At 46.9% G+C, this 72089-nt stretch overlaps 2 protein-coding genes across 2 annotated transcripts; both read right to left on the bottom strand.

Annotated features, from left to right (window-relative positions):
* Positions 1 to 3972: 3972 nt before the first annotated feature.
* LOC148507624 (odorant receptor 131-2-like) lies at positions 3973 to 4893 on the bottom strand. The gene has a single exon (XM_088445801.1). The coding sequence runs from the start codon at positions 4891 to 4893 to the stop codon at positions 3973 to 3975; it is 921 nt and encodes a 306-aa protein (XP_088301927.1).
* A 21212-nt stretch (positions 4894 to 26105) lies between these two features.
* On the bottom strand, positions 26106 to 52311 carry LOC148507623 (odorant receptor 131-2-like). The gene is made up of 2 exons (XM_088445800.1): positions 52267 to 52311; positions 26106 to 27091 (listed from the first exon to the last, which is right to left on the bottom strand). The coding sequence occupies exon 2, from the start codon at positions 27039 to 27041 to the stop codon at positions 26106 to 26108; it is 936 nt and encodes a 311-aa protein (XP_088301926.1). The 5' UTR covers positions 27042 to 27091; positions 52267 to 52311.
* Between the last annotated feature and the right edge of the window lie 19778 nt (positions 52312 to 72089).

Raw genomic sequence — 72089 nt, 5'->3', positions numbered from 1 at the left:
GATCTCAGGTACTGGCTCGCACACGCACATGTGCACAATGCAAACCATCAGCAGCTACGAGCGAACGCTTCTCAGCGTCCGGGTCTGAATCAGGCCCACTGTCTTTATTCATAGCTCTCTTGTCTAGCCTCACATCCTTTATCTGCTTACAGTCTATGTTATTATTCACATTCTGCACACATTATATCTCCACTTTTATTCCGCTCAATAACAAACTTGTGTTAATGTGCATACATATTTACCAACACTGTTCATTTCTGCAAATCTCTTGCACTTTCTCTTGCATTCATATTTCATTTATATTTCCAGTTTTCGTCCCTCTAGTTTACTTATCAACACCATGGCAAGATTTTCTTCAACTCCCTGTTTTCACTCAGTCTTTACCTAATCCTCTGTTCTGCCCCCTGCTTCCACCTTAATCCTTTCCCCCTTGTCTCTTCCACCTCCTACTCTCCTTCTCCCCCCTCCTCAGTCTGCCACTTTCCACTTTCCCCTACTCTCCCATTACTCCACTTTCATCCTGTTCTACCCCCCCTTTATCCTACTACCCCACTGCTAATCCCTCCTCCTACACTCCTCTCCCTGTCACTTCACCCCACTGCCATCTTCATCTCCCTCCCTGCCCACCTCGTACAGGTTCCCTTTCTAGCTCAGGTGCCCGCACCATCGCTTCATATCGGCTCCCCAAATGAATATCATCTCCCTGCTAGAGCAATCCTGATAATCTTATTTACATCTCCCCCACAAACACTATCCCTCTATCCTGTGCACTCTGAAATGCCAGGTCTGTCTGTAATAAACTCGTTCCCACCCATGACCTTTTCATCCCCTACATCTCCTAGCCATTACTGAAACCTGGATCTCACCCTCTGACATCACTTCTCCTGCTATTCTCTCCTCTGGGGGCCTCACCTTCTCCCACACTCCTGGCCTGGGGGTCGCCATGGTGGTGGTGTTGGGGTCCTTCTATCTGCCAGTTATTCCTACAAGCTAATATCCTCTGAACCATCCCTTACATTCCCCACATTTGAGGTTCATGCTATACGCCTCTTCCAACCAGTACACCTGCGAGTAGCTGTCATTTACCGTCCCCCTGGCTCTCCCTCCAAATTCCTTGACCACTTTTCTTCCTGGCTCCCTCACTTTCTCTCCTCTGACCTTCCCTCTATTATCCTAGGTGACTTCAATATTCCTTTGACATTCCCACAGAATCCTCTAAACTCTTCACCCTCACCTCTACATTTGGTCTCTCCCAATGGACCTCCTCACCCTCCCATGTGAGTGAGAACTCACTTAACCTGGTCTTTACTAACCCTTGTGATATTTCTGATTACTCCAATTCCACATTCCCCCTCTCTGACCATCACCTTTTCTCTTTTAACTTATCCCTCTCTCCTTCCCCCTCCTCTACCTCCTAAGGCCACAATCACTAAGAGTAACATTGAGGCTATTGACACTGTTGCTTTTTCTTCCCTGCTGGACTTGCTTCTTTCCCCAATACTCTCTCTCTCCTGTCCTGATAAAGCCACTTCCCTGTACAATTCCTCCCTTACTTCTGCTCTTGCTCCGGCAATGACTATTTACTCTCGCAGATCCACACCACAACCCTGGCATTCCAAATACACCAGATACCTGCAAAAGTGTCCACGAATTGCCGAGTGTCAGTGGAGGCAATCATGCTCTAGGGCAGACTTACAACATTTAAATTTTTTTCCTCATCCTACAGTGCTGCCCTGTCACTTTCCAAACAATCATATTCAAGAACTTCATCTCCTCCCAGTCCTCAAACCTCAGTGTCACCCACTTTCAACTCCCTCCTCTGCCCTTCCCCACCTCCCCTCCATGCTCTCTGCCCTTGACACCTACATTACATCTAAAATTTACTCCATACGTGAGGACATCATATCCCATCAGACCCTCAACACTCCTACCCCTCCTTTCCCTGACCACCCCACCCCATCTGTCTCACCAACTCTAACATCCTTCTACCCTGTTTCTGGAAAGGAAGTTATGGCCCACATCCGGTCCTCCCCTCCTTCCACCTCCCCCTTGACCCTATTTCTTCCTGTGTCCTCTGTTACCTGTCTCCTTCTACCTGTTCCCATCTTGCCCACCTCCTCAATCAATCCCTATCATCTGGTACTGTCCCTTTTGCATTCAAGCATGCCCTTGCCTCCCCCATTCCTAACATACTCTCCAACTACTGACCCATCTCTCTCCTCCCTTTTGCTTCTAAACTCCTTGAGCATATTGTTTACAACCCCTTTACCACCTTTCTTTCCTCCCTCTCCCTCCTTGACACATTTCAATCTGGCTTACATTCTCTCCACTCCACTGAAACTGCCCTCACAAAAGTATGCAATGACCTTCTTGCTGCCAAATCCAAGGGCCACTACTCTCTGCTCATTCTCCTTGACCTCTCTGCATTTGACACTGTAGACCACCCTATCCTCCTGCAAATCCTTCACTCCCTTGGTCTACATAACACTGCCCTCTCCTGGCTGTCCTCATACCTCTCTGATTGTTCCTTATCTGTCTCCTCTCATGACTCCTCTTCCACCCCACTTCCATTAACAGTAGGAGTTCCCCAAGGTTCTATACTTGGACCTCTCCTATGCTCCCTATATACGTCCTCTTTACATGAACTCAGCAACTCTTTTGACCTCCAATATCATCTCTATGCTGATGATACTCAAATCTACCTTTCCTCTCCCCCTCTCACCCGTATCTCCAACTGTCTCTCTGCTGTCTCTTCCTGGATGTCCCAGTGCTTTCTTAAATTTAACATGTCTAAGACTGAGCTGATCATCTTCCCACCCTCTTCCATTACTTCACTTCCCACAAATTCATTAACTATTGATGGTACAACTATCTCCTCTAGCCCCAAAGTGAGCTGTCTTGGAGTTATCCTAGACTTCTCACTCTCCTTTAAACCACACATTCAGCACCTCTCGCAGTCCTGAAGTTTCCATCTTAGACCTTTCCTCACCCTTGATGCTACTAAAACCCTCATCAACTCACTGGTCATCTCCAGATTGGACTACTGTAACCTCCTACCTTTCTCCACTACATTCGGTCCTTAATGCTTCTGCTTGGCTCATCTTCCTCTCCAGACATTCATCATCTGCTTCCCCTCTCCTTCAAGCCCTACACTGGCTCAACTCCAGATGCCAATTCAAGGTTCTTGAATTCTCACCTACAAAACCCTCACCTAATCCTCTCCCACTTACATCTCTGACCTCACCTCCCTTCACACTCCCGTCCATCCACTTCACTCAACAAATACATGCCGCCTCTCCTGCCAACTGATTACTTCCTCCCACTCCCACCTCCAAGATTTTGCCTGTGCTGCTCCCTATCTTTGGAACTTTCTCACTCTCCCTATCAGACTCTCCACCTCTCTGCAAATCTTCAAAAGGGCTTTCAAAACCCACTACTTCATCATAGCCTTCCAGCTCTCATCCTAACCCACCTCATGCTCTTTCCTCCCTGTCTTCCCCTTCTGTGTCACGCCTGTCTGGCTGCCCCTTCCCGTTAAAATGTAAGCTCTCATGAGCAGGGACCTCTTCCCTCATGTGCTTCACCTTACACTTTCTTCTACTCCTTACTTCCTACAAGGGCACCTTACACTTGTATGCAATGTATATAAACCATGTCCTTGTCCTACACTGTAATGTACTGTAAGTTATTCCGTTTCTTGTTCACTTATTAGTTTATGTAAGGCGCTGTGGAACACTTGTGGTGCCATAGAAATAAAAGATGATAATAATAATAATAATAATAATAATAATGTACCGACCAATCAGCTTCTAACTGACATTTCTCTAAAACAGCCTGTAATGTGACAGGATCTGATTGGTTGTTACTTTGTCTCTCTCCATATCTTCACTTTCCAAGGTTTAGTACATCTCCCCATTACTCTATTAGTCTGTAATCCCTCAACACTAGTGTTGCAAATATGGGAAACAGTTTCTAATTATTCAATTTTGGTATAAACTTATTAAAATGTTTTCTCAACATGTCATCCCGGATTCCGTAGATTACAGGACTGAGGAATCTTGGCACATAGCTGAAAGTAAAATAGTTTGTCAGTTGTAACGATTCCGCTGTTTGGCTGGAAAATGTTTGTGACAGTACAGTCAATAATGATGCCATACATAAGAGATACTGGAAGGCGTGGAGCATAACTGTTTTCCCCGCTTTGGAGGCAGACGATGACTGAGGACTTATTTTTAGGGCAACCAACATGATCTTCACATACGTAAATATGATGACAAGTCCCACCAAGCCAAAACACAGGATGAGATTAACGGACCTAATAAGAGTTTGAATTTTGTTAACTAGCAACATATTCTGCCTGCATATAATATACCGATGGAAAATATTAGTAAATGATGAGAACATGACGCATAGCTCAGCCGCATATGGGATCAACATCGCCGAACATATCAGGGTGAATGTTGCATTAGCTCTTTGGGTGGTGCACAGCTGGGCATGTCGCAGTGGGTAGCAGATGGCGATATATTGTTCTAGAGCCATGGCTGTCAGGTTGTATGGAGTTATTCTAAATGCCATTGAAGAAACAACGTACAAAAGGTAGCAAAAAGGCACAGGAACATATAATTTGTATACTGATCCAAGCATCAATAAAAATGCCAGGACTAGATAGACTGTATCATTAATGAGCATGTAAACAAACAGAACATACCGAGCATTCTGCTGGAGGTCTGGTGTTAGGAAGAAGGCGCTCAGCATCACTGTGATAAAGAAGAAGAAGAAACAGAACCCCGTTATTATCAGGAATATAATGGTCCAGTGTACGTAAAGAGTCACTTTATTGTCAGTGATGGACACTTGGCTCAGGTTGTTCTGGAGTACTGATGAGTTGATCATTATTGGAAGAGCAACGTTCTTCTTTTCCAGGGATCTTACAAACCAAAAGACAAATATAAAGGAATATTAATTAAGATCCACACAAATACATAATATCCTAGGATGGAAGAGGAGCAAATAAAAAAGGAGTACACAAGCAGCAATTTGCTCCTGGAATTAACCATGCTGCAATGCATGGGGGTATACTATAAATGCACATATTTATTAATTTTTTTGGCATATAGGTAAATTACTGACTGTGGGCTTGATTCAGACTCGCTCGCAAGCGGGTCGATGGTGGCCCAGTGCGCACGTGCGGCGTGTGCAACACGCGTGCGCGAGCCCCGTAGCGAGTGAGACCTTCACTCGCTCCGGAGTTCACAGCAAAACGGGGCAGCTGTCGATGTTGATCGACAGCTCGCCCTGTTTTGTAGACGGATAGGCTGAACAAACGGAGGAGTTCCCGAAGAAACGCCTGCCATTTGTGGGCGGTCCTACTGGCATCACTCGTGATGTCAGTAGTGGACTTTCGGCTCTATTAGAGCTGGAAGTCCACTCGGCATTGCGAGTGCTGATACCCTACCTTAGTCCTAAAATTTCTACTTGAAGGTAATCGACTTAATAACACAGCTATGGAAAAGTGTATACATAACCACAAAACACTCCCGGCGTTATGATAATTAAAGTTATAATTGTATGACTAGTGAGAGGTGCAGTTTTCCTGAAAAACAAACACATCCGAATTTAGGAGTTCCGAATTGAATCGAGTCCCGGTTTGGAATCACTTTTGTGGTTCCGAGTAAAACCAATTCCCGGCTCGGATCTGCTGTAGGTTCAGAGCTCAGATTTAAAAACTAATCTCAGGTTTAGGATTGCATGGAAACAGGTCCAAAATATATGATCTTAGCTGTTTTGATCAATTTTGAAGAAATTCAAAACCAAATCCAAACCATAACACTTGAGGGTGATTTTACCAAAACCAAAACACATCTCTAGTAATGAGCCAAAACACCTTATTGCTAAGAACCCCAAATAGTATGGCAAATACAAAAATACAGTACGAGTGTCACACTGTGCTTGGTATAGGCTATAAATAAATTAATCAGTCTGCCTATAGACATGAATGAATAGAAAGCTCATAAAGCAATATTATGATATTTAATTAAATTAACATATATTAAACAAACATGAATAATATTACACATATCAAACACAACATAAGGAAAAACAAATATACATATATATAAAATGGTAAAATAAAAACAGAATATTGTAGTAGCAGAACATAACTGTAGTTAATAGGCAATAGTAGCCACTGAAACAAGCTCCCAATGGTGGTAGAATAGTAATAATGTGATGCCTTGTAATACCCCTTTTCCACCTAAATTCCGGGTCTGACTCGGAGTTGGAACAAAGTTCCTATCCGGATCAGACCCGGAATTTTGCCGGCGCTGACTCGGGATATTCCCGAGTCAGCGCCACTCACACCGCAGTCGGGTCTGCATAGACCCGGCTTTTGCGGAGTGAAAGTGGACGCTTGGAGATGACGTCATCTCCAAGCGCCACTGAAGCCGGACCAATCGGCCGGCTAGCAGCGCACTCCAGGTCTTCGTGACCCGGAGTGCGCTGTTCCCGTAGCAGGGTTTCACGGGCTACGCCCGTGTTAAACCCTGCTAGTTACCTGGGTTGGATTGCCGGGTCACTCGACCCGGCGATCCAACCCTCTGCCCTTTTACACCAGGGAGCTGCCCGGGTTAACCCTTCAAAAACCCGGGTTTTAGCTCCGGTGTAAAAGGGGTATAAGTTATATGGATGAGGCCCAGTGTATAATAGCGGATTAGTATAATATAAGGCCTATGAAGGGCTCACAAATGCAGGCAATTCCTACATATTAGTAACCTTGTGATGGTTGGGAATATCTCATGCAATGTCCAATGGGTCCCAATAGGAAACTTGCTGCAGGTGTCTCCAGTACGCCAATGGTCTGATAGCCGGAGTGGGAGGCAGGACTTGTGGAACAGCTAGGAAGCCGCTCAGAGTGCAATCTATTTCCACAGTGGGAGCTGGAGAAGGTTGTGACGTGCCAACGCTTTGATAATGCAGACTCCCGGACCATCACATTACTATCCAGTGGCAAACGCAGGATTTCTAGAAGGGGGTTTCCAAATGCTTGATTTTAGAGCGAGTGTGGCCAGTCCATGAAGAGGGTAGAATTAGTACTTAACCAGCTTTAATATGCCTGAGCTGAATGTTTTTATTTTAAATGTGGGCACCATTACAGACTAGGAGCATATCCAGGAGTCTGGAGGAGCAGAAGAACCTAGCACTGCCCTGGACATATATGTACATATTGGGCTCTATAGCAGTGCATCCCTAACAGTGCATGTTTTTCAGATCTCCTAGTTGGTGCACAGGTTATTTATTACTGGCTGATACATGTTAAACGATCCACAGGTGCATAGGCGAAACTAGACATCTGGTAATGGGTGGTCCCAGTTCCAACCCCTCGCTAGAACTTGGGTACCGGACCTAGAAAGTGGGACCCCTGTGTGCGCCAAAGGCCACAGGAAAAGGGGGCGTGTCTTTAAGGCACATTCCCTTTTCATCACTCTTGGGGGCGTGCCTGGCACTTATGGACCTGCCAGGCTGCCCCCAAGCACTGCTGTTCATCCGGCATCCATACAGTGGTGGTGAACGCAGCACCGCTATTTTCCCCACCCGCGGGACACTGCAGAACGCTGGTGGGGACAGCACCCGCAGGCTGTTTTAGTGGGGCACTGCTAAGAGGGGCAGAGCACATTCTGCCCACTAGAATTGAGCAAGGCGAGGCGCCCCACTAAAACAGCCTACCAGGAAAGCTATTGGAAGTATGGCACTTTGTTTCGTGACCATTAGTTAGGCAGCAAAGAGATGTGTCTGTTTAGTTGTGGAGGGGGGTACAGTGAGTCTGTGTAGGGGCAGGGGACAGAGAGATGTGTCTGTGTAGTGGTGGAGGGGGTACAGTGAGTCTGTGTAGGGGCAGGGGGCAGAGAGATGTGTCTGTGTAGTGGTGGAGGGGGTACAGTGAGTCTGTGTAGGGGCAGGGGGCAGAGAGATGTGTCTGTGTAGTGGTGGAGGGGGTACAGTGTGCCTGTGCCAGGGGCGGAGGGGGGAGAGATGTGTGTTTGTGTAGTGGTGGAGGGGGTACAGTATGCCTCTGCAGGGGCGGAGGGGGGAGAGATGTCTGTGTAGTGGTGGAGGGGGTACAGTGTGCCTGTGCAGGGGCAGAGGGGGAAGAGATGTGTGTTTGTGTAGTGGTGGAGGGGGTACAGTGTGCCTGTGCCAGGGGCGGAGGGGGGAGAGATGTCTGTGTAGTGGTGGAGGGGGTACAGTGTGCCTGTGCAGGGGCAGAGGGGGAAGAGATGTGTGTTTGTGTAGTGGTGGAGGGGGTACAGTGTGCCTGTGCAGGGGCGGAGGGGGGAGAGATGTGTGTTTGTGTAGTGGTGGGGGGGGTACAGTGTGCCTGTGCAGGGGTGGAGGGGGGAGAGATGTGTGTTTGTGTAGTGGTGGAGGGGGTACAGTGTGCCTGTGCAGGGGCGGAGGGGGGAGAGATGTGTGTTTGTGTAGTGGTGGAGGGGGTACAGTGTGCCTGTGCAGGGGCGGAGGGGGGAGAGATGTGTTTGTGTAGTGGTGGAGGGGGTACAGTATGCCTGTGCAGGGGCGGAGGGGGGAGAGATGTGTGTTTGTGTAGCGGTGGAGGGGGTACAGTATGCCTGTGCAGGGGCGGAGGGGGGAGAGATGTGTCTGTGTAGTGGTGGAGGGGGTACAGTGTGCCTGTGCCAGGGGCGGAGGGGGGAGAGATGTGTGTTTGTGTAGTGGTGGGGGGGGTACAGTGTGCCTGTGCAGGGGCGGAGGGGGGAGAGATGTGTGTTTGTGTAGTGGTGGAGGGGGTACAGTGTGCCTGTGCCAGGGGTGGAGGGGGGAGAGATGTGTGTTTGTGTAGTGGTGGGGGGGGTACAGTGTGCCTGTGCAGGGGCGGAGGGGGGAGAGATGTGTGTTTGTGTAGTGGTGGAGGGGTACAGTGTGCCTGTGCAGGAGCGGAGGGGGGAGAGATGTGTGTTTGTGTAGTGGTGGAGGGGGTACAGTGTGCCATTGCAGGGGCAGAGGGGGGAGAGATGTTTGTGTAGTGGTGGAGGGGGTACAGTGTGCCTGTGCAAGGGCGGAGGGGGGAGAGATGTCTGTGAAGTGGTGGAGGGGGTACAGTGTGCCATTGCAGGGGCGGAGGGGAAAGAGATGTGTGTTTGTGTAGTGGTGGAGAGGGTACAGTGTGCCTGTGCAGGGGCGGAGGGGGAAGAGTGTGTGGTGGTAGGGGGATATGTGATTGTAGTGGTGGAAGGGGTACAGTGTGCCTGGGTGTGTGCGTGGGGGGAGGGGCGGGAAGGGATTTGTATGTGTACTAGTGTTGAGGGGGACTGGGGACAGGAGGGTATAATGTCTGTATGGGGATGTATAATCTATTAGTGGAAGGGAGGTGTATAATTTGTGTATGGGGGTGTATAATCTTTGAGGAGAAAGGAGGTGTATAATGTGTGTATAATGTGTGTATGGTTGGTGGGAGGAGGTGTATAAGGTGTGTATGGGTGGGAGGAGATACATTTAATGTGTGTATGGGTGGGTGTGTATAATGTGTGTATGGGTGGGGGAGGGGGGTATAATGTGTGTATGGGCGGAGGAAGGGGGGGTACTGGGGGTGTTTGGATTAGTGTACTTTGTCACCAGGGTCTTGCTGTTGCTCCCACCCGATTACCGACTAGTGCAGTCAGACTCTCTTACACCAGGCCCCGCCTCCCCAATTCTCCTCACCACTCACATATCACCAGTCTCTGTTTTTGCAGTGTAGAGGTGAAAGGGAGCTGGCTGCTGCTGCCCCCGGTAAGTCCCCTTCACTACAAGCTGCAGCGTTGGAAAGACAGCGGGGATCAGGTCCTCCTCCTCCAGATTTTGGACACCAAGGTAGATCCTCGCTAGAGCGCTGAGCGCATGACCCGACGTCATGACGTCACCGCGCGCTGCCGCAAGAATAATTCATCTATTGGTTTGGACACAGGGGAGGCGGAGCTGCAGAAAATATCCTCCCGGTCAGGTGAGCGCTGTGTGTAGAGCAGACTGAGCAGCGTTAACGCCTTCCTGACCGGGAGAGGACTAATTACATTTAAAAAAATAGCGATTTGGCGGCAGAGGCTAATGGGTGGTCCGGTGCACCCCCGGACCACCCCTAGTTTCGCCTATGCACAGGTGGTGCTAATTATTTCATTTGTGATACTGAGAAGCATATGCAGCACTAGTAACAATCTATTATATTACTATTTCGATTGTGGTCATGGTGTTTTCTGGGGAGGGGGGTTTCCAAGCAGACGGAAACCCCCCTTGCGTTTGCCTATGCAAACTTCGTTGGGAGTTAGTTTCAGTGGCTATTTTTGCCTATTAACTACAGCTATGCCTTGCTGCTACAATAATTCATTTTTATTTTATATATGTATATTTGTTTTTTTCGTTATTTTGTGTTTGATATGTGTATCATTATTTATGTGTAAAACCAAAATTACTGCACTATTGTATCCTTAATAATACTATATAGACCAGTAATACAATGTACACATTTATTATATAAAACTCACACAATAAAATGTCCACATGTGCTATAAATAAGTGATATGGTTCAGTAAATTGTATAATTTCCTCTAAATGACAATATAGTAACAAATTACTTTCTTTTTAGCAGTAGATTGAAAATGTTTCTGTTCTGTTTGGCAATGGTAATAAACCCAAAGGAGAGCAGGAAGTTCACATCATCAATAGTCAAAGTAGGAAGCAGCAGCCAAAAGTCACAGAAATCCCCCCAATCTGCAGCCGTCATCATAGGATATGGGGCCTGATTCAGATTTGGGTATAGAGGGGCTGATGCAGCAGAGGACATCTGACACCTCTTGGCGGCATCTGCGATCCAGGCACTGCGACCGAGGTGGCAGCCTGGGATCAGCATTGCAACCATCATGGTTGTTGGTGCTTTGAGCAGGCTGTAGAGGCAGAAGCCTGCCTCATTTGCCTAAGTCCTGTCTGCCACTCCTGGAAGACAGAAGCGACGTGCACCCCGTTTCCAGGAACGCAGGCCATCCCCGCTCTCACACCGCCCAACAAACGCCTCTGCCTGTCAATGAGGCAGAGGCATAGCGAGACCTGCGTGAGTTCTCACGGGACCATTTCTGCCCAAGCACAGAACGGATCCTGCCCTTGTCCAGATTCCCCATAATTCGGGAATCTGCGTTAGTTTGTGTACCTGCTACCTATGCTTAATCAGCCCCAGAGTAATATAGAGCAAGTAACTGGGTATCTGGACAAACCATGTTGCACTGTAAAGGGGGCAAATACATCCATTGTTTTGGCATGTGGGGCAATACTGGCTGCTTTTGCATGTTGCCTACAAATGCTGCACAGCTTTATTTTTACACTGCAAATTATATTTCAGTCTGGACACGTTCCTCTCACATCTACCTATCTGCACAATTTACATCTGCCCCACCTATAGCGCAGCATGGTTTTACCAAGATGCACCATTACTTGCTCTTTCTAACGCTATTCCCAAATCTGAATCAGGCCCTTAGAGGTCTATTTACTAAGCCTTGGATGGAGAAGTGAACGGATATAAAGTACCAGCCAATCAGCTCCTAACTGCCATGTCACATGTTGTGTTTGAAAAATGACAGTTAGGAGCTGATTGGCTTGTGCCTTATCTCCGTTTACTCCATTCAAGGCTTAGTAAATAGACCACTTAATGTCAAAAGTTCAGAGCAATAACACAATATCGTATGAATAGCACCCCAGTGTTGAGACCGTATAATTAGATACTGTCCCTAATTCGGACAGCCCCCACAGCGTTACCCTTCAGTAGCTACAGCCAGACCAGCTGTCACCAGAGCTTCTCCACAACTGAGCAGTGGTGTAGGCTGTAAAGCCGCAAGCACCTGCAAACTTAAAAACACCTGGGGCATACTTGGGGACCCCCCTGGAGTCTATTTCACTAGTTTTTAAGATTGTCCCCCAACTCTGAACTTTTTCACCCCCAAAACGAAAGTATTTTTTTGAGGTGATCTAAAGACTTTTTTAAACTTTTTTTTAACTCAGTTTACCTTTGGGGGACTGTGCCAAGGGTGCAGGGGGGTTCCTGCAGCTTTGCACCCGAAAACCCCAATTCTGCACTTCTTTTCGATACCTATTCATAGGCGAAAATTTATCGCAGGTCCCATTGCATTGAGGCTCTGATGCAGAACAGGACGCTCTGACAGAGCGCTCGCTCTGAATCAGGACCATCCTTCTTGTTTTTCAGAGCGGCCTCCCGGCCACTCGCATAGCTGTGGGTGACCACCCACAGCTATAGCGAGTGACCAGGAAGATGCTTGCAATCGTCAAGACCATCGCGACCATCGGGCTTACGACGAGACCCTTGTGGTAGGGTCTCGTGGCCGCAAGCCCCAGAGTGCTTTTGGCTCTAACAGAGCTGAAAGCACTCCCACTGACATCACTGGTGATGTCAGTGGGGCTGGCCCCAGACGGTTGGCGTTCCCATGGGAACGCCTCCGCCTGGGCAGCCACGCCCCCGGCCCACCCAGCAAAGGGGACGTGCTGGGCCACCATCGACCCGCTTGCTAGCGCATAGTGCTCGCGAGCGGGTCTGAATCAGGCCCAGAGTTTCCTCACTGGTGAAAAATCTTTGGAGTTGAATACGGAGGAAACTTTTCACATGGCGAAGTGATGTCACCGGCGATACTTTTCTGCAGAAACGGATTTATCTCGGCTAATTGAATACAGCCCTAAGTGATTAAGAACTTCCAATACTTTCCTTATGGCCACTAACAGCCTTCTATATGGTCCTGCTGTCTCTGTTGCAACCTTTCTGGGGTCTAGGATTATTCCCCACTCTTTCATGCACTTATCCCAAGTCGCTTTTTGCAGAAAAGTTACACAACCTTGAAGCGAGTCCTGCAAATTAGCATCACTCAGCGACTCTCGCATTTCTCAGGTGCGCACGTTACTGCAATGTAGGCAGGTTTTATGATGCGAGTTCATTTTTTGTAAACTCGCTTTTAATTGATTTTACCCCCATGAGATTATTAGAATGACAGGGGGTTATGCAGTGCTTAATGCGTTGTTAATTTACAGCAGTTTCCCTGTTGTAGCTGTTACGTTACACCCCTGACAACTACTGGGCAGGAAAATCAGCTGCACTGTACTGTGTATGTATACTACAGAGCATAGATACAGCCTGACAGTGGTAGGTAGAAGTCAGTGTTATTAATAAATAGCAAAATAGTATTATCTCTCTCATCTAGCACTTTCTAAGTTGCACATCTGAGAACCTTTCTTCGGGATGTAGTTATGACACCAGCGACCACGATGCCGCCGGTCTAAATCCCGACAAGGGACTTAAGATAGGCGTCAAAATACCGACGCCTATCTTAATCCCAATGCCGGAATCCACAAGGACGCCAGCCAGAACGAGGTAAGTCTGGGGCGCCCTTAGCTGTTAGCCGCAGGGGGGAGGGTTAGGGTTAAGTAGCATAGCGAGGGGTAGCATTAAGTTTTGGGGGGAGGTTAGGGTTAGGCACCCCTAAGGGGGAGGGTTAGGCTGGCCATACACCTGCGCGACCAGCATCAGATCCGATCCACCATCCGACTCTCCGGAGCTCCCGGCGGCATATTTGTTGTATTTCAAAGCACACGATCTGTCGTATGATCGATCCTGTGCCTCACGCGGTCATCAGGGAAAAAGTCATTGAAATTACTTGAATTGCCGCACGATGCATCGCATGAACAAAATAAATGGTATGATCTGCATACAATAGGATGGAACATATGGGCTGCACATCTGATCATACGATCCAGTTATTGGAGCTGAGGGAGTGGACATCGGATCCAAAAATACACAATTTCCAGAGGATCCATCGCAAGACTTGTCAAAAATCAGGCAATCGGCCCGAAATCGTGCAGGTGTTTGGCCAGCATTAGGCACCACTGTGGGGGGTTACAGTTAGGCACTAAGGGGGGAGGGTTAGGGTGCGGGGTGGGGAGTGTTAGGGTTAGGCTACAAGAAGGGAGGGTTAGGGGTAGAAGGGGGGAGGGTAAGAATAGAGCCGTAGCTAGACTTTTTGGTGCCCTGTGCCAGAAAGAGCATTGGCGCTCCCCTCATTTTTCAAAGGGACATAATGCACCCAAAAAAGGGGCATGGCCTCATGGGTAAGGGCCAGGGAAGAGATAGGAGAAGCCAGGAGATGCTGGGGATGAAATAAGAGGAAGTTGTAAGTGAGAATGATAATAAACAGAAATATGACAGGCCCAAACAGCGCCCCCTGACCTGAGGTGCCCTGTGCGATGGCACCTGCCGCACTACCCTAGCTATGGCCCTTTGTAAGTATACTTACCCAACCCCTGTCTGGATACCAACCACCGGGATGCCGCTGTCTGTATTTTGACAGGAGGCATACTGATTAGCTTTTTTCCTGAAGTAATGCAAATGGAAATGACAAAAAATAAAAGAAACAATGCTTATGAATGAAGCACCATCAGCTACAGAGGACAAGACAAACAGTTAATCAGAAGCAGCTAAGAATTGCTACAGATATCTGCAAATGCAGCCAAGAGCAATTAATAATTATGTTGCATCTTCATTACAGTTAGTATACATTAGCACATTCTTACTGAGCTCAGTGTACAATACCTCAGCTTGCCTTCTCTGTTCCTCTGTCCCTGTTTAGACATAAGGGACTGTAATTTCAGAGCTGGGTACACAATTGTCGATATATCGTTTGTTATATCGATGAACGATATATCGTGAGTGCATTGTCAGGTGTGTACACCCGATATGTCTGTGGATGACCCGCCGACTACCTGTACACTGGCTGTAGGGACCGCCGAGACTGACATCACAACTTGGCTGGCAAATTTGAATACCTGCCCAATTGTGATGTCAGGCCAGACACATCAAGTGGCCGATTGGTAAGTGTGTATAGCTGACCGATGCATCATCAAAGTGTGTACCCAGCATATAATGTGCACAAATCTGTAAACAGACACAGTTTGGACACTAGGTATGCACAATATACTGAGGGCCTGATTCAGACCCGGTCGAAAGTGCTGTGCGCTCGCAACCGGGTTGATGGTGGCCCAGAACGCATGCGCACGACGGAGCCGGCTCTGTCGCGCGCATGCACGAGACCCGGATAGCGACGGGCAATCCGTCGCTCCGGGTCTTGCACCAAAGGGGGCGTGCTGTTGATGTTGAGTGACAGCTCACTCCCTTTGGTAGTGGTTGCCCAAACAGAGGCGTTCCCATGAGAACGCCTACCATTTGGGGCCGGCCCCACTGACTTCACAAGTGATGTCAGTGGAGAGATTCCGGCTCTGTTAGAGCCAAAATCTCTCTAGGGCTTGCGGCCACGAGACCCTACCACAAGGGTCTCATCGCAAGCCCGATGGTCGCGATGGTCTGGACCATTGCGACCATCATCATGGCCGCTCGCTACAGCTGTGGGTCGTCACCCACAGCTACGCGAGCGGCCAGGAGGCTGTTCTAAAAAAAAAAAAAGACCAGGCCCTGATTCAGAGCGAGCGCTCTGTCAGAGCGACCGGGTCTGAATCAGGGCCACAGTGTATATTTACGCCCTACAAATGGAAGTCATGGCATCACACATCAGCCTAATCAGAAATGTGCCTTTTGTCTGCCTCCTCATGTCTGCTCAGACAGTTATTGTCTGTCCACCTAATCTATTGTCTCATGCTGGCATTCAACATGCAAAACAGTCATACAGGTCACAAATTGTGCTCATCAGTAAGTCCTCAGACCTCTTGGGCCAGTAGATGTTCCCATAGTTCCTTCTACTGATATACAATTAAAAATAGATCAGTCAGTTAATTTGTGGCCAACACCTATTGTCACAGCTGCTTCTATAAACTATCAAAAATATGACAACTCCAGGTGCCAGAATAACAGAATAAAAGGGTAATATAATCCACGGAATTGACGGCCCTCCAGGAGATTGCATTAGTACATACGGCACTAGTTTATTTGTTTGCAGAAGCTATGTTTTGGATCTAGTGTGATCCTTTCTTAAGTTTCTCAAGGTCCGCAATTTCGCTTCTGCAAACATACAAATATATATACGTATATATGTACATGTAAAAAATACTTTTGAAATGTTAAAATAAAATTCAGGCAAAATAGTAATGTGTCAGGCTATACAAAGTTGAGTAATTTTATTTCTGTCATTATTGGCTATTAATTGTATGGAGTAATATATATATATATATATATATATATATATATAAATACTGTATATACTCACAGTGGTAATGTAATGTAACGGTAGCATGTGTAGAAAGTCCAGGACCTGTCAGTCTTGTTCCTTATTGCAGGTGTTGAGGTGAGAGCAGGTTATTTATCTGTTCCATACTCCCTGCAGTCTTCTACACCACTGACCCATCTCTCAGATAAACATCAGAATTCTGTAATTAGCTTTTAGTTTGATCAGTTTTCCTGTGAGGTTTGTTGTCTTTCTCAGTTTAGGGCAATTGTTTTACACAGAGAATTCTGGCAAGTCACCGTACTTTCTCAGATACAGATACACGCACATACAAACTAGGGATGTGCACCGGCCCCCGTGTTTTGGTTTTGGGTTTGGTTTTGGATCTGTATGTCCTTCGATGTTTTGGATCGGGATTTGGTTCTGCAAAACCGCCCTTGTGTGTTTTGGTTTTGGATATGTATTTTCCTTCAAAAATTGATAAAAACTGCTGAAATCACATAAAGTGGGCTTTTTATTGTTCCTACAGTATTATTAATCTCAATAATATTAATTTCCACTCATTTCCAGTAAATTTTGAACACCTCACAGCTCATAATATTCTTTTCATCCAGTTTCGGCTCAAAAGTTGCACCAAACTAGCTGGCTAACTAAGCTAAGTGGCAGCACTGAGCAGCACAAACACGTGGCAGTACAACCCCAAGCATGGCACATAAGGAAACATATGTTTTCATTAATCAAGATGCCTGAGGGAGATGGAGTATGTATGTAGTTAAAGGCAGGGAAAGGAAGGGTTGATTCATAGTAAACTTAATTTCATTTTTTTTTTCCAAAGCAAATTTATGAGGGAGGAGAGCATGGGTGAACAACATGTCCCATGTTTTGCCCACAAAATCAACTTGGTGGTTCAGAATAATTTTTAAACTTAAAGGGGCATGCAGGAAATGCTGTCTGTGGCCATAAACATTTTGGCATTCAGCAACCGCATGTCAAAAATAGCAGCTGTGGCAGTTCAACTTCCAACATGGAACATCAAGAAACAAATGTTTTTATTATTTAAGAGGCCTGAGCACACAAAATGGAAGCTCTGAACAGGAAGAGGGCAGAGGGATTTTAAAATCTGGTGTCTGGTACTTAACATCCCTTATCATTGTGCTTCTGGTATTATGTATTGGAAGGCTGGGAGGGGAGTAGGGAGAACATCTACAGATACCATCACAAAATAACCTCTCCATTTGGTGTTTGAGATGCATCTTTCCAAACATGGCTGTTATGATCAAGAAAATCTAAGCCGAACAGGTTGGTATCTAAATTTAATGTTGAAAAATGGCATAAGAGTAATTTGCAAGTATACCTATTTGTGATTTTAGTTGAAATAAATACAGCATGAAACTAAAAAAGAATCATCAGAGCAGTGGCACAAAAGCACGGCAATTTTAAAAAATATAGGACATCTATGAAACATTTGCCACACAGCAGTGACACACAGGATGCAGTTTTATAAACTCTAAAATTAAAAATGTCAGACAGCAATGCCCCAAACAGCACATAATGCATAATGGAATTGTCCTTGGGCCCTTCTACCCACCTTTATGTTGCATATAGTAAACAGGATATGCACAGTTTAGCAAACCAATCAATTCAGTGACAAGGACTGCCTATTGTGGCTGAAGTGATTGGTTTGTTTGGGCCCCCACAAAACATCATCAACATCCTTATTAGTGTCAGCTACACAAATATCCTCATCCTGGTGCACTTCCACAGAAGCATCCTCAATTTCTATGTCAGCATGTTGACTTGTGCTGCTCATCCCCACATTTGCAAAGAACGCACAAATTGTGGAAGGAGGTTCCTCTTCAAGTGGGGGTAATTGTTAGGCACTAGAGGTAAAATTAGCATTAGGGGTAGGGAAAGAATACTTACTGGAATGCTGGAGGTTCACAGGTCTAAAGCCATGGCCGATGCCGCTGTTGGGAGCAGGTAAGTAATTGCTGGTCAATCATTTGACAAGTCATAAGTGTCTACATGATGAATGTTAACATGGTCAATAATAACATTAGGACTGTTGACATATTATACCACACCCCTTCACAGGTTTGCATTATGAACTTGAAGTTTTAAACAAGTCAGCACTGCTTAGTCCAAGATAAATAGTTAGGCACTAGGGGGAGTGTCATGGTTTGGCACTAGGGGAAGTGTTAGGGTTAGGAAAAACAGGGAGGGTTAGGATTAGTGTTACGGGTGTTATTAAGCACTAGTTATAGGAAAAGCCATCAACACCTGACCGTAGAACCTAGAAGACATGGTCAGTGTGCTGCAAGTCAACATCATGACCGGGTTATCATGCCAACATTACTGTATGAATGTTGAAAAAATATACCCAACCCAGCAAGATACATGCTACCCAACTTTAGCATAACTTTCTGTTTTAAAATATCTTCTACAATGCCAATACAGTCCAAGGGCCTGATTCAGAGATGGATGAAATTGCAGAGGCGCGCACAATCGGCTGTGCAATTTTGTCCATCTAAAATGCTAATACAGCTGGAGGTGACTGTAGGAAACACCTAGGTCGCATAGTGGGATCACCATCACAACCTGTGATGGTTGCTCCTATGGCCAGGCTGTTGAAGCTGAAGCTTACTGCATCCTTTCCAGTTCCTGCCCGTGTTTCCGGGAACGGTGGCCAGTCACATCCCTGCTCTGCCCTTAAAACGCTGCAGCATGTAAATAATTCTGTGGCTTGGAAAGGTATGGACCTGCACATGTGCAGAATGGGGCCTGCGCATGTGCAGACCTTAAAACATCAGAGATGTGCGCTAACCATCAGGTTATCATACATCTCTGACTCAGGCCCCTAGTCTCATAGGACATCTACTCAGATAATTTCACTATTTCAATAATTTAGTTTTACATTTTCTGAATCTCATTTAACCTGTAATATCGTAAAATATATTCTTCTCTTCACTTTCCAAATATTCATAAACCAAACTCAATGTTACAATGTCTGTAGTCTCACAAAGTTAAACTATTTACAATTTGATTTATCAAAATGAGAAATTAAGCACAGTAAAGATAACAAGTAAACAACAGTTATAATATAATTGAAAGTTTATTACGGGTATCTTTTAGCAGGATCGATAACACAATGGCACAGGATACAGTCTCACAAGACAGTTAGAAATGGTAAAAACACATTGTGCTTTCCTTTTAAATGGCCATTTAAATCCAACTTCTGTTTGAGATTGGTCATAAATCTGTGAGTCACAGATAAAGAAAAAAGAGTGGACGAGCCCCCAATTATTTAATCTGAATAATAACTGAATGTCCACGTCATCAGGAACATATACTGAATCTGATCATTTATTACAAAAGAATAAAGAGAATGACCAAATGTACTGGCATGGCTAGTATTAGGAGGAGAGTAAAAGGAAAAAGGACACTGCCCAAAAGTTTACATATGACAAGGAAGGAACAGTGAAATTATTCTATTGGTTTGGTATATTAGCAAGTTCAATTACAGTACTTCTATATGGTTAATGCTGTCAGAGGACCCTGTTCCTTCCACTGTATAACGTTCAGCCTGGTTTCTTTTTCCTTTCCGCACATAATGGCACATTATGTCTCACATGGATCCCACATGCAGTCATTCCAATGAACTCCCCCAAAATTACACTCATCCCCTAAAATAATCTGTGATGCAGGCTGTCCTTTCCATGCCAACAACTGTGGACATGCAGATAAGTAGGAGATTAGTATTAAATACAAAGAGGAGATCAGGCTGTAGTTACATGTACTTTCAATATAGTATGGCATTCTTACATACTACTATTGCAAACTACAGTATGTTTCATGTCAGGAGAACCTTTATTTATTGAACGGTATTAATTATAATTTAAAAAAATTATGTAAAATATCTAATTAAATAAATGTAGCTTTGTTTTTTAAAATGTGATATGAATGCTTTTATCTATTACTGTATTATTATTATTATTATTATTATTATTATTATTATTAATTTTATTGTTATTATTATTTTTAATATAATTATTGTTATTATTAATATTATTATAATTTTGTGGTAGCGAAAATCATACCTCTATTTCTATTCTTAAGTTTCTGTTTAAACCCGTACAATGTGTTAATAAATAAATAAGGATGCATGATCTTTAACTTTAATATATGTTTTCTTATAATATAATAAGCCTTGACCCAAAAAACAATTGGTGTGTGTGTGTATGCATATACTGTATAAGCAGTGTTGATCAAATTCCCACACAGACTATACACAAAAAACTGGGCACTATCTGTATGTCACGACTGGAATTTAAAAAAAGAATCCTTACTGAATCAGACTAAAAGTCTTATTCAGATATGGACACTAATGCTGTCACAGCTGCAATTTTGAGAAAGCTGCCAGTAGGAGCAGCGAAATGCATCAGTGGCCTATACAATAAGCAGCATTTGCATTATAAGGGCTTCTGTGAGATATTTAACTGGACCAACCTCCTTACCTGGAAATAACAACAAATTTGATAAACTAGGACCCCAATACTATCCTCACAGTACTGGTAACAAATTACCTTATGCTGAATAACTTGGACAATTGGAGGATAATGAACTTATTTCCACAGTATTCCTGTAATTGGTGCTTCAGCCAATCAGCTCCCAACTGTCATTTTTCAAACCGATGACAGTCAGGAGCTCATTGGCTGGAGCACAATTATCATACGTAAAAAGTTTTATAACTCATTGCGTATGATAAAACTCATTGATAAATGAGGCCCTTTATCTGCTGACTTATTTAACCTACAAAAGAACTTTATACTGCTATCTAACTTTTATAGCTATTTTATCTCATTTTTAATAAATGTTATATTGTAATTTATCTGCTTATTAACAGATTAACGTTTACAGTCCTTGAGGTTTGATCATTATTATTGTATTCCTATTGAGGAGACTGACTCTCTCCATTAATTACCCCCTCTACGGAATCAGACTAAAGAACCGATATAGAGATGGCTGTTAATGCCGTCGCAGGTGTAAATACGTCCGCAGCAGCTGTGCAAAAATATACATAAAACAGTTTTCAAGTAAGTCACTGACTTGGAGGTTAGAAACAAATCCATGAAACTGAAATTATTATCAACTTTAAAACAGATCTACGTCACTGCCAATTTTATTTTATTTTTTTAAACATTTTATTGAAACATCTGAAGAATTCACAAGGTTATTAGTGACAGAATAAATATGAATATATTCTAAAAACAGATATAACCTCATATATACTATCAAAATAAGGTGAATTTTGATGTTTTTTTTTTTAACTTGTTCCCTACATAATACAATGCAATATTATCAGCTGAGCTTACCAAATAAATTGAAAATAGGAACAAAGGAAGAGGGAGGTCAGTCTGAGGGGAGAAAGAAAAATAATAACCGGGGTAAAAATGAAAAAATAAAAAATGACATTAGTATTGCCCATACTATTAAACCATTCAGATATGTCTGGATATTGAAAGGATCAAATGGAAATATCAAGGGATATAGCATTAGGTCATACAACATGTTGGAGAAGATACCAGGTCGTATTTTCAAATACTTTGTTTAGACCAGTCTGCACTTGTAATGGGAGAGTGAGAAGGTACGGCTCCCACTTAGTATAGAATCTCCGCACAGCTTGGAGCTTATTCAGACCAGCTCGCAAGATGCGGTCGCTCGCAGGCAAAAAAGGGCCGGATTTTTAAATGAAGCGCTCGCACTGCGTCTTGTAAGGACGCCCACTGTGTGGTAGCGAGCTACGGCAAAGTGCGCTCGCAAGTGTCTGAAGACGCCCCCTTGCCACTCACAACACACATCATCTCCGGGAAATGTATGATTAATTGGGACCATCGTGAGCCATCGGAGCTGCTCGCAGCCCTTGGGGTTGCCTTTCCCCGCCGCAAGTACTGCGATCAGTGCGGGCTGAAATACATGCAGGTGACGTTTACAATGACGCTACATTGCTAATTATACACGCCCTTTAAACGTCGTTATGGTGGCCTGACACGCCTGCGTTCGCACATCCACTCCCCCGTTTACAAGCACCTTCCCTTGTTACCTCCCACAAACGGTACTATCTGTCACTCAAAGCAGCGATCTGATAGTGGCTTACAAGCTACCAAAATCAGATCGCTACGAATGGCTTGCGCACGCGCACTGCGAATTATATGCATGCGCAGACGAGCGATCGCACCTTAGCAAGCGGCTCTGAATCAGGTCCCTTGTCCAATATCAGAAAGAGCATTATGCCTATTAAAATATTCACTGTCAATTAAATAGCCATCCAGTAGGTTACTGAATTAGTCAGTGGCCTATTTGCATATTCTTCCAAGCAGTGCCAGATTAAGGTCCACATGGGCCTGGAGCTGAAATTTAGGAAGGGCCTATTGTGTGCCGCTGCAGGGGGTGACAAGTGCTGGGCCGAAACCCATACAAACGAAAATGGGGGACATATAAACTACACACAGATCGGTCATAACTCATAATTCATGGCCTCTGTTACAAAGACTATCACAGTGACAGCCATATAATACAGAGCATCACAGTGACAGCCATATAATACAGAGCATCACAGTGACCACCATATAATACAGAGAATTACAGTAGACCACCATATAATACAGAGAGCATCGCGGTGAGTGCCATATAATACAGAGCATTACAGTGACCACCATATAATACAGAGCATTACAGTAGACCACCATATAATACAGAGCATCGCGGTGAGTGCCATATAATACAGAGCATTACAGTGACCACCATATAATACAGAGCATTACAGTAGACCACCATATAATACAGAGAGCATCGCGGTGAGTGCCATATAATACAGAGCATTACAGTGACCACCATATAATACAGAGCATTACAGTAGACCACCATATAATACAGAGAGCATCGCGGTGAGTGCCATATAATACAGTGCATCATTGCCCATCATATAATACACTAAGGGGCATATCCAATTAGCCGTGGGGTATCACCCGCGGCTAATTATTGCGTTGGTCGGGATTCAATTAGTGGGGATTCCACACGCGGGTGTCCCCTAGATCTGGTACGCGAGTCCTCGCTGTCAGACTTTACCTCGCACCTCATGTAGCTACGAGGTAAAATCCATGTGAAGCCGGCCTATTCGGGCTCGTGCGAGAGGGTATAACACACTGATTCCACAGTTCTCACGGAATCAGTGTGTTCTCACGCTTGACTCCTGTTTTAATGACGCGGGGAAAAAGCTATTTCATTGAATAGCTAATCCCAGTGTCGCGGGACTTTTGCCCGGCAATTAAACGCGGGTGAAACCCCGCGGCTAATTGGATATTCCCCTAAGCATCCAAGTGACCACCATACACTACAAAGAACATTGCCATGAGTGCCATATAATACAGAGCACACCAACGACCACCACAATATACAGAGGACATCATAGCCATACACTCAGGGGCGTAGAGAGCCACGCCGGGTCCTGGTAAAGAGGGGGTGTGGCCTAATTTCAGAAGGCGTGGCCACGCCCCCTTGCAAAAAAATAGTGTTTTGCAGCGCGCGTGCCAGGGAGGGGGCACTGTGAGCCCCTCAGCCTGGCGCAAAGCCAGTGGGGGGCGCGATCAGTGTGATCGCTCCCCCCTTCAGGCATAGGAGATTGCTGTGGCTGCTACTTAGCAGCTGCAAGCAATCTCCCGCTGCAGCCCAGCACAGGTAGGGAGGGAGGAAGTGAGGGGGGGCGGCGCCAGACCCGGGCCCCTGCCGGGCCCCTTTGGAAGCCCGGGCGCGGGTAAACTGTACCCGCTCCCCCCCCTCTCGGCGCCCCTGCATACACTATGCTCCCTGAAATGGGTTAAATCAGATAGCTAGCTGCTGGCAGATCTGTATAATGCAGCAAAGCCCTGTCTCCGCCTAACTATGCTTCACTCCCGCCTCCCTCCATACTGTTTGTACCGCAGCCAGTGTGTCACAACAGACACATTGGGCCTGTGGCTGTGTTGTAGTGCAGCAGAGCTGATTTAGGAGGCTGACACAGCTGCCGTCCACGGTCTGCGACACCTCTGAAAAGTGATGATTATTGATCATTACCACCCTTCACTGATCTTTGTGTGGGTGTGTATATATATATATATATATATATATATATATTATAACAGCCGGGATATCATATCCAACACATACATAGTGTTGGGTATGATATCCTGGCTGTCGGCATGCCGCTGGTCAGAATACCGACAGCAGCACCCCGACAGCCAGAATCCCAATACCCATAAAAGCTAACAGTGAGTAGTTTTCTATCCCTTACCCTAACCCACCCTCCCCGGTGCCTAAACCTAACCTCCCCCTCCCCGCACCCTAATCCTAACCCTCCCCGGGGCCTAACCCTAACCCTCCCCCTAGTGCCTAACCCTCCCACTGCACACCAATACTTACCTTTGGGATGCCGACAGTCGGGATACTGGTGCCGGGATCCCCACCTTTTGGGTTTTCGGCGCCAGTATTAAGACCGTCGGCATCCCGCACGCCGGGATGCCGACTACATCCCCATATATAGATATAGATATATATAGATATATATATAGATATATAGACACACACACATACATGGATAGATAGATAAAAACAGGAAGCATTCAAGTTGTTTTCAAATAAATTTAAAATGGTCCTTTATTAGGTTTCCAACATTTTGAGTCACCCTGTTATTACGGACAAGCAATGCATACATATACACACACATACATACATACACACATATGCAGTGTGTGTATATATATATATATATATATATATATGCAAATACACACACATATATACTGTGTATATATATATATATATACACACAAACTAATACATACAGTACACATACACACACGTATACAGTATATTTTATATATATATATATATATATATATATATATATACACACACACATACATACATACACAACTACACACATACATAGGTGCCAGACTTTACACACCAACCTGTGGGAAGGTACTTTGGTTGTGCATGCATGCTGGTTTTTTCTTATGGCTGGTGGTGGCTGCAGCTCAGCCTCTGCGCTCCACCTGCAGGGCTGACTTTTCTCATCATGTCTGTGCCCAGAACTCAGTTGCTGAGGGAGGCAGATAGGGGCACTGGGGGATGACCCTGGGACCAGAGCTTCTAGGGAACACACAGGGACGCTTTAGCACTACATGGGGGCGGGGCTTCATCGGCATGGGGGCGGGGCTTCGGACTGCATGCAGAGACTGCATGCATGGCCATGGGACGGAGCTTCAGAGTTCAGACGGTCTGGGGTGGAGCTTCGGAAGGACGATGTGGGGAGGGGGGACGGTGAATGATCGGTGCTCCGGATCCTTCAAGTGCAGCGCAGACAGTCTTGACAGGTAATTTTTTTTTTTTCCTATCAACACTGTCTGCACTGCAGGGGATGCTGTGGGCCTATTTTCAAGGTGGGCCTGGAGCTGTAGCTCCACCCGCCCCATTATTAATCCGGCCCTGCTTCCAAGGGAATTTAGCTTAGAGTTCTCTCTAACTCTTCTCATTGACATAGTGAAACTGTCTATGTAACCATCAATAATATACCAAATTGGATGGATCACTGATTCAAAGTTCCACCATGTAAATACATTACACATTCTAAGATCTATTCTCCAGTCCTTACACAAAATTGTAGCTGGCAAACCATCTGAACTCTTCTCATTTTACATTTAAAAAAACATACACCTATGAATTCAGTTATTGCATACATGTAATGTATGTGTAATTCTAACAATAATATATTTTTTATAGAATTTTATACAGACTTTTATAATGAATAATGCACCAGCAAGTAAAAAGGAAGCAAGACTTGCAATACAGTACAATTTTTTTATTTCACACTTTCAATTTTGTTGAACACATTTTTGAATACATGGTGGAATACATATTTCTTATGCACTTTCGGAACACTTCATCACGGACGCCATATATAAGTGGGCTGAGGAGCCTCGGCACGCACATGAACACCAAGAAATTAAACAAGACCATGTAATTTCCACCGTAAGACTCTGTAATAAAGGAAGTTAGTGAGAATACACATAACAGGAGCTGAAACGCATGGAGCATAACTGTTCTTCCAGCCTTGGAGGCGGAAGACTGACCAGAGCCAGTTTTCCGAGCTATCATCATAACTTTGATGTAGGTAAACAGGATGACGAGTGCCACCAGAGATAAACTGCCCAGGGAGGTGAAGGATCGTATCGTGTTCTGCACAGGTTGCACCAAAAACTGTTCCTGTTTGCACAACAAGCGCTGAGAGAAGAAATTATTCTTGACCGAGGTGCTGAGGACAATTACATCTGCTACATTGGGGAGTAACCCAACAATCCACATGGCTGTTATCACAGAATAGGACCGTTGAACTGTACAAAGCATTGAGTATTGTAGTGGGTAGCAAATAGCTAAGTAGCGCTCAAGGGACATGACCGCCAAGTTGTATGGCGTGACCCTAAATGTGGCTGTTGTAATGGCGAGGAGGAAGTAGCAAAGAGGTACCGGGATAAAGAAGAGCTTATAAGCCAATGCAAGAAAGAGTCCCAAGGACAGATATATGGTGTCATTGATGAGCATGTGAGCGAAGAGGACATAGCGAGAGTTCTCCCGGACGTGGGGGCTGGTGAAGTAGACAATCAGCACGATACAGATGAAGAAAAGGAAGAAGCCAATGCAAATCACAAACAAAACATATAAAACCACGACTAGAATATTAGCTGTTCGGTTGTCGATGATGTACAGTTGAGTGACATTATTGTATGACGCTGTTGAATTCATTCTTTTTGCACACTGGGGACAGATGTGTCCTCGCTCTTGAGGTTATCACACTGAAAATAAAAGAGAAATGTATTTAAGAAAAGGCACAACATTTGATTTATCTTTAAAATGACAAAATACATTGTACTGCAGTATAAATATGGAGTAGTGGATATTGATGTATTATAATTATAATACAATAACAAAAGGAGGATCATTATAGATTGCAGGGTATCCTGATAAAGTACCGGGATAGCAGACTTTTGCACTACTGTACTATATTGGCCTTGTTGATGAATCAAATGGAAAATTTTGGTTGTCATAATGATTCAAATACCACCCTACACTTATTAGTGGGTGAGGATGACTGATTTATAAGTGACACTGAGTTTGTGAGATTATTCTGCTATCTCTGAATTGTGTTTTGAGGTACAGATCTAACCAAAATCCCTTTGAAATATACTTTCTGCAGTTACATTGCATCTATATATAATTAAGGTTTTCTAGCAGTGCACTAGCTTAAATTCATATTTACTAGGGATGAGCGGGTTTGGATTTGCAAAATCCAAACCCCCCCTCCGATCGGAGCCGGGAACCGAGTCCGTCTCGAGTTTTCCCACCAGACTCGGTTTCCGGAATGAGGCAAAACGTCATCATCCCGCTGTCAGATTCTTGCGGTTTTTGGATTCTATAAAGATCCCGCGATCGCAGCCATTTTTCATTCCGGCTGTGGAGCGTGCAGAGGGAGGGAGCTGGGAGCTGTTGGCTACTACTAGTACTGTTGTGTGATACATATAATACATTACATACTTTGCTGGCTGGCTACTGTGAAGAGGGAGGGAGCTGGGAGCTGTTGGCTACTACTGTGTTGTTGTGTGATATAATTAATATACTTATATATAATACATTACATACTGGGCTGGCTGGCTACTGTGAAGAGGTAGGGAGCTGTGAGCTGTTGCTGACGCTGGCTGGCTACTGTTGTACATATACATAGGGGCTGGCTGGCTACTGTGGTACATATACAGAGGGGCTGGCTGGCTACTGTTGTCCATATACATAGGGGCTGGCTGGCTACTGTTGTACATATACATAGGGTCTGGCTGGCTACTGTTGTCCATATACATAGGGGCTGGCTACTGTTGTACATATACATAGGGTCTGGCTGGATACTGTTGTACATATACATAGGGGCTGGCTGGCTACTGTTGTACATATACATAGGGTCTGGCTGGATACTGTTGTCCATATACATAGGGGCTGGCTGGCTACTGTTGTACATATACATAGGGGCTGGCTGGCTACTGTTGTCCGTATACATAGGGGCTGGCTGGTTACTGTTGTCCATATACATAGGGGCTGGCTGGCTACTGTTGTCCATATACATAGGGGCTGGCTGGCTACTGTTGTCCATATACATAGGGGCTGGCTGGTTACCGTTGTACATATACATAGGGGTTGGCTGGCTACCGTTGTACATATACATAGGGGCTGGCTGGCTACTGTTGTCCATATACATAGGGGATGGCTGGCTACTGTTGTCCATATACATAGGGGATGGCTGTTTACTGTTGTCCATATACATAGGGGCTGGCTGGCTACTGTTGTCCATATAGGGGCTGGCTGTTGTCCTGTCCATAGGGGCTGGCTGGGTGTATTGCTGTGTTTAGGGGGTGCTCGTCCTTCAGGGGTGCTCTCTTCACCTACCACCAGTGTTAAAAAATATATTTTTTTCTGTGTGCGTGCCGTGTTATCCACACCTGTCATTGGCGAAGGTAGGTGGCAAGGGTGCTGTGCTCCTGTAAAGGGGCTGCTGCCCAAAATAAAAAATAATTGTTACAGGGGTTGTCCTATGGGTTGTACGCTGCCCTTCATCAAACTAATTTTTACAGGGGTTGTCCTATGGGTTGTACGCTGCCCTTCATCAAACTAATTTTTACAGGGGCTGTCCTATGGGTTGTACACTGCCCTTCATCAAACTAATTTTTACAGGGGTTGTCCTATGGGTTATACGCTGCCCTTCATCAACCTAATTGTTACAGGGGCTGTCCTATGGGTTGTACGCTGCCCTTCATCAACCTAATTGTTACAGGGGCTGTCCTATGGGTTGTACGCTGCCCTTCATGAACCTAATTGTTACAGGGGCTGTCCTATGGGTTGTACGCTGCCCTTCATCAACCTACTTGTTACAGGGGCTGTCCTATGGGTTGTACGCTGCCCTTCATCAACCTAATTGTTACAGGGGCTGTCCTATGGGTTGTACGCTGCCCTTCATCAACCTAATTGTTACAGGGGCTGTCCTATGGGTTGTACGCTGCCCTTCATCATCCGAATTTTTACAGGGGTTGTCCTGTGGGTTGTACGCTGCCCTTCATCAACCTAATTTTTACAGGGGCTGTCCTATGGGTTGTACGCTGCCCTTCATCAAACTAATTTTTACAGGGGTTGTCCTATGGGTTGTACGCTGCCCTTCATCAAACTAATTTTAACAGGGGCTGTCCTTTGGGTTGTACGCTGCCCTTCATCAAACTAATTTTTACAGGGGTTGTCCTATGAGTTGTACGCTGCCCTTCATCAAACTAATTTTTACAGGGGCTGTCCTATGGGTTGTACGCTGCCCTTCATCAACCTAATTGTTACAGGGGCTGTCCTATGGGTTGTACTCTGCCCTTCATCAAACTAATTTTTACAGGGGTTGTCCTATGGGTTGTACGCTGCCCTTCATCATCCGAATTTTTACAGGGGTTGTCCTGTGGGTTGTACACTGCCCTTCATCAACCTAATTTTTACAGGGGCTGTCCTATGGGTTGTACGCTGCCCTTCATTAAACTAATTTTTACAGGGGTTGTCCTATTGGTTGTACGCTGCCCTTCATCAAACTAATTTTTACAGGGGTTGTCCTATGGGTTGTACGCTGCCCTTCATCAACCTAATTGTTACAGGGGTAGTCCTATGGGTTGTACGCTGCCCTTCATCAACCTAATTGTTACAGGGGCTGTCCTATGGGTTGTACGCTGCCCTTCATAAACCTGATTGTTACAGGGGCTGTCCTATGGGTTGTACGCTGCCCTTCTTCAACCTAATTTTTACAGGGGCTGTCCTATGGGTTGTTCGCTGCCCTTCATCAAACTAATTGTTACAGGGGCTGTCCTATGGGTTGTACGCTGCCCTTCATCAAACTAATTTTTACAGGAGTTGTCCTATGGGTTGTACGCTGCCCTTCATCATCCAAATTTTTACAGGGGTTGTCCTGTGGGTTGTACGCTGCCCTTCATCAACCTAATTTTTACAGGGGCTGTCCTATGGGTTGTACGCTGCCCTTCATCAAACTAATTTTTACAGGGGTTATTCACTCCATAAAAATAATGGAGGACAAAATTTGGAGGATAAAATAGGGATAAATCAAGAACCACTTCCTCCTAGTGCTGAAGCTGCTGCCAGTAGTCATGACATAGATGATTAAATGCCATCAACGTCGTCTGCCTCGGCCGATGCCCAGTGTCATAGTAGAGGACATGTAAAATCCAAAAAGCCAAAGTTCAGTAAAATTACCTTCAAAAATTTTTAAATCGTCTGAGGAGAAACGTAAACTTGCCAACACGCCATTTATGACACAGAGTGGCAAGGAACGGCTAAGGTCCTTCCCTATGTTCATGACTAGTGTTTCAGCTTCACACGACGATGGAAGCCCTCCTCCCGCTACAAAAATCAAACGAGTTAAGCTGGCAAAAGCACAGCGAAGAACTGTGCGTTCTAAGAAGATATCACAAATCCCCAAGGAGAGTCCAAGTGTGGCGGCGGTTACGATGCCCATGGGTGCCATGAAGGGGGGAGTGGGTACAATTTACTCTGGCCCAGGCTTCCAGAGGGGCCTAGAGGGGGCCCGGGTCTGGCTCCACCCTCCCCTTCCTCTTTCCCTCACAGCACCCCAGCACACAGCGTGTGCTGGGATGCAGTGGGAGATTGCTCGCGGCTGCTAAGCAGCAGCCATAGCAATCTCCTATGCCTGGGGGGGAGTGATCACACTGATCACTCCCCCCTATGGCTTTGCACTTGGCTGAGGGGCTCACAGCACCCCCTCCCCAGCATGCAGCGCCACTGTGAGGCGCTGCAAAAGTGTTTTTGTCTAATGGGCGTGGCCATATCTACCGCAATTAGGCCATGCCCCCTCTTTACCTGGGCCCGACGGCACTCTCTACAGCCCTTGCGATGCCTGACCTTCCCAGCACTGGATGGGAAGAGGTGGCTCTTTCCACCATTTGCACGCCCTCTGCAAGTGCTGGAACGAGCACCCACAGTCCAGCTGCTGATATTCAAATTGTAGATGTCACTGTTGAAGTACAACAGGATGAGGATACTGGTGTTGCTGGCGCTGAGTAAGAAGTGGACGAGGAGGATTCTGATGGTGATGTGGTTTGTTTAAGTCAGGCACCAAGGGAAAGAGTTGTTGTCCGTGGAATGAAAAAGCCCATCACGGTCATGCCTGAGCAGAAGACCAAACATTCCAAATCTTTGGTCTGGCCATATTTCTATCCAAATCCAGACAACAACTGTCTTGCCACATGTAGCTTATGTAAATGTATAAAAAATAGGGGAAGGACGTTTATCATCTAGGAACATCCTCCCTTATACGTCACCTGCAGTGCATTCAGAAAAAGTTACTGCCAAGTTCAGAAACTGTGGCTAAGACCTTAAGTCCAGGGACACCTAAATCCCTTTGTCCTGTTGTATCCAAGCACCTGCAAACCAAACCATCAACTCCCTCCTCGTCAATTTCCTCCTCAGTCAGAATCGGAAGTAGTCCTGCAGGCCATGTCACTGGCATGACTGACTCTTCTCCTATCCGGGATTCCCCCGGAGGATCCTACATTGCTACGCCTATTGCTGCCACTGCTGCTGTTGCTGCTGCTGGGAGTCGTTCATCATCCCAGAGAGGAAGTTGGAACACCACTATTTCTTTTACTAAACAATTGACCCTCCAACAGTCCTTAGCGAGGAGGATGAAGTACGACAGCAGTCATCCTGTTGCAAAGCGGATAACTGAGGCCTTGACAGCTATGTTGGTGTTAGACGTGCGTATGGTATCCACCATTAGTGCAGTGAGATTTAGACAATTGATGGAGGTAGTGTGTCCCCGGTACCAAATCCCATTTAGATTCCACTTCACTAGGCAGGCAATACCGAGAATGTACAGAGACGTCAGAAAAAGTGTCCTCAGTGTCCTAAAAAATGCGGTTGTACCCAATGTCCACTTAACCACGGACATGTGGACAAGTGGAACAGGGCAGACAAAGGACTATATGACTGTGACAGCCCACTGGGTAGATGTATTGCCTTACGCAGCAACAACAGCAGCGTCACCAGTAGCAGCATCTCAGAAACATCAGCTCGTTCCAAGGCAGGCTATGCTGTGTATCACTGGTTTCAGTAAAAGGCACACCGCCTCTTACTGAGGCACACCGCCTCTTACCTCTTAGAGCAACTGAGGGAAATCAATGCCCAATGGCTTACCCCACTTAGTCTCTCCTGGGGATTTGTGATATCTGACAACGTCACCAATATTGTGCGGGCATTACATCTGGGCAAATCCCAGCATGTCCCATGTTTTGCTCACACAATAAATTTGGTGGTGCATAATTTTTTTAAAAATGACAGGAGCGTGCAGGAGATGCTTTGGGTGGGCAGAAAATTTCTGGCCACTTTCGCCATTCAGCGACTGCATGTCGAAGACTGGAGCACCAGCAAACACTCTTGAACCTGCCCCGCCATCACCTGAAGCAAGAGGTTGTAATGCGGTGGACCTCAACCCTCTATATGCTTCAGAGGATGGAGGAGCAGCAAAAGGCCATTCAAGTCTATACATCCACCTATGACATAGGCAAAGGAGGTGGTATACACCTGACTCAAGCACAGTGGAGGATGATTTCCGTGTTGTGCAAGGTTCTCCAGCCCTTCAAATTTGCCACTCGTGAAGTCAGTTCAAACACTGCCACCTTGAGTCAGGTCTTTCCCCTCATCAGGCTTTTGCAGAAGCAGCTGGAGAAACTGAAGGAGGAGCTAAGACGGAGCGATTCTGCTTGGTATGTGGAACTTGTGGATGAAGCCCTTCATTTTCTTTCCCAGGATTCGAGGGTTGTCAATCTGTTGCAGTCAGACCACTACATTTTGGCCACCGTGCTTGATCCTAGGTTTAAAGCCTACGTGGTTTCTCTCTTTCCGACGGACACAAGCCTGCAGAGGTGCAAAGACCTGCTGGTGAAAACACTGTCAGCTGAAGCGGAACGTGACATGGCAACAGCTCCTTCTTCATTTTCTACTGCATCTGGGGCTGCCAGAAAGCAACTTAGATATCCTAACCAACCCACTGGCGGTGATGCAGGGCAGGCAGGACCAAGTTTGGACATCTGGTCCGGACTGAAGGACCTGGCAACAATTTTTGACATGTCTACTGTCACTGCATATGATACTGTCACCATTGATAGAATGGTGGATAATTACATCAGTGACATCATCCAAGTAGGCATGTCAGACAGTCCGTACCTGTACTGGCAGGAAAAAGAGGCAATTTGGAACCTCCTGTACAAACTCTCTCTATTTTTACCTAAATTGCCTCCCCTCCAGTGTGTACTCCAAAAGAGGTTTTAGCTCAGCCGGGAACCTTCTCAGCGAAAGGCATAGGAGGTTGCTCCCACAAAACGTGGAGAAGATGATGTTCATCAAAATGAATTATCAATTCTTCCGTGAAGACCAGCCTCCAGAACGTACAGAGGGACCCATGGTGGTGGATTCCAGTGGGGACAAATTAATACTCTGTGAGGATGAGGATGTACACAACACTGATGTGGGTGAGGAATTGGTGGATGAGGATGAGGATGACATCTTGCCTCTGTAGAGTCAGTTTGTGCAGGGACAGATTAATTGCCAGCTTGTTTTATGGGGGCCCAAACTAACCAATCATTTCAGCCACAGTCATGTGGCAGACCCTGCCACTGAAATGATTGGTTTGTTAAAGTGTGCGTGTCCTGTTCATACAACATAAGGGTGGGTGTGAGGGCCCAAGGACAATTCCATCTTGCACCTCTTTTTATTCTTTGCATTATGTACTCTTTGGGGCCTAGTTTTTCAAACTGCCATCCTGTCTGCCACTGCAGTGTCACTCTTACATGGGCCACGTGTTTGTGCCGCCCACTTGTGTCGCTTAGCATAGTCACCCAGCTACCTTGGGAGCAACCTAAAAACAATATTGTGAGGTGTTCAGAATAGACTGGAAATGAGTGTAAATTAATGTTATTGAGGTTAATAATAGGGTATACAATAAGGAAGCCGGCTACCGGAATCCCGACAGCTGGCTTCCCGACTGCTTTATCCCGGCATGGGATGAATGACCGGGCATCTATATCTAGATGCCTGTCATTTCCCCGATGCAGGGAGACCAGCGCCCGGCATCCCGATCGAAGGGATGCCGGGCGCCGCGAGCGGACAGCCACGGGGGGGAGGGTTAGGTTTAGGGCACTCGGGGGGGACTTAGGGTTAGGCACCCCCCCGGGAGGGTTAGAGTTAGGCTAGGGGGATGGAGGGTTATGGTTAGGCACCCCCGGGGGGGACTTAGGGTTAGGCACCCCCCCAGGGGATTTAGGTTTAGGCAGCGGGGAAGGGGGGGTAGGGTTAGGCACTTAGAGGGGGGATTAGGATTAGGCACTTGGGGAGGTTAGGGTTAGGCATCCCTAAGGAGGGTTAGGTTAGGTTAGTTTATACTTACCTTACCAACGATCGGGATTTCCAGCGCTGTCGGGCTTCCGCTGCCGGGAACTCTGCTTTTGTCGGACAGGCGCTGCCGGGAATATTTCATACCGATTCCAATAGTAGCATAGGAACAAACAAATTCTGTGATTTTAGCTGTTTTTATGTTTTTTTTCCAAAAAAATACACACCCAAAACACAAAACCCGGAAGGGTGGTTTTGGCAAAACCAATCCAGATCCAAAACACGAAGAAAGATTGAGATCCAAAATCAAAACACAAAACACGAAAAGTGGCCGGTGCACACCCCTAATATTGACATGTGGATGACACATTCTGTGTTATGCTTAGCAATGCCCCAATGCTCTTTAAGGTTCAAGACACTTTCTCCATGAAGTTGGTCAGTCACTAGGGATCCTGAAAGTTCAAGTCCATAACTTGTGACTGCAGTTACCGTTATTAGTGATTTCCAAAGTGCATGCACAGTATGTTGGCAGCTTTCTGATCATAGGTCCAAGCCCCCTAATGCCATAAATGGGGATATTACTTAGCAATCAGTGCTAGGTGATTTCTTCCTGTGACCTAGAATATGCATGCTTCTCTCTTATACTCAATACCCAGTTAATGAAATGTGACTTCCTCTGTTTACTATCAGTGCACCAGACCTTTCGGACTGAGGGCCTGATTCAGCAAGGATCGCTATTCTGCTAGAACACACGCACCACAGTTGCTATTATTAGCGGTGAAATGCAAATGTTTGCAATCGCATTGCGATCACAGCTTATCATAAGGACGCCCACTTTCCCTTACAACACATCCGTATACTTGGGCAACATAGCGAAACAATTGGTGACATCAGACCCCTACGCACAGTTAAGGCAGGTCCGACCTCACTCAGGAATTGCTAACTTCAGCACACGCTATGGGGCCTCATGGTGCGTATGGTATTGCAGTGGATAATTTATGCACAAAGTTACAATGGCGTTACAATGCACTGGCACGCCTGCGGTCGCCTGACAACCCCCCGTCACCACCCACAAATGGCACTTCCTGTCAATCAATGTGCTCTGGATCTGCGTAGCCTCTGCAAACTATCCTATCGCAATTGCTAGTTCGCGCACTGTGATGCATGCGAATGCGAATTAATCAACCGATTGTGTGCGTCTTTGCTACTGCGATCCTTGCTGAATCAGGCCCTGAATTTGGATTTGCCTTGTCTCACCCTTGCCAGCTTTAATCTGACCTCCAGTGTACTAGACCACAGATTGCTTGACCATATGGTCTAGTCTATACAAATGAGACAGGGCTGGCTCCTGGAGTAGCCGCACCCTGGCCCTGATTCAGAGCCAGACGCTCTGACAGAGAGCACGCTCTGAATCAGGGCCGTCCCTGCTCCTTTTTGGAGCGGCCTCCTGGCCGCTCGCATTGCTGTGGGTGACCACCCACAGCTATAGCGAGTGGCCAAAATGATGGTCACGATGGTCGGGCTTGCGACGAGACCCTGCGGTAGGGCCTCGCTGCCGCAAGCCCTGGAGTGCTTTTGGCTCTATCAGAGCCAAAGGCACTCCCACTGACATCACTAGTGATGTCAGTGGGGCCGGCCCCAGACGGTAGGTGTTCCCATGGGAACGCCTCTGTCTGGGCAGCCACGCCCCCGGCACGCCCACCAAAAGGGGCGTGCTGTCAATCACCATCGACAGCACGCCCCCTTTACTGCGAGACCCAAAATGACGGCTTGGCCGTCGTTATTCGGGTCTCCCGCATGCGCACGACGGAGCAGCCTCCCTCGTGTGCATGCGCACTTGGGCAACATCGACCCGCTTGCGAGTGCTCAGCGCTCGCAAGCAGGTCTGAATCAGGCCCCCTGTGCCTACCTTTGTATCATACGCCTCCTAGTAGATCGAAAATGTTGGCGTGACCTAATTACCATAGGCCACGCTCCTAAGTGACATTACTTGGGGGCGTGCCCGCAATGCACGCCTCCCGTGTAACGGCAGGCTGGGGGAAGGCCCAGCACTCTGTCACTAGCTGGGCTTCCCCCAGCCCTCTCCCGGCACTGAATGGATGGGAGAGGTGTACCCTCTGTGGGGTGGTGCCCCTGTTTGACCGCACTAGTCGAACACCCCAGAGCTGACCCTGAAATGAGCAATGACCTTCGGCCTGATTCAGAAATTGATGCAATGTTAATATCGGACTCAAAAGAATGTTTTTTTGCTACTTAGAATGTGACAAAGCCGCACTGCGCACGAGCAGCGATTGGTTTGCGATGTCGGTTGCAGAGAGGATTTATTCGCAATGTGATTAACTGGTCGTCAGTGTTTGGGGGAGGTAACGGGGTGGCTGTAAAAACGAAGACGTGTCTCTACCCTTTCCTGGGTGACTCCTAGTTAGCCTCTGCAAATTTGTTCACAGCTGGAGAGGTCCTGGCATCTTAGGTGAGACTGACATTCTGTGACCCCATAGGCTTTACTCAGAGGTTTGAACTGGAACTGATGTTCCCAATGCTTTTGCTCTTGCATGTAAGCGGCGGACGTGAGACACCGGAGATGGGCGTCTCTCTGTGAGCAAGACAACAGCTAAGCCAATAGCATAGTTTTGCAAGTCTGCAGCATGCAGAGTCGCAGTTGCTACAGGATTTGCGCGCACCTCTAAAAAAGGCCCCTTGTTTAGTTACCAATTGTGGTTGCTCACTACCTGTTACCATAATTGTGTGTCTCTGCTACTGGGATGCAATACGGAGTATTAGAGGTAAATTTATCAACATTCGCATTGGTCCCGATTTGCATTTTCGGGTGATATCACTTTTTTGAAAATCGTGAATTTACTATCTTTAAAGTCGGGTGATTTATTCATTTTTTCAGGTTGAAATCGGGTGTTTTAATGCCGCAAATTCGGCCGTTTTGAACATTAGAAATGATCTCCATCAGCTGAATTCGGAAGTACTTTTCAGTTTTTTTATTCAAATCGGGCATTTACCATTATTCGTTTTGCTAAAGTCTCCCGTTTTACACTCAAATCGGGAACTCAATAGAAGTTTTAAATGCACCCCACCTCCTGAGCAGCGAGTTGCCATCAAACACACACAAATCAGTGTGATTTGTGTATGTTTCTGAATGGCAAGTGTGTTCTAAGGGTTAATTTTTTTTAAAATGACGTGACGTCCCCCCCAAAAGGCTAACCAGCCCCGGACCTGCCAGCCTGTCCTGGTACCTAAAATTACTGGGAACAAAACGTGTAGGGTTCCACCATAGGTTAGTTACCAGCACCTGGCTGCAGGGCCAGTCCTGGTTTTAATTATAGGGGGGAAAAAATTACGTAGGGGTCCCCCTATAATTAAAACCAGCACCGGACCCATCGGTGTTGGGTTGATAGTGTATGTAGTGTGTAAAAAATAGAATTAACAACATTGTCTTTACAGTGGTCCTACAGGTCCCAGCAAGCCTCCCCCACATGCTGGTACTTGGAGAACCACAAGTACCGGCATGCAGGGCATTAATGGCCCGCTGGTACCTGTAGTTCACCTATAAAGAAATGTGTAAAAAAAACACAACACACACACACTGGCTTGCTGGGACCTGCAGTTCCACTGTAAAGACAATGGCCCTCATTCAGAGCCGTACGCTCTGAGCAGAGCGCACGCTCTGAATGAGGGCCGGGCTCCATTTTCATGGAGCGTCCTCCTGGACGCTCGTATAGCTGTGGGTCACCACCCACAGGCTATATGAGCGTGCTTTGTGATGGCCGCGATGGTCGAGACCATCGCGACCATCGAAATTGCGAGCCGGAGCCTGCGGTTGAGGTTTTCAACCGCAAGCTCCGGAGTGATTTTGGCTCTATCAGAGACAAAATCACTCCCACTGACATCACTAGTGATGTCAGTGGGCCGGCTTCTGACGGGAGGCGTTCCCGTGGGAACGCCCCCGTCAGGGAGGCACGCCCCCGGCACGCCCACCAAAGGGGGCGTGCTGTCAATCAACATTGACAGCACGCCCCCTTTGATCGGACACAACGAGCGAAGGACTTTCCTTCGCTCGTCGCGTCTGGCGCATGCGCACGACGGAGCTCCCTCCGTCGTGCGCATGCTCAGTCCATAACATCGACCCACTTGCGAGCGGACAGCCGCTCGCGAGTGGGTCTGAATCAGGCCCAATGTTGTTAATTCTATTTTTTACACATTACATACACTATCAACCCACCACCCACCTCCCAGGGTTGGCGAGGATAGCCCCGGGCTATCAGCCTAGGCCAGGGGTGCCCTGGAGAAGGGAACCCCTTTATTGGGGGGTCACCAACTCCCCCGGGATACCTGGCCTGGGCTGACTAGCGGTCAGAACTGATGCTGCTGCTGGGGGCCTGGTGAAAGGGCTCCCCTGGCTGTGGCATCAGCACCCCAGGACTAAATCGAATGGTGATAAATTTACCCTTTAGTCTCAAATAAGAACAGTTGATGGGTGAACCCATTGTCTGCAAAAATAATTATTGTATGCTTGAAATTATTAAATAGACTGATGAAGTTTTTTCATATCCTCCCTATCGGCAACTTTTTGCACTAATTTTTTTTTCCACAGACTCCTGCTTCCCTACCACATTTGAGGGTGGTTTCAGAGTTGTATGTAAACCTGAGATCGTTATTCAGACCATATTATTAATGCCCATGGTGGACTGTCTGCGCTATAGATGCTTTGTCCTATAGTATAGGATATACAGTTGCAGCCTGTCTGCACTGAGATAAGCTCCGGTCACACTCAGCCTGTCTGCATTTGTTACTGCTCAGGCACCTCACACATATACAGTACATGGAATCTGTATGGAATACCGACGGAGGGGATTCCGGCTGTCAGTAGACTGACAGCGGCATCTCGATGGTTCAAATTCCGACAGGCGAATGGTAAGTAAAGTTCCCCTGTCCTATTTACCCCCTAACCTTAACCTTTCTTTTTTGTAACCTTATACTAACCCTCCCTACTCTGCACCCTGACCCTAACCCTCCCGGTAAGTGCCTAAACCTCACCCTCCCCCCTTAGTGCCTAACCCTGACCCTCCCCCTTAGTGCCTAACCCTAACCTACCCCCCCGGTGGTGCCAGAACCTAACCCCCTCTTTGGAGCCTAACCCTAACCTCCCCTCTCCCGCAGCCTAGCCCTAAGACCCCCTGGGGTGCCTAAACCTAACCCCCCTCCCTCCATGGCTGATACTTACCTTGCCCTGGTCTCCTTACGATTGGGATGCTGGCTGCTGGGATTTCGCGTCAGGATCCCCAGTCATGTCGGGATTTCTGCGCCGATGTTCTCTCAGTGATTGGGATTCCGATGTCGGGATTTCTGCAGCCGGGACCCAATCGTCGGGATATTAACTACACCCCATATACACAGTTACACTGCAGCCAGGCTATGTATCTGTATCATAGAGCTGGTGATAAGGATTTACACACCAGAGGAAGAAGCCCAGAGGTGAAATAGTGACATTGCACAGTAGTACTTACTGACCATGAGCTTGTTTCTTACAGGACATTGTAAGCAAAATGATTTTATTATTAATATAATTGTTTCTAATTATTGACCTTTACTGTATTTATATGGTGCCACAAGGGGTCCACAGAGCCTTTCATAGTACATAAACAGAGACAGTGCAAGCAACGCAAGAATAAAATGATAAAATATTTAGTACAAACATTGTATAACACAGGATACAAGCTACATAACCACTGCTGCACGTGCAGTCATAATACCCACAAAAGCAGAGCCAGCTGGTCCCAATGATTTGGTGCCTCTGTTGGCAATGGGAAGGACAAGATGTTTTAAAAGAGGGAAGGAAAAGCACGTGTGGGACAAAGGGCCCTGCTCGTGAGAGCTTACTATCCCAGCTGGAGTGTGCAGAATAATGGGATGACCTTGGCCTACAGGGCTAATTCCTCAGACACCTCTGACGGCATGTATTATATACTAATATAAACAATTTGCCGGTTCACCTCAATCTACTTCCCACTCAGTCCCCCACTCCATCTCTCCCCCTCCCTACCGCAGCTGCATACATACCCATTCCCGGGAGGTACTCTGGACCTCATTCAGAGTCGGTCGTTGCGGCCGCACGGTCGTAAGGTAAAAGGGGCCGGATATGCAAATGAAGCGCTCGCAAGTTGCGTCGTTAAGATGGGATCGTTAGCTGGACCAGGGCCGGATTAACAATGGGGCGGGTGGAGCTACAGCTCCAGGCCTCCCTTTGAAAATAGGCCCACAGCATACACAGGCTCTAGTGCAGACGGTAAATAAAAAATAAAACAAATTTCTATCATCAGCAACGGCCCCGTTCACTGCCCAGCTCCATTACCTCCCGGCCGACGTTTAACAAAATCACGGTCTCACACAATCCCTTGGCCCTCTCCGCTGGTAGACTGGCACACCAAAGCCCCACCCACCTCTGACCTGTGGAAGCTCCGCCCCCGAGGCAACCATAGCTCCGCCCCCTCATAATCGTCCTGCTCTGAAGCTGTGTCAACCAGTCGTACTAGCTCAGGAGGGGAAGTAACAGGCAAGCACATCCAGGTTATCTTTCCACAGGACAGTGTAATGTCTGGCCACTGTGTATTTATGTGTCTATTTGTGAGTGTGTGTGTGCGTATGATTATATATACTTATTGATATATATATATATATGTATACATGTATATGTGTGTGTATAAATGTAGAACCGAGGAGCAGTCATAGATCCAAAGAGCGGTCTGACCGGACGGCAGCTGATGCAGGAGCAGGGCTTAAGGTAAGTATTGTGTTTGTATTTTAAAATGTATTTTTTTTAGAGGCACTATCACTGGGGGTACTATTATAGGGGCCACTACCACTGGGGGCACTACTAATGGGACTCTACTACAGGGGGGCATTACCACTGTGGGCACTACTATAGGGGCCACTACCACTGGGGGCACTACTGTAGGGGGCATTACTAATGGGGGCACTACTATAAGGGGCATTACCATTGGGGGCATTACCACTGCAGGCACTACTACTGGGGGCACTACTATAGGTTCCACCACCACTGGGGGCACTACTAATGGAGCACTACTATAGGAGGTATTACCACTGCAGGCACTACTATAGGGGGCATTACCACTGGGGTAACTACTATAGTGGACATTACCACTGGGAGCACTACTAATGGGGGCATTACCACTGGTGGCATTACTAATAGGGCATTTACTACTGGGGGCACTACTATAGGGGGTATTGCATAGGGGGCAACACTCCCGGGGGCTCTGTGTAGGGGGCACTACTACTGTTTTCATTGTATAAGGGACACTATTTCTGTGGGCATTGTGTATAAGAGGCACTAATTTGGGCATTGTGTGAAAGGGGCGCTAGTGTGTTTCATAACATGAGCAAGGGACTACTGTGTGGCGTAATTTGAATTGGGGACAATATATAATACACGGCATTACTGCATGCGGCATAATGTGTGATAAAGGGCATTACTGCATGTGACATAATGTGTTATGAAGGGCATTACTACGTGTGGAATAATGTGTTATAAAGGGCATTACTGCGTGTGGCATAATGTGTTATACAGGGCATTACTGCATGTGGCATAATGTGTTATACAGAGCATTACTGCATGTGGCACAATGTGTTATACAGGTCATTACTGCGTGTGGCACAATGTGTTATACAGGTAGCGTTCCCGCTAGGCTGTTTTAGCGCCCTGCCCTCCTTCTGCAGGGCAAAAAGCACCCTGCCCTCCAGGAGGAGGCTAAAAAGCGCCCTGCCCTCACAGCCTGCGGGTGTTATCCTCACCCGTGGGACGCAGTGTCCCGCAGGTGGAGAAACGTGCGGTGACCCGGTCACCGCCAGAGAATAGACGCCGGGTGCATGCGTGACATAATGTGTTATACAGGGTGTGGCACAATGTGTTATACAGGGCATTACTGTGTGTGGCACAATGTGTTATATAGGGCATTACTGTGTGTGGCACGATGTGTTATAAAGGGCATTACTGCATGTTGCATAATGTGTTATAAAGGGCATTACTGCGTCTGGCACAATGTGCTATATAGGGCATTACTGTGTGTGGCACAATGTGTTATAAAGGGCATTACTGCATGTGGCACAATGTGTTATAAAGGGCATTACTGCGTGTGGCACAATGTGTTATAAAGGGCATTACTCCATGTGGCATAATGTGTTACACAGGGCATTACTGCGTGTGGCATAATGTGTTATAAAGGGCATTACTGCGTGTGGCACAATGTGTTATACAGGGCATTACTGCGTGTGGCACAATGTGTTATATAGGGCATTACTGTGTGTGGCACAATGTGTTATAAAGGGCATTACTGCATGTTGCATAATGTGTTATAAAGGGCATTACTGCGTGTGGCAATTATTCGCTGTGAGGGGAGAGCTTGGGGGAAGCCCAGCACCTCCATAAGTGCTGGGCTTGCCCCAATGTGTGATGATGGGGTGCTCCGCAAGGACATGCCCCCTTTCCGGAAGCGCACACGCCTCCGGTATGTGCAGAGGAACACCATCTATAAAATAGGGGGGACGCAACTGGGAACTTTCACCCTCAGCTCCACAATATCTAGAACCGGCCCTGAATAGAGCCTACGATTGCCATTGGAGAATCTACTGTATATGTATATATATATATTTTTTTATTATTTTTATTTTAGTGGTGTTTGGAGGGATGGACAGAGAGGGTTTCCATTCCAACATGGGTAAAGTGTGAACACATCTCTATAAAATATTGTATGTAACCAGTGATGTGTAAAACATTTTTTATTGAAAGAATTTTGATAGATGTAAAATTACTTTTTAAACACCTAATTGGTTGCTTTTGTCACAGTAAGGTGTTCATCTGGTAAGAGGAGGTGCCTACAGGAACTATCCCATCATCAAGCTTACTTTGTATAAAGGGTAGTGTATTAGTTTCTGAGATACCATTTGCCATCATTCTCTGAAAAATTCACTTTCACCAACATCTAATGGAATAACAATATCATTAAATGTGTATGTATGTGTATATATTAGGGGTGAGCGGGTTCGGATTTCTGAAATCCGAACCCCCCCGAGCCCCCCCGATCCGAGTCCGATCCGAGTCAGGCTCGACTTTTCCCGCCTGACTCGGATCTGAAATCGAGGCAAAACGTCATCTTCCCGCCTTCCGAGTCTCGCGGGTTTTGGATCCTATATAAGGTACACACGTCGGCGCCATTTTCTCACTCGGCTGTGGACAGTGAAGAGGGAGGGTGGGAGTTAGGGCTGTGTAGTGTAGTGTAGTGTAGTGCTGCTGTTGTCCACTACTTCAAAGTCCATAGGGGCTGGCTGTGTTGTGCTGTGCTGCTGTTGTTAATAGGGGCTGTGTCCACTACTTCAAAGTCCATAGGGGCTGGCTGGACTGTGTTGTGCAGTCAGTTCTCCATAGGGGCTGTGTCCACTCCAAAGTCCTGTGCAGTGTCCCAGTCCTAAAGGGGTGCTGAAGTGTTGTCCAGGGGGTGCTCTGTCCATCAGGGGTGCTCCCCCCAAGTGCTAAAAAAATAATATATTTTCTGTGTTTGTGAATTGTGTGCGCAGTAGCCGCACGTGCATCAACAAAGTAGTGCCAAGCGTGCGCCTGTGTCATAAGTAAAGGGCCGGCTGGCTTGACCGTTAAGGGTGCTGTAACCCCCGAAAGTACACTCCAGTCCAAACCAAAAAAAAAATTATTTTCTGTGTTTGTGAATTGTGTGCGCAGTAGCCGCACGTGCATCAACAAAGTAGTGCCAAGCGTGCGCCTGTGTCATAAGTAAAGGGCCGGCTGGCTTGACCGTTAAGGGTGCTGTAACCCCCGAAAGTACACTCCAGTCCAAACCAAAAAAAAAAATATTTTCTGTGTTTGTGAATTGTGTGCGCAGTAGCCGCACGTGCATCAACAAAGTAGTGCCAAGCGTGCGCCTGTGTCATAAGTAAAGGGCCGGCTGGCTTGACCGTTAAGGGTGCTGTAACCCCCGAAAGTACACTCCAGTCCAAACCAAAAAAAAAATTATTTTCTGTGTTTGTGAATTGTGTGCGCAGTAGCCGCATATGCATCAACAAAGTAGTGCCAAGCGTGCGCCTGTGTCATAAGTAAAGGGCCGGCTGGCTTGACCGTTAAGGGTGCTGTAACCCCCGAAAGTACACTCCAGTCCAAACCAAAAAAAAAATTTTTTTCTGTGTTTGTGAATTGTGTGCGCAGTAGCCGCATGTGCATCAACAAAGTAGTGCCAAGCGTGCGCCTGTGTCATAAGTAAAGGGCTGGCTGGCTTGACCGTTAAGGGTGCTGTAACCCCCGAAAGTACACTCCAGTCCAAACCAAAAAAAAAATTATTTTCTGTGTTTGTGAATTGTGTGCGCAGTAGCCGCACGTGCATCAACAAAGTAGTGCCAAGCGTGCGCCTGTGTCATAAGTAAAGGGCCGGCTGGCTTGACCGTTAAGGGTGCTGCAACCCCCGAAAGTACACTCCAGTCCAAACCAAAAAAAAAATTATTTTCTGTGTTTGTGAATTGTGTGCGCAGTAGCCGCACGTGCATCAACAAAGTAGTGCCAAGCGTGCGCCTGTGTCATAAGTAAAGGGCCGGCTGGCTTGACCGTTAAAGGGTTCTGTAACCCCCAAAGTACACTCCAAACCAAAAAAATATATATTTTCTGTGTTTGTGACTTGTGTGCACTGTGGCTGCACGTGCATCAACAAAGGAGCAGCGCCAAGCGTGCGCCTGTGTCCCATAAGTAAAGAGCCGGCTGGCTCATTTCTTAAAAGGTGGTGTAACCCACAAAGTGCACTACTCTCCAGCAAAAATAAAAAAATATTTTCTGTGTTTGTGTGCGCTTTAGCCGCACGTATATATATCAATATAACATAAATGGAGGACCAAACTTTCTCCGATAAAAATAAAATAGGGAAAGATCAAGAACCACTTCCTCCTAGTGCTGTTGCTGCTGCTGGGAGTTGTTCATCATCCCAGAGAGGAAGTAGGAACATCACTACTTTTACTAAACAATTGACCCTCCAACAGTCCCTAGCGATGAGGATGAAGTACGACAGCAGTCATCCTGAAGCAAAACGTATAACTGAGGCCTTGACTGCTATGTTGGTGTTAGACGTGCGTCCGGTATCCGACATTAGTGCAGTGGGATTTAGACAATTGATGGAGGTAGTGTGTCCTCGGTTCCAAATCCCGTCTAGATTCCACCTGCATCCTCAAAGCAGCAGCGACAAGCGTGCGTCTGTCTGTTAAAGGGTGGTGACACCCTCAAAGTGTGCTACACAAACAATTAAAATATTGTTCTTTTTTTTTCTGTCTTTGTGAATTGTGTGGGCTGTAGCCGCACCTGCATCCTTAAAGCAGCAGCGACAAGCGTGCGTCTGTCTGTTAAAGGGTGGTGACACCCTCACAGTGTGCTACACAAACAATTAAAATATTGTTCTTTTTTTTTCGGTCTTTGTGAAATGTGTGGGCTGTAGCCGCACCTGCATCCTTAAAGCAGCAGCGACAAGCGTGCGTCTGTCTGTTAAAGGGTGGTGTAACTCTCAAAGTGCTCCAAAAAATAAAAAACTATTTTTTTAATGTGTTTGTGACTTGTGTGCGATGTAGCCGCACTTGCATCTTTAAAGCAGCAGCGACAAGCGTGCGTCTGTCTGTTAAAGGGTGGTGACACCCTCGAAGTGTGCTACACAAACAATAAAAATATTCTTCTTCTTTTTTCTGTCTTTGTGAATTGTGTGGGCAGTAGCCGCACCTGCATCCTTAAAGCAGCAGCGACAAGCGTGCGTCTGTCTGTTAAAGGGTGGTGAACCCTCAAAGTGTGCTACACAAACAATTAAAATATTGTTCTTTTTTTTTTCTGTCTTTGTGAATTGTGTGGGCTGTAGCCGCACCTGCATCCTTAAAGCAGCAGCGACAAGCGTGCATCTGTCTGTTAAAGGGTGGTGACACCCTCACAGTGTGCTACACAAACAATAAAAATATTCTTCTTTTTTTTTCTGTCTATGTGAATTGTGTGGGCTGTAGCCGCACCTGCATCCTTAAAGCAGCAGCGACAAGCGTGCGTCTGTCTGTTAAAGGGTGGTGACACCTCAAAGTGTTCTACAGAAACAATTAAAATATTGTTCTTTTTTTTTCGGTCTTTGTGAAATGTGTGGGCTGTAGCCGCACCTGCATCCTTAAAGCAGCAGCGACAAGCGTGCGTCTGTCTGTTAAAGGGTGGTGTAACTCTCAAAGTGCTCCAAAAAATAAAAAACTATTTTTTTAATGTGTTTGTGACTTGTGTGCGATGTAGCCGCACTTGCATCCTCAAAGCAGCAGCGACAAGCGTGCGTCTGTCTGTTAAAGGGTGGTGACACCCTCAAAGTGTGCTACACAAACAATAAAAATATTCTTCTTCTTTTTTCTGTCTTTGTGAATTGTGTGGGCTGTAGCCGCACCTGCATCCTTAAAGCAGCAGCGACAAGCGTGCGTCTGTCTGTTAAAGGGTGGTGACACCTCAAAGTGTTCTACAGAAACAATTAAAATATTGTTCTTTTTTTTTCGGTCTTTGTGAAATGTGTGGGCTGTAGCCGCACCTGCATCCTTAAAGCAGCAGCGACAAGCGTGCGTCTGTCTGTTAAAGGGTGGTGTAACTCTCAAAGTGCTCCAAAAATAAAAAACTATTTTTTGAATGTGTTTGTGACTTGTGTGCGATGTAGCCGCACTTGCATCCTCAAAGCAGCAGCGACAAGCGTGCGTCTGTCTGTTAAAGGGTGGTGACACCCTCAAAGTGTGCTACACAAACAATAAAAATATTCTTCTTTTTTCTGTCTTTGTGAATTGTGTGGGCTGTAGCCGCACCTGCATCCTTAAAGCAGCAGCGACAAGCGTGCGTCTGTCTGTTAAAGGGTGGTGACACCCTCAAAGTGTGCTACACAAACAATTAAAATATTCTTCTTCTTTTTTCTGTCTTTGTGAATTGTGTGGGCTGTAGCCGCACTTGCATCCTCAAAGCAGCAGCGACAAGCGTGCGTCTGACTGTTAAAGGGTGGTGTAACCCTCAAAGTGTGCTCCACAAACAATAAAAATATTATTTTTTTTTTTCTGTCTTTGTGAATTGTGTGGGCTGTAGCCGCACTTGAATCCTCAAAGCAGCAGCGACAAGCGTGCGTCTGTCTGTTAAAGGATTACATCAGTGACAGAATCCAAGTAGGCATGTCAGACAGTCCGTACCTGTACTGGCAGGAAAAAGAAGCAATTTGGAGGTCCCTGTACAAACTGGCTCTATTTTACCTGAGTTGCCCCCCCTCCAGTGTGTACTCCGAAAGAGTGTTTAGTGCAGCCGGGAACCTTGTCAGCGAAAGGCGTAGGAGGTTGCTTCCACAAAATGTGGAGAAGATGATGTTCATAAAATGAATTATCAACTCTTCCAGGGAGACCAGCCTCCAGAACGTACAGAGGGACCTGTGGTTCCTGCAGGGACGAATTAATACTCTGTGAGGATGAGGATGTACACACTGAAGAGGGTGAGGAATCGGTGGATGTGGAGGATGAGGATGACATCTTGCCTCCGTAGAGCCAGTTTGTGCAGGGACAGATAAATTGCCAGCTTGTTTTGTGGGGGCCCAAACGAACCAATCATTTCAGCCACAGTTGTGTGGCAGACCCTGGCGCTGAAATGATTGGTTTGTTAAAGTGTGCATGTCCTGTTTATACAACATAAGGGTGGGTGGGAGGGCCCAAGGACAATTCCATCTTGCACCTCTTTTTTTTCTTTGCATTATGTACAGTTTGGGGCCTAGTTTTTCAATGCCATCCTGTCTGCCACTGCAGTTTCATGCCTAGATGGGTCACGTGTTTGTGCCGCCCACTCGTGTCGCTTAGCATAGTCATCCAGCTACCTCGGTGCAACCTTTTGGACATAAAAACACTATTGTGAGGTGTGAGGTATTCAGAATAGACTGGAAATGAGTGGAAATTAAGGTTATTGAGGTTAATAATAGCATAGGAGCAGAAAAACCTACAAATTCTGTGATTTTAGCTGTTTTTATGCTTTTTTTAAAAAAATACAGATCCAAAACACAAAACCCAGAACCCAAAACACGGAAGGGTGGTTTTGTCAAAACCAATCCAGATCCAAAACACGAAGAAAGATCCAGATCCAAAACCAAAACACAAAACACGAAAAGTGGCCGGTGCACACCCCTAGTTATATATATATATATATATATATATATATATATATATATATATATGCACAGACACACAGAGATATTACCTCTGCCTGTGAAGCTGTGAAGAGAGAGGACGATGTAGCAGTCGGATGCGTGGCACTTTGGACGGCTGGTATAAAACACAGTAAAATCCGTTTATGTAATCGACGTTTAAGAACTTGTATTAGTCCTTACGTTAATCCTGATGAAAATGAAGTTCTAAAATGTTGAATATATAAAAGGATTTTAGTCTGTTTTATACCAGCCAACCAAAGTGTCCCATTTGACTGTTTATCGCACATTTTTGCTTGCACCTTCCTGAGGGTGCGAGCAGAGATGCCGGAGCCGGCAGCTACCGCGCCTGAACAGAGCAATTGAATTGCTCCGTCGGGCGCCCTAAATAAAATAGCCACTTTTAAAAAAAATTAAATCGCGCTCAGTGTGTACGGGTTATTGGACATGTATCAATTATCATATATTGTGTACCCAGCATAAGAAGTCAGTTAATGAATGTGTCCATTTACTGCAGTGGCTAGGGTTGTGGGATGTACCCTTATAGAAATATGCCAATAACTTGTTTGGATTTGTTTTCTTTTCTTTTTTTAATCTAAACTATTCTAGCACTCAAAGAAAGGCAGCAAAACACAGTGTACATCATTTCACAAGGTTGAAGGTAGGCCCAGCTATACCCTCCATGGAACTAATCACACCCACAGCCCTACGTAAACCACACTGATCACGACCTTACATTATCAGTCTGCAGCACTTGTCACACTCACTGCATCGGCGCACAATAGGCCCTTCATAAATTTCAGCTCCAGGCCCATGTGGACATTAATCTGGCACTGAGCTGGACGAGCGAGGGGAGGATGCGCCCGCAAGACTAAAAATACGCCCCCTTCTCGTTCCCATTACATGTCATCTCCGGGCATATAAGGATTAATCAAGACCATCGGGAACCATCGAAGCTGGTCGTAGAGCTTAAGGTTGACCAAACCCTCTCTTAAGCACTACAATCAAGTCAGTGTAAAAACCTCTCATGTCACATGTGCCATGACACTACTTAGTTAATTATGCACTCCCATAAAACGCCATTTGCATAGTCAGGCACGCCTGCGTTCGGATCTCCACTCCCCCGTTCACAAGCACCTTCCCCTGTTACCACCCACAAACGCCTCATCCTGTCACTCAAACTAACGACCTGGCCAAGTACAAGGCGAGAGATATTTCCGATCGTAACAGCTAGTTTGGGCACGCGCATTGCAAATTTTATGCATGCGCAGTTTAGCGAACATCGGTGGCGTACGACCGAGCGGCCGCAACGACCGACTCTGAATGAGGTCCTCTATCCTCTCCGGCTAGGCTAGGCGATGTGCCCTCTCTCGCTGCAGTGGGAATGGCTGGCGCGCCCTCAATGTGCATGCATGTTGGAGATAGAACTCCCTTTAGAAAATTATTATATAGAAATCTAGGAAAGGTGAAACATGCTCAAAGGCTTCCTGTGTACTATATATTGTGCACTATACATTAATATGCACAATATCACAGTCAGAAATTACTATTTGCGGCACATAAAATAAAGACTCTCCCAGTGACCCCATTACTTTTTTTTAACTATTAGGAACCATAAAAGAGACATAAATGAGGGACGGATGAGCAGTATAGTGTCAGAGAGACAGCAATGTGTAGGAATGAAAGGCTGGATCTATGTGACAGTCGCTCAGTTAAAATGAGCAATTTAACGATAATGATATCGTTATCGTTCAATCTCTCAATAATCGCACACAAATGGGGCATGAAAATGTCAGAAACGACCAGCAATGAAGCGCTCCCGCTGGTTGTTTCCGACATCAATCATCGCCTGAACATGCCGGTCAATCTGCCAATAACGACAGATTGACCATGTTCAGGGATGAGGGAGGGTTACTGCACTGAGCGACATATCGTTCAATGTAGGCACTGCAGGGGAAGAGGAACGACTGTATGATTGCAATGTTGTAATCGTACTGTCGTTCCCTTTTCTGCTAGTGGATACGCACCTTTAGACAGTGTTACTTGTGACAGACAAACAGTACTGAGGGCCTGATTCAGACCCGTTTGCTAGATGCGATCGCTCGCATCCAGCTTATGCAAATTTTTCAAAGTGGCGTCATGGGAAGCGAGCGCTCGCTAAGGCATAAGCACACCCACTTTAGCTGTGCGAGCGATCGCTCTGTGTATACAGACACCCACTAGCGTATGTAGAGATGCTCACTAGCGCACGTTATCTCCAGGAAGTGTATTAAAACATTGGTACATGGAGCACCATCGGTAGTGATCGCAGCACTTGTGATTGCCTTACCCTGCCGCAAGCACTGCGAGGACTTCAGTGTAAAAAACAGGCATGTGACGTGTACTATGACGCTGCCTGTTAATTATGCACACCTTAAAAACGGCGTTGAAACACCATGGCACGCCTGCGTTCGCACCTCCACCCCCCCGTTATTAGTGTCCTGCCCCTGTTACCACCCACAAACGGCCTCTCCTGTCACTCATTCAACTGGGCTGTCTTTGCTGGAGGAGCGAGCGGTATGAGATTGTAGTGAGTAGTTTGCGCACGTGCAGAACGAAGCGTGTGCATGCGCATACGCAGAGCATTGGGCCGCTTGCGAGCGCACGCATATAGCAAACGGGTCTGAATCAGGCCCTGAGGGCCTCATTCAGAGGCGGTCGTAGGATGCAAGCGGTCGCTCAGAAACAGGGCGGCCGCTTGCATCCTGAACGGCCGCCTCCATGTCGGTCGTTAGGCTGTGGGTTGACACCCACAGCTCTAATGACCGCTAAGGGAGATGGTCGCGATGGTCAAGACCATCGTGACCATCGGGGCTTACGACGAGACCCTAGGGTAGGGTCTCGTCAACCTTAAGCCCCAGGGAGCTTCCTGCTCTGTTTGAGCATAAGTGATGTCAGTGGGGACGCCCTCAAAATGGCAAGCTATCTGAAAGGAACGCCTCCGTTTGGCCAGGCACGCCCCCTGCCCGCCCAGCAAACGGAGCGAGCTGTCAATCAACATCGACAGCTCGCTCCGTCTGCTTCGAGCCCGCTAACGACGGGTGATCCGTTGTTAGCGTTGGCTCGCGCATGCGCACGACGGAGCCGTCTCCGTCGTGCGCATGCCCTGTGGACCAACATCGAGTCGGTTGCGAGAGCTCAGCGCTCGCGACCGACTCTGAATAAGGTCCTGAGTCCTTCCTGCAGGACAATAGCAGTGAGTCCCCAGTATTGCTATAGTCTGATGCACTGAGAAGTTGCTGTATATACAATTCCCCGGCAATTATACTCACACAGAGGCTGCAGCCCAGCAGGGTGATAGTTCTCCTCCTCCTGTCTCCCCGCACTGTCTACATCATTAGCCCTCCAGCTGGTAGGAAGTCAGGCCGTCTTTTTCCATACAATCTCTGACCCTCTGATACATGGAGCCTACATATATACCATCACCTGGGCTCCCAGAGGGCACAGCCTGTGTCTATCTATATGTAACTCACACATCTGGCAAAGTCCCTGACATAAGAATACACATGACAGCCTAATTGTCTGGGTAATTACATAACTCTCCTGAGTTTGTGCCGTATGGAGAAAGTGATTTGAAATGTCCCCAACAGCAAAAACCACTGAGATCTCTCATATGTGCAAAATCAGCAAATCTGTTACCAATCAGTGGGCCTGATTCATTGCGGATCGCTATTGCGATCGTAGCTGCAATTACGCACGCTGGTCCTCTGCAAAAATATGCTAATGTTTGCAATCGCAATGCCGTTGCAGCCTAACATAAGGACGCCCACAACCGTAATACTTATCAAAATAGCGAAACCATCGGTAACATCGACTACCATCGCAGCCTCATGCACAGTTGCACAAGGTTTGACCTTACTTAGAAATTTCAAACCTCATCCCACGCAGTGGGAGCTCGAGCTGCGTATACCATCGCAGTGGCTACTTTATGCACGCCCCTGTAACGGCATCCAAGCGCACTGACACGCCTGCATTTCACAGAATAATACCACCCTCTTCCCTTTACTTGCGTCCTCTATACCTGGCAAGACAGCAGAAACATCAGTAACATCGAGAACCATCGGACCAGGGGCTGGCTGGCAACTTTAAGCCTGGGGGGCAAACACAAGCATATGGCCCTTGATTTTCTACCAAATAAATGCGACGGAAAAATAGCATAATACATTTCTCAGAGGCATGGTGTATCTAATGTGGGTGTGGTTTATATAGCCATAGAAAATACTTGTTATATCAAAGAACTATAAACAAATACATAACCTACCAGCAACATCTGACAAAACAGAAACTATACTAGTGTTCTCTCTTCTGTACAGAGATCATAACAGTGACCTCTATAGAATAATTAGACATAACACCAGATCGACAATCTGGCCGCCTCTCCTTGCTCATTAAAAATCTGCCCCCTTTTAAATTAGACCCCAGGATAACACATACACATGCACGCACACACTTCCCTATTAAACATAATACACTAGATTAAACACACACACACTTAAAAATAATGCCACAGATACCCTCTCATTAGGCATCTTACCCAAAATATGACTCCCCTTTTTATTAAAACTCATGGACCACATCTATTCTCCTACCTCCCTCGTTGCAAATAGTGCAAGCAGGTTGCTACTACTATGAACTGAATACAGTCTATTCGATTAATCAAATCACGGAGTGCTGCTGTGTTTGTTATACTGGATATCGCGACATTGTATCATTGATGTAACATCAATTAATCTTGCGGCTACGATGTAGCGGTTCCCACCATAGACGTCTATGGGGATTTCTCACCATAGACGTCTATGGAACACACAGGCTGGCCGCATTCAGCTAATCAGGGAGCTGCTCTGACGGAGATGCTCCCTGATTGGCTGGCGGCCCCTGCACTGACGGGGCACACGTGTGCCCCGGTCATTTACGCAGAGCAAAGGTTTGTGTACTGTACACACATACCTTTGCTCAGTCCACATGGATCAAGTTTTTTGCTTTTTTTTATTTTAACCCCTGGATTGCCTACTTGCAGAAGAGGACGTGATCGACGCATAGGAGAGGTGAGTATGGATTTTTTTTTCAGGTCCACCCCTATGGATTACTTCGGATACTAGGTGAGTATGTGTGAGTGTGAGTGTGTGGGAGTGTGCATGAATGTTTTATTAAAATTATACTTTCACGGTGTATGTTTGTTTATTTACGTATTTCTTTAGTTGTGGAACTACAAGTGCCAGCGGGCCCGTAATGCCCCGCATGCTGGTATTTGTGGTTCTCCAAATACCAGCATGCAGGGAAGGCTTGCTGGTACTTGTGGTTCTACAACTAAAGACAATATGAAAACTTTATTTTTACACTTTACACTATCAACCCGGCACCCACCACCCTAGGGTGCCGGGGATAGCCCCGGGCTATCAGTCTAGGCCTGGGGTGCCCTGGAGAGGGGTACCCCTTTATTGGGGGGTACCCAACTCCCCAGGGATCCCCGGCCTGGACTGACTAGCGGTCAGGGATAATGCTTTGGCCGGGGAAACCGGTGAAAGGTTTTCCCTGGCTGTGGCATTATCCCCCCGCTAGAAAGAGTTCGGTGCTTGTTCTGGAATTTTCAGGGGACCCCTACTCGTTTTGTCCCCTGATTTTCCAGAACCAGGACCAACTCAACAAAGCCCTGTGCTGGTTCTTATTATACAGGGGCCACCTACGCATTTTGGCCCCTGTATTTTTAGAACCAGAACAGGCTTTATAAAGCCCAGGGCTGGTTATGCTTTTGGGGAGGGGGTGCACATCATTTTTTTTTTATTTAAAAACATTTTACATAAGTACACACAGAAACATGTACATATCTCATGGATATGTGCATGTTTCTGTGTTAATCTGACCTGCTCAGGATGTACTCGCTAGCCTGAAGCAGGTCTATTATTTGGGGACTTTTGGTAATCTTTTTTTTGCGAGTCTGAAACAGACACTCTGGGCCTGATTCAGACCCACTCGCGAGCGGCTGTCCGCTCGCAAGTGGGTCGATGTTATGGACTGAGCATGCGCACGACGGAGGGAGCTCCATCGTGCGCATGCGCCAGACGCGACGAGCGAAGGAAAGTCCTTCGCTCGTTGTGTCCGATCAAAGGGGGCGTGTTGTCAATGTTGATTGACAGCACGCCCCCTTTGGTGGGCGTGCCGGGGGCGTGCCTCCCTGACGGGGGCGTTCCCACGGGAACGCCTCCCGTCAGAAGCCGGCCCACTGACATCACTAGTGATGTCAGTGGGAGTGATTTTGGCTCTGATAGAGCCAAAATCACTCCGGAGCTTGCGGTTGAAAACCTCAACCGCAGGCTCCGGCTCGCAATTTCGATGGTCGCGATGGTCACGACCATCGCGGCCATCACAATGCACGCTCGTATAGCCTGTGGGTGGTGACCCACAGCTATACGAGCGTCCAGGAGGACGCTCCATTTTCATGGAGCCCGGCCCTCATTCAGAGCGTGCGCTCTGCTCAGAGCGTACGGCTCTGAATGAGGGCCTCTATTTCATTGGGCGAGTTGATTGTTTTCAATGTGAAAACATCTGGATGCGAGTTTGAGAATGGGGAGTTTTAGTAACTCTGAAAAATGCGAGTTTTAGTGAACAGACACCCTATTACATTGGAGAGTTGTGAAAAATTGCGAGTTTAGCACCAAACTCGCAATTTACCAAAAAAGACACCCTATTACATTTGGCCCACAGTGTTTTATTATATATCCTTTTCATGAAATCCAGTGAGTGCCCATCGTGTTTCTTCTTTGACTATAGTTGCCCACGCTAGTATGTTAAACATTGCATGTAATAAATGCCCCCCCACTCCTTCCCCTATATATATTTCATAATTTTGTACCCTATACCCTATATAAAAGGGGTATAACACTGTATACCCCTTTTATATATTTGGTGCTAATCTCTCACACCCCATCCCCTCCTTACCCTTATATATTTTATATCTATACTCTTCCTTCACTTCTATATTTTATTCTCACCACCTCCCATTTCTTAAATGTTTTTTTGATCATCACCCCCCTATATATTTTAAGTACTCGTGTAACTTACATCTTGCTGGGGGAGGATTGTCACAGATGACAAGTTCTCTGCACAACAGTGGACATTTGTTCTTCCACAAGCCAGACTCAGGAGGTGGATCGATAAAGGAGGAAGCCAGGGACTTGCGCGCCACCCTGACTCGTCGCAGAGGGGTCACAGAATAGAGGGAGGAGGAGGTGATTGGGTAGGAGAACTTGGTGGGTGGGGATCACTTGATGCCGGAGCCCGGAGCTAGCATCAGAGCGGAGCAAAGTAAAAGCCATGGGAGGATCTGCTGCTGCAGTTAGGTATGTGCAGCAGCCCTCCCGCGGCCATTGATTGTACCTTAGGTACAAATTCAGCGGCCCCTTACCGCTTCCCGATTGGAGCTCAGATGAGCTTCCATCGCGGTAGCCATCATTAAGCCCAGCAGCAGCATGAGCCAGTCCACAGGGGGGGAGCATGTGACAGGTGGCCAGGACACAGAGAGAGGAAGCTCCCTGGCCGCTCTGACTGTATGAATAATAAAATGGAGCTGTCGGGGAACATATCCTCTCTGTCTCCCGGCCACCGGGCGTGGTGCGGTGTGCGGCTGCAGCCTGCCGGCGGCCCCTAACTTTAAAATTGGAGCAGCCCAGGGGGCATGTGTCACCCTGCCCCCCAGCCCAGCCCGCCACTGCTTCAGACCCATACGCACAATAGTGGTTGACCTAACCCTCCCGCAGACATAGCGAGATTTCCTGTGTGCAACTAGACCTCAGGCTGCGTCCATCATTGCAAGGGCCCCTGAAATGCCGTCCAAACGCACAGGCACGCCTGCGTTTGCCCGACCACTCCCCCATCACCACCCACAAATGGCACTTCCTGTCAATCACTTGACCCTGGGGCTGCGGACTCCCTGCGTACGCATACTCCATCGCACTGGCCGGTTCGCGCACGCGCACTGCAAAGCATACACATGTGCAGAGCAAAACCATCGACCGATTTTGTGCGTCTGCATCCGTGCAATCCTTGCTGACTCAGGTCCTGAGACAGTTATGGTCCCCGCAAGCCATTGCAGCTGTAAACTGTTTGGATATGCTGGTATTACTATTGTAGAACTGTAAGCAACAGCAAGCCCTGTAGTGCCCCAGGGAGTGAAAAAACAAATCAAAAACACAGAAACTGAGATAAACGTTTATTAAAAATAAATATTCCTATACACATCCTCTTTTTCCAACTTATTAGACAACTACATCCATCGATGAGGTTTTCTATAACCATATAAATGACACTTTTCATAAACCTCCTATAGGCTGAAGGGCGTCTTCCGCGCCAGTCCCACAGAATAATAACTGAACAATAACTAACTATAATTTAACACTAAAATAAAGACACAACACAGAAAATTGTCAGTTATTTATTTATAATTAATTAAACAAATGAAATCTATGGTGGCAAAGAAAGGACGACCAGAATGCAGCAAGACCATACAATGCGCAACCAGCCATAACTAAAACACGCAATTGCAGATGGAGACCTCCAGGGCCGTAGCTAGGGTAGCGCGGCCGGAGCCATGGCACAGGGCACCACAGGTCAGGGGGCGCTGTTTGGGCTTGTCAAATTTCTGTTTATTATCATTCTTGCTTGTAGCTTCCTCTTATTTCATCCCCAGCATCTCCTGGCCTCTCCTATCTCTTCCCTGTCCCTTCCCCATGAGGCCATGGCCTTCTCTCAGGTGCACTATATTATGTCCCTATTTATCCCAAGCATCTCCCGGCCTCCCCCTGTCTCTTCCCTGGCCCTTCCCCATGAGGCCATGGCCCTCTCTCAGGTGCACTATATTATGTCCCTATTTATCCCCAGCATCTCCTGGCCTCCCCTATCTCTTCCCTGGTCCTTCCCCATGAGGCCATGGCCCTCTTTCAGGTGCACTATATTATGTCCCTATTTATCCCCGGCATCTCCTGGCCTCTCCTATCTCTTCCCTGGCCCTTCCCCATGATGCCATGGCCCTCTCTCAGGTGCACCATATTATGTCCCTATTTATCCCCAGCATCTCCTGGCCTCCGCCTATCTATTCCCTGGCCCTTCCCCTAGAGGCCATGGCCTTCTTTCAGGTGCACTATATTATGTCCCTATTTATCCCCAGCATCTCCTGCCCTCCCCTATCTCTTCCCTGGTCCTTCCCCATGAGGCCATGGCCCTCTTTCAGGTGCACTATATTATGTCCCTATTTATCCCCAGCATCTCCTGGCCTCTCCTATCTCTTCCCTGGCCCTTCCCCATGAGGCCATGGCCCTCTCTCAGGTGCACCATATTATGTCCCTATTTATCCCCAGCATCTCCTGGCCACCTCTATCTCTTCCCTGGCCTTCCCCATGAGGCCACGGCCCTCTCTCAGGTGCACTATATTATGTCCCTATTTATCCCCAGCATCTCCTGGCCTCTCCTATCTCTTCCCTGGCCCTTCCCCATGAGGCCATAGCCCTCTCTCAGGTGCACTATATTATGTCCCTATTTATCCCCAGCATCTCCTGGCCTCCTCTATCTCTTCCCTGGCCTTCCCCATGAGGCCACGGCCCTCTCTCAGGTGCACTATATTATGCCCCTATTTATCCCCAGCATCTCCTGGCCTCCCCTATCTCTTCCTTGGCGATTCCCCATGAAGCCATGGCCCTCTCTCATGTGCACTATGTTATGTCCCTATTTATCCCCAGCATCTCCTGGCCTCCGCCTATCTTCCCTGGCACTTCCCCTTGAGGCCATGGCCCTCTCTCAGGTGCACTATATTATGTCCCTATTTATCCCCAGCATCTCCTGGCCTCTCCTATCTCTTCCCTGGCCCTTCCCCATGAGGCCATGGCCCTCTCTCAGGTACACTCTCTTATGTCCCTATTTATCCCCAGCATCTCCTGGCCTCTCCTATCTCTTCCCTGGTCCTTCCCCATGAAGCCATGGCCCTCTCTCAGGTGCACTATATTATGTCCCTATATATCCCCAGCATCTCCTGGCCTCCCCTATCTCTTCCCTGGCCCTTCCCCATGAGGCCATGGCCCTCTCTCAGGTGCACTATATTATGTCCCTATTTATCCCCAACATCTCCTGGCCTCCCCTATCTCTTCCCTGGCCCTTCCCCATGAGGTCATGGCCCTCTCAGGTGCACTACAGTATATTATGTCCCTATTTATCCCCAGCATCTCCTGGCCTCCCCTATCTCTTCCCTGGCCCTTCCCCATGAGGCCATGGCCCTCTCTCAGGTGCACTATATTATGTCCCTATTTATCCCCAGCATCTCCTGGCCTCCCCTGTCTCTTCCCTGGCCCTTCCCCATGAGGCCATGGCCCTCTCTCAGGTGCACTATATTATGTCCCTATTTATCCCCAGCATCTCCTGGACTCCCCTATCTCTTCCCTGGCCCTTCCCCATGAAGCCATGGCCCTTTTTTGGGTGCATTATGTCCCTTTGAAAAATGAGGGGGGCACCAATGCTCTTTCTGGCACAGGACACCAAAAAGTCTAGTTACGGCTCTGGAGACAGCCAACCACAAGGACATGGGTATCCAACTCCTCCTTCTAAACAAAATGGTTTGCGTACAACTCCGATGTCTGAAGATCTGCACATGCACAAAACCTGCACTGCGCATGGACACATCCTCTTCTGTGAGCTCGCTTGCTGTGCCTAAATGACAGACTGCAGCCAAATGGGGGCGAGGAGGAGGTGGCAGCGGGCAGCATTCCAGAAGAGGCAGGCATGTTGCCTCCATTTCGTGTCGTGGCCAGGGCTTGCATCTTCCAATGCAGACTTCCTGGCCTCGGCTACGGTTCTGAGAAGTCTATCTGAGAAACCTGAGGGTTTCCCAAATGTCCGATGGTCTCGCAAGTGATCCGATGGCTGCGTCCTCTGATGCAGCTGCAGATTACACAAGCATGCAGAAGGCGTCTATTAACACCTGACGCCCCATGCTATATTAGTATACGTTAGCATCACTGTAGCATCCAAGGAGTAACAGCGATGATAACAGCATCCATCTCTGAATAAGGGCCATACTCATGAAGGTGAGTGCACCCAAACAAATATATATAAGAGTAAACTTTAAACTAGCGCATTCAGTCTGCAGCTCTACCGTACCTTCCTGCCAAAGTGATGCTCTGTCTACAGAACCGCCGCACCGCCTCCATTTATTGCTAACCTAGATCAGTCAAAACCCGAAACAAAACACCAAGAAAAACCATTGAAAGAATCCTCAATCAAATGCGCCCCATCCGCTTAATAAAAGTACTTATAATAGAAGCAAATCAAAGGATACCCTACCACACACACCCCTTCCTCAGCGGCTAAAATACATTTTGAAATGGCTGCTTTAATCTTCTACCAAACCTCTACTGTGGCAACAGGATTCTCAACACCACATGAAAGCATCCTGGGGACCACGTGAGACCACAACTGCTTACATCACAGCCAAATCAACAACAAATGCTCATAATCTCTCTTAAATCCTCTCCCAAATGGATGAGTAACAAGGCAGGATTTCTCTTACATTCCCTCTGAGGAAAGCCACGTTTATACGGCCGAGAAACGTGTCAGAAATTAAGATTTACAGGTTTGCTAAAGCCACGACAAGGCACCGTATCCTGATCACTTTGGCCAGACTGCCGGGGATTAATTACAGAGCGACACGTTTGAATGGGGATCCAATTTGGCTGAGCGAGGATGAGAGCGTTGCTCCGGCTTAGCAAAACATCATAGGGGTACCCCCACTCAAGGGAATATTCCTCCCAGTCCGAAGCTCCCTCACCGTACAGGACGCTCTCACCTTGCCGCTCCACAGGGACCAGCTGCTTACACAATAGAGGGAGACAGCACTGATATTATTATGGCAACACTAAAAAATTCCTAATAGGCAGTCAACTACATACCACAGTCCTGTGAGTAACTGAGCTCCGATAACTCTTCAAACTCCCCCTCATGGTTTTTCAAATCAACAGAAAATATAGAACTGTGCAAATGTTTTAGGCAGGTGGGGAAATATGATGCTAAGTAAGAATGCTTTCATAAATAGAAGTGTTAATAGCTTATTTTTATCAATTAACAAAATGCAAAATGAATGAACAGAAGAAAAATCTAAATCAAATCAATATTTGGTGTGACCGCCCTTTGCCTCAAAACAGCATAAATTCTTCTAGGTACATTTGCACACAGTTTTTGCAGGAACTCGGCAGAGAGGTTGTTCCGGGTGTAGACAGTATTACCTACAGCCGCATGGCCGGCGGTTCAAATCCCGACAGCAGGCTCCCGCAGAGGTGAAGATCCCGATCACTAATTAGGTAAGTATAACTAACCCTATTTCCCCTCCCTAACCCTTCCTTAGGGGTGCCTGACCCTAACCCCCTCTTCACCGCAGCCTAACCCTAAGTCTCCCGGGGAGGTGTCTAACCCTAACCTCTCCCCGGAGACGCATAACCCTAACCCCCCCTCCCCTAGCCTAAACCTAACCCTCCTGGAGGGGTGCCTAACCCTAAGTCCCCCGGGAATCCCTAATACCTAACCCCCCCCCCGCGCGGAAGTATGGCCAATAAAATAAATCCGAACGAATCCGAACTTGTGCTAATTTGGCGATAAGAACCGAATAAAACTGAACCCGCACATCTCTACAATATATATATACATTGTATTTTATCATATATTTGTGGATTTTGAAATGTACTTAATACTTTTGTGTTCAGGGATATTTAATATGGTCTTTTTACTTTCCTTTTGTGCTAATCTCTCCCTCGTAGGGTTTTTACATAGCACATTGCTTGGATCTCAGACGCTCTTATTTTGAGAGAGCAGCATTTGGAGTACGCTGGGCCTGAGAGTACGCAGATGGCTCATTGTTGCGTTCAGCACATGTGTATGCATTGCAGTGCATGTGCGTGAAGGCACCATTGCAATCACATTGCGATCACACAGACCACAGTAAGCCATCACAGAGTGAGTGACACGCAGTGAGCGTTTGGGGGTGGTGACGGGGGAGTGGTCAGAGAAAAGCAGGCGTATCTGTCCGTTTGAACGCCGTTGCATGGGCGTGCATAAATTAGCCACTGCGATTGCATACACAGCTTGAGTACTCACTGCTTGGAATAAGGCTAGCAATTTCTAAGTATGGTCATAGTTGCTGTAATTCTGCCTGAGGGGCCGATGGTACTCGATGTTACCGACGTTTATGGAGGTTTGCAAGGTATTACGGATGTGACATAACGGTTGTGGGAGTCAGTGGGTGTCTCTATGCTGGCAGTGCGACGGCATTGCAATAGCATTCATTAGCATATTTTATATAAATAGGCAACGGTAAGTAGTTATGTCACAATCCCGACGGCAGAATGCCGGCTAGAGATTCATGATAGGCGTTGATATACCGACGTCTATCATAATCCCGACGCCGGAATCCAGGCCAACGCGGGCCCAAATGAGGTAAGTCTGGGGCGCTAGTCCTCTTAGCCACGGGGGGAAGATTAGGTTTAGGGCACCCCAAGGGAACTTAGGGTAAGGCACCCCCGGGGAGGGTTAGTGTTAGGCTAGGGGAAGTGGGGGTTAGGGTTAGGCACTCCCGGGGGGAGGTTAGGGTGAGGCACCCCCCGGGAGGGCTAGGTTTAGAGTGCGGGGAAGGGGGGTTCATTTTGGGCACCCCTGGGGGGAGGTTAGGGTTAGGCACAAGCGGAGGAGGTTAGGGTTAGGCACACCTAAGGGAGGGTTAAGGTTAGGGGGCTTAGGTTACTTACGTGCCGCTGTCGGGATTTCCTCCCTTCGGCCAGCTGCTTTGAAAAGGATTTGAAAAGGCGGCTAAACAGCTGCCGGCATTTCAATCCCATTCCATTGCCAACATGCAATTGACCACACACAGTGGCAAGGAAAGACTGAGACATTGGCCTATATTTATGAGTGGTGGTTCTGCAAGTGTCAGTGAAGCATCTTTCTCTGCCTCTCATGACGATGCAAGAACTTATCATTCAGAAGGCTAAATTTACTAAGCGGCGGATTCTAAACCTCCGGTGGTTTGGTGGTGATTTAGCGGCAGTTTCTAAATGACACCAAAACCGCTGCCCAGTAATTTTAGCCCAAGCCCTGTTCTACTCTATTCTAAAATGTATTTTGATAGTGGTTTTGAATCGGTTTTGGCATTAGTAAATCGGCGGATAGCAAAACCGCTGCCAAACCGCCGGGGTCTAGAACACAATGCTTAGTAAATTGCGCCAAGAGTTTAGAAAAGGTGTCATAAAATAAAACCACTAAGGTAGTAGAACAAACTATATGTTTAGAAGCAGAAATGTCACAAATCCCTGGGGAGAGTCTAAGGGCTCTATTTATTAACATTATTTTAGTATCACCTAAATTTACTAAAGGGGTGGCAGGTGAGGGGGGCATAGCGGCAGCCAGTCGGAGCATGCGCGGAACCTTGTCACTGTATTTTTTCCGAATACAGTGATACGGCTTTATTGCAAGCTCTGTCCCTACAAAAGATTTTTAATAAATCCCTGTGATATTGCCTGAATTAGCAATGCAAATTCAGTCAGAAATATCACACTACAACCGCATTTTAAATGCGGATTGTAGTAAATAGAGCCCTAAGTGTGTCCACGAATGCAATGTGTGAGCCTGACCTTTCTGATATTGTTGCACTCGCAGAGATGCTGCCTTCCACCATTTCTGCTCCCTCTGCAAATGTGGGGATGAGTAGTACAAATATAGCTAATGACATAGAAATTGAGGATGCCACCGAGGAAGTGCAAGAGGATGAGGGGGCTATTTGTGTAGCTGACGCCGGCGCTAATGAGGATGTTTAGGATGAGGATGTTGTTTGTATAATTCAGGCACCAGTTGAAGCAGCTCTTGGCCATGATACGAGGAAGGCCATTGTTATGCCTGGGCATAGGACCAACAAATGCACCTCTTATGTGTGGAATTATTTTGAACCCATATCTTGACAACAATTGTCAAGCCATGTGTAGCATTTGTAAAACCACGATAATTAAAGATAGGGACGTAAACCATCTGGGAACCGCCTCTCTGTTACATAATTTGTAGCAAACTAATGAAAAGTTTTCAACAACATCAGAAACGGGTGCTAAAAAAATAACAACAAGTAGTACAGCATCAGCTAGCTCCCTTCTCTCAACTAGCACCTGCAATCTCTACCGGCAACACCTTCATCCTCAATATCCACAGTAATGATGGGAGGTAGTCCTGCATCCAATTTGTTAAGGCCAGGTGACTCCTCCCTTATCCAGGATTCCTCAGAAGAATCCTTCAGCACTAGGCCTGCTGCTGAGGATGGATCTTCATCCCAGAAGGGGACCAAGAAGACTAGTTTCAAACGACAATTGACTGTGAAACAATCCTTTGCAAGGGGAAGCAAGTATGACAGCTCTAAGCCAGTTGCAAAATTTAATATTGAAACAATAATGTGAGCTGTGAGGTGGTCAAATTAGTGAAAATTTAAGTTATTGAGGTTAATAATACTCTAGGAACAAAAAAAGGCAAAAATTATGTGATTTTAGTTTTTTTGCAAATTTTTGGAAAAAAATCCAAATCCAAACCAGTCACAGCGGCTTGGCAAAACCAAAACCATTAGTGATTACTGCGCATGTGTTTGAAATAAGAATGGTTCATGCTATGTTATACCAGCCAGTGCTTGGTACCCAGTATGTAACTAATATTGGGCCTGATTCAGACCCACTCGCGAGCGGCTGTCCGCTCGCAAGTGGGTCGATGTTATGCACTGAGCATGCGCACAACGGAGGGAGCTCCGTCGTGCGCATGCGCCAGACGCGACGAGCGAAGGAAAGTCCTTCGCTCGTTGTGTCCGATCAAAGGGGGCGTGCTGTCAATGTTGATTGACAGCATGCCCCCTTTGGTGGGCGTGCCGGGGGCGTGCCTCCCTGACGGGGGCGTTCCCATGGGAACGCCTCCCGTCAGAAGCCGGCCCACTGACATCACTAGTGATGTCAGTGGGAGAGATTTTGACTCTGATAGAGCCAAAATCACTCCGGAGCTTGCGGTTGAAAACCTCAACCGCAGGCTCCGGCTCGCAATTTCGATGGTCGCGATGGTCTCGACCATCGCGGCCATCAAAAAGCACGCTCGTATAGCCTGTGGGTGGTGACCCACAGCTATACGAGCGTCCAGGAGGACGCTCCATGAAAATGGAGCCCGGCCCTCATTCAGAGCGTGCGCTCTGCTCAGAGCGTACGGCTCTGAATGAGGGCCATAGTATAGTATTAACATCCAGGAACCTACACCCAGATTCTGGAGTATATGCAGGCAGGGCCAGGTTAAGGTCTGTGGGGGCCCCTGGGCAACAAACATGTGGGGGCCCCTATCAATTAAAGTTTTTATTTATATGTATGTATGTTTGCATTAGGGGTGTGCACCGGCCACTTTTCGTGTTTTGGTTTTGGATCTGGATCTTTCTTCGTGTTTTGGATCTGGATTGGTTTTGCCAAAACCACCCTTCCGTGTTTTGGGTTCTGGGATTTGTGTTTTGGATCTGTATTTTTTTTTAAAAAGCATAAAAACAGCTAAAATCACAGAATTTGTGTGTTTTTCTGCTCCTATGCTATTATTAACCTCAACCTTAATTTCCACTCATTTCCAGTCTATTCTGAACGCCTCACACCTCACAATAGTGTTTTTATATCCAAAAGGTTGCACCGAGGTAGCTTAATGACTATGCTAAGAGATACGAGTGGGCGGCACAAACACGTGGTCCATCTAGGAGTGACACTGCAGTGGCAGACAGGATGGCAGTTTGAAAAACTAGGCCCCAAACAGCAGATAATTCAAAGAAAAAAAAGAGGTGCAAGATGGAATTGTCCTTGGGCCCTCCCACCTACCCTTAGGTTGTATAAACAGGACATGCACACTTTAACAAACCAATCATTTCAGCACCAGGGTCTGCCACACAACTGTTGCTGAAATGATTGGTTAGTTTGGGCCCCCACAAAACAAGCTGGCAATTAATCTGTCCCTGCACAAACTGGCTCTACGGAGGCAAGATGTCGTCCTCATCCTCCTCATCCACCGATTCCTCACCCTCTTCAATGTTGTGTACATCCTCATCCTCACAGAGTATTAATTCGTCCCCGCTGGAATCCACAACCACAGGTCCCTCTGTACGTTCTGGAGGCTGGTCTCCCTGGAAGAGTTGATAATTCATTTTATGAACATCATCTTCTCCACATTTTGTGGAAGCAACCTCCTATGTCTTTCGCTGACAAGGTTCCCGGCTGCACTAAACACTCTTTCGGAGTACACACTGGAGGGGGGGCAACTCAGATAAAATAGAGCCAGTTTGTACAGGGACCTCCAAATTGCTTCTTTTTCCTGCCAGTACAGGTACGGACTGTCTGACATGCCTACTTGGATGCTGTCACCGATGCAATCCTTTAACAGACAGAAGCACGCTTGTCGCTGCTGCTTTAAGGATGCAGGTGCGGCTACAGCCCACACAATTCACAAATACAGAAAAAAAAAGAAGAATATTTTTATTGTTTGTGGAGCGCACTTTGGGGGTTACACCACCCTTTAACAGACAGACGCACGCTTGTCGCTGCTGCTTTGAGGATGCAAGTGTGGCTACAGCCCACACAATTCACAAAGACAGAAAAAAAAAGAATATTTTTATTGTTTGTGGAGCACACTTTGAGGGTGTCACCACCCTTTAACAGACAGACGCACGCTTGTCGATGCTGCTTTAAGGATGCAGGTGCGGCTACAGCCCACACATTTCACAAAGACAGAAAAAAAAAGAAGAATATTTTTATTGTTTGTGGAGCGCACTTTGAGGGTTACACCACCCTTTAACAGACAGACGCACGCTTGTCACTGCTGCTTTGAGGATGCAAGTGCGGCTACAGCCCACACAATTCACAAAGACAGAAAAAAAAAGAAGAATTTTTTTATTGTTTGTGGAGCGCACTTTGAGGGTTACACCACCCTTTAACAGACAGGCGCACGCTTGTCGCTGCTGCTTTGAGGATGCAGGTGGAATCTAGATGGGATTTGGAACCGGGGACACACTACCTCCATCAATTGTCTAAATCCCACTGCACTAATGGCGGATACCGGACGCACATCTAACACCAACATAGCAGTCAAGGCCTCAGTTATACGTTTTGCTTCAGGATGACTGCTGTCGTACTTCATCCTCATCGCTAGGGACTGTTGGAGGGTCAATTGTTTTGTAAAAGTAGTGGTGTTCCTACTTCCTCTCTGGGATGATGAACAACTCCCAGCAGCAGCAACAGTACTAGGAGGAAGTGGTTCTTGATCTTTCCCTATTTTATTTTTATCGGAGATAGTTTGGTCCTCCATTTATGTTATATTGATATATACGTGAGGAAAAGGCGCACACAAACACAGAAAATATTTTTTTATTTTTGCTGGAGAGTAGTGCACTTTGTGGGTTACACCACCCTTTAAGAAATGAGCCAGCCGGCTCTTTACTTATGGGACACAGGCGCACGCTTTGAACTGCTCCTTTGTTGATGCACGTGCAGCCACAGTGCACACAATTCACAAACACAGAAAATATTTTTTTATTTGGTTTGGAGTGTACTTTGGGGGTTATAGCACCCTTTAACGGTCAAGCCAGCCGGCCCTTTACTTATGACACAGGCGCACGCTTGGCACTACTTTGTTGATGCACGTGCGGCTACAGCGCACACAATTCACAAACACAGAAAATATATTTTTATTTGGTTTGGAGTGTACTTTGGGGGTTACAGCACCCTTTAACGGTCAAGCCAGCTGGCCCTTTACTTATGACACAGGCGCACGCTTGGCACTACTTTGTTGATGCACGTGCGGCTACTGTGCACACAATTCACAAACACAGAAAATATTTTTTTATTTGGTTTGGAGTGTACTTTGGGGGTTACAGCACCCTTTAACGGTCAAGCCAGCCGGCCCTTTACTTATGACACAGGCGCACGCTTGGCACTACTTTGTTGATGTACGTGCGGCTACTGCGCACACAATTCACAAACACAGAAAATATTTTTTTATTTGGTTTGGAGTGTACTTTGGGGGTTACAGCACCCTTTAACGGTCAAGCCAGCCGGCCCTTTACTTATGACACAGGCGTACGCTTGGCACTACTTTGTTGATGCACGTGCGGCTACTGCGCACACAATTCACAAACACAGAAAATATTTTTTTATTTGGTTTGGAGTGTACTTTGGGGGTTACAGCACCCTTTAATGGTCAAGCCAGCCGGCCCTTTACTTATGACACAGGCGCACGCTTGGCACTACTTTGTTGATGCACGTGTGGCTACTGCGCACACAATTCACAAACACAGAAAATATTTTTTTATTTGGTTTGGAGTGTACTTTGGGGGTTACAGCACCCTTTAACGGTCAAGCCAGCCGGCCCTTTACTTATGACACAGGCGCACGCTTGGCACTACTTTGTTGATGCACGTGCGGCTACTGCGCACACAATTCACAAACACAGAAAAAATATTATTTTTTTTAGCACTTGGGGGGAGCACCCCTGACGGACAGAGCACCCCCTGGACAACACTACAGCACCCCTTTAGGACTGGGACACTGCACAGGTCTTTGGAGTGGACAACACAGTCCAGCCAGCTCCTATGGACTTTGAAGTAGTGGACACAGCCCCTATCAACAACAGCAGCACAGCACAACACAGCCAGCCCCTATGGACTTTGAAGTAGTGGACACAGCCCCTATGGACAACAGCAGCACAGCGCAGCACAGCACAACACTACTCTGCACTACACTACACAGCCCAGCCAGCCCTAACTCCCACCCTCCCTCTTCACTGTCCACAGCCGAGTGAGAAAATGGCGCCGACGCGGGTACCTTTTATAGGATCCAAAACCAGCGAGACCCGGAAGGCGGGATGATGACGTTTTGCCTCGATTTCAGATCCGAGTCAGGCGGGAAAAGTCGAGCCTGACTCGGATCGGCCTCGGATCGGGGGGGCTCGGGGGGGTTCGGATTTCAGAAATCCGAACCCGCTCACCCCTAGTTTGTATATATATATATTTTCTGCAGTGATTGCAGACAGAGCTACAGCCGGGTGTCATAATCCACAACGGTGAGGATGTATCTCTTCCCCCGATCTACTGGGCACAGGTAGCGGACCCACTATATCCACGGCCACTCGTTGGAAAGGTAAAGAATGTAAGTGCTTTCGAGCAGGGCCCTCTACCCTCTTGTGCTTCTCCCTACTGTAATTTAATTTATCTCTTACTCCACACTAGGGCAACCAACACTTGGCTGCTTATGTGGGCGTAAAGGTAGCTAATATAGTAATGTTTATTATACATGTCCATGTCCTGCTTTGTATTGTATTGTAATGTAAGTCACTGGTTACCTATTTGTTCACATACTTTGTAAGGCGCTGCGGAACACTTGTGGCGTCATTTAAATAAATAAATAAATGATAATTATATATATATATATATATATATATATATATATATACAGTCAGGTAGTCAGGTGCATAAATATTGGGACATTGACAGAATGTTCATATTTTGGCCTCTATTCAGGACCACAATGGCTTTGAAATGAAACAAACAAGATGTGCTTTAACTGCAGACTTTCAGATTTCATTTGAGGGTAATTACATCCAAATCAGGTGGACGGTGTAGGAATTACAACGGTTTCTATATGTGCCTCCCACTTTTTATATATATATTTATATAAACACACAAATGCACACATTGGGCCTGATTCCGAGCCGCTCGCTCGTGCTGTGCGTTCGCAAGCGGTCCGATGTTCTGCATACGCGCATGGGTATGCTTCGTTCTGCGCGTGCGCGAACTACACACTGCGATCGCATTCCTCTCGCACACCCAGCAAAGCCAGCCCAGGGTAATGAGTGACAGGAGAGGCCGTTTGTGGGTGGTAACAGGGGCAGGACCAGGGCCAGATTAACAATGGGGCGGATGGAGCTACAGCTCCAGGCCTCCACATAAAAATAGGCCTATTAACATGACAGCATGATTACCAGCTGTATTTATTTAAAAAGTTTTTCTAGTCCCCCCCACCCCCAAAAAAATTATGCCATTTTTCTAATTCTTTGTAGTCAGTGTTCATAGTGTAGGGGATGTACACAACAAGGTGACTCTGAACACACTCACACAGCATCGATCACAGCTCTTCCCCTTCTCAGTACAGGCCTTTGAACATTTTCAGCTCCAAGCCCATGTGGGCCTTAATCCGGCCCTGGGCAGGACACTAATAACGGGGGGTTGGAGATGTGAACGCAGGCATGCCTGGGTGTTTCAACGACGTTTTAGAGGCGTGCATAATTAACAGGCTGCATCATAGTACACGTCACTTGCCATTTTTTTACACTGATTTCCTCGCAATGTTTGTGGTAGGGTAAAGCTTCCTCAAGCACTGCGTTCACATCCGATGGTGCTCGATGTACCAATGTTTTAATACACTTCCTGGAGATGACCTGTTGCTAGTGGGCGGCTCTGCCTGTGCGATTGGGCGTACGCATACACAAAGTGGCTGCTCACTAAGACATGGTGGGCGTGCATATGAATTGGCGAGCGATCGCTTCCCGTGGCGTCACTTTGAAATATTTGCATACGCATCCAGCGTGTGTACGCAGATAGTGAACGGGTCTAAATCAGGCCCATAGTCTATAGCAGCAGTTCTGAAACTGTGGGTCGTGACCCCAAAGTGGGTCGCAGCCATCTCAGCTTGGGGTCGCAACTCACATGGGGCGAGGTTGATGACCCCTCTGAGGAGAGTGAAACCAGTTGAGCTGTCTGTTATTTCAGACTCCTCAGATCACTGGCTGAGAGATCCGAGGAGTCATCAGGCAGCCCCGTCCCACCCAATTGCTCAGCTTCTCCTGTCCAGCAGCAGAAACTGACGCACAGGCAGCAAGCCTCAGCTGCAGACAGACTCAGAGGAGCCAGCTACCATACTCTCTCTGCAGTCTGTGCAGATGTTGTTAAGTAAGTGCAGCCTGGGGGACCGCTGCTGCCAGGGTGAGAGGACACAGAATGTGTGTTGATTGCTGTTTAGGGAGAAGAAACTTGAGCAGGAGGAGGAATGAGGGGAGTGTTGAGCACAGACCCTATGGGGGAACAGGGGAGCACACAGTGTGGGAACTGGATGGGGCGAACAGAAAAAAACAAATTTATTTAAAACCCATTGCCTCCCCCGGTCATCCACTGCCTCCTCCTTGAAACACACTGCACCCTCTGTCTTTCTCATCTACTACCTCCCCCTGTCACCCACTGGTTCTCCCTGTTACCCACTGTGTCCTATGTCACCCTTAGCCTCCCAATACCTCCCCAGTCACTCACTGTCTTCCCTGCCACCCTTTGCTGCTCCTTGCCACCCACTGCCACCTCCTGTCATCCACTGCCATCCTCTGCTTCTCCCTGCCACCCACTGCCTCTCTGTCACCCTCTGCCTCCCCCTGTCACCCACTGCTTCTCCCTATTACTCACTGCCTCCTATGTCACCTATTGCCTCCCCAGTCACGCTCTGCTTTTCCATGCCATGATCTGCCTCCCCCCTATCACCCTGTCTCTACCTGTCATCCAGTCACCCCCTGCCACCCTCTGTCTCTCCCTGGTGGTGATTTAGCGGCAGTTTCTAAATGACACCAAAACCGCTGCCCAGTAATTTTAGCCCAAGCCCTGTTCTACTCTATTCTAAAATGTATTTTGATAGTGGTTTTGAATCGGTTTTGGCATTAGTAAATCGGCGGATAGCAAAACCGCTGCCAAACCGCCGGGGTCTAGAACACAATGCTTAGTAAATTGCGCCAAGAGTTTAGAAAAGGTGTCATAAAATAAAACCACTAAGGTAGTAGAACAAACTATATGTTTAGAAGCAGAAATGTCACAAATCCCTGGGGAGAGTCTAAGGGCTCTATTTATTAACATTATTTTAGTATCACCTAAATTTACTAAAGGGGTGGCAGGTGAGGGGGGCATAGCGGCAGCCAGTCGGAGCATGCGCGGAACCTTGTCACTGTATTTTTTCCGAATACAGTGATACGGCTTTATTGCAAGCTCTGTCCCTACAAAAGATTTTTA

The sequence above is a fragment of the Taudactylus pleione genome, unplaced genomic scaffold (assembly GCF_031769625.1).
Source record: "Taudactylus pleione unplaced genomic scaffold, aTauple2 ptg000390l, whole genome shotgun sequence".
Lineage (NCBI taxonomy): Eukaryota > Metazoa > Chordata > Amphibia > Anura > Myobatrachidae > Taudactylus > Taudactylus pleione.
The sequence above is the reverse complement of the archived record's forward strand: the minus strand, read 5'-3'. Positions and strand labels throughout refer to the sequence as shown.

Bases quoted from the DNA above. Each gene is read 5' to 3' on its own strand.
- LOC148507624 (XM_088445801.1), bottom strand. From the start codon at position 4,893: ATGATCAACTCATCAGTACTCCAGAACAACCTGAGCCAAGTGTCCATC.
- LOC148507623 (XM_088445800.1), bottom strand. From the start codon at position 27,041: ATGAATTCAACAGCGTCATACAATAATGTCACTCAACTGTACATCATC.